The sequence below is a fragment of the Malus sylvestris genome, chromosome 1, assembly GCF_916048215.2.
Source record: "Malus sylvestris chromosome 1, drMalSylv7.2, whole genome shotgun sequence".
Taxonomy (NCBI): Eukaryota; Viridiplantae; Streptophyta; class Magnoliopsida; order Rosales; family Rosaceae; genus Malus; species Malus sylvestris.
This window is the reverse complement of record NC_062260.1, coordinates 17,585,197-17,657,285: the sequence shown is the minus strand read 5'-3', so window position 1 is coordinate 17,657,285 and position 72,089 is coordinate 17,585,197. Positions and strand designations below refer to the sequence as shown.

The following is a 72,089-nucleotide window of genomic DNA, read 5'->3' as shown; positions in this document are numbered from 1 at the left end:
TTGATGCTAGGATATAAGGGAATTTCAATTAATTGTTATGAACTTATATTCACAAGTAGCAAAGGTTGTTGATCACAATCGCGTTAAGTAAATTCTTGGCATAAGTATCATGCACTTTCATAGTTACGAGTGCCTCGTCAATGCTTATGATTTTCATAGAACTTAATGATCCTTGCTTGAATCTCTATTATGCGCTTTCATGTAGGGAACTTATGGGGAATGCTTTGGGTTGTCGTATGCAATTCATCAAATTCAATAACTTAAGGAAAATCTGAGGGTTAATTTAAGCGGACCTAATTAACTTAGGGCGTTGAGAATTCATGGTTTATTGAAAAGCAATTGGAAATCGTTTTGTATGCAAGTGTGACATGTGTGGAGAAGAACCCCTTAGCTAGCCTTCCATCCATTCATTTTTATCAAATTCGTTTTAGAATCTGTTCAATTTACAAAGTTTTGTTTTTGTTTTCAATTTTCGTCAAAAATCAATTCCCCTTTATTTTGAAGTGTCGTATTAGTTAGAAATCAATTTAAGTTGTGTTTTTAAGAGTCTTGAGTCAAGTTATACCTTAATTTCGTCCAAGTTAGTATTTTGTGTCAGAAACTGCCCAGAAAGTGTTTTTAAGGCAATTTTGAGTGTTTGTTTGCTGTTTTGAGTCTTTTGGTTTGTTTTGGTGTTTTAAAGTTTAGTTTTGCATTCTTTGAGTCTAGTTTAGTGTTTTAAACTTGTTTTTATGTATTTGAGTCAGTTTTCAAGTGATTTAGCAATCCTTCCTAATCCCCGGCCTAGAACGATCCTTACTTACATACTTTGCTACAATTGATAAAAAGAGGGTTAATTTGAGTGCTAGTTAATATCATATCATCAGGCTCACTTGAGGAATGTCTCTTACAAGCAGCACATCTCCAACTACTATGACTCAAGGGTCAAACCTCGTTGTTTCAAAGTGGGGGACTGGGTATTGAAGAAAAGATTACTCTACGACATAGTCCTGAGTCAAGGAACACTTAGTCCAAACTGTGATGGACCGTTTGAAGTTGTTGGCATCAGTCGCCCTGGCTCCTACAAGCTTAGAAGCTCTGATGGCAAGACCCTTGGCCATCCATGGAACGCTGATCACTTAAAATACTATTACAAGTAAACTCACATTGTACAAGTGTTAAGCTTCAGCCGTTCAACATCCTATGTAACGAAGACTATTTGGCATGAAATCAATAAAGAGGTGATTTAGACAACTTGGTCATAATTCTCTTACATTCCTAGCAATGAAACACTCGGGTTCAAAGTCTAAGTGTATGTCAACAAGGGTCGAACGTACTCTAGATTTGATGGACTTGTTTTGACACTCAAATTCTTGAGTCAGCCTTATACTCTGGAGGAAACCAAAAAACCTCCAGTCCAGTTCAAGAATAAGCCTATGGAAAGTTACTTCTTCAAAAGCAAAAGTATCTCATATCATCTTTTTTTCATTTGCTTCTCCTTATCCTTGTTGCTATTTACGACACAAGGAGAAGGAGAACAATCAACCGGAAGCCGAAGTCGAACCTTTGATCCAAATTGCTTGCTTGGAAGTCTGATTGCTTACCTTGTTTGTTACCTCATTCAACAAATCTCCTAGCTCGGCGACTTGGGGGACTCCTATTATAGGGTTTGTATCGCACTTGACTAAGCTCAAAACTATAAGTAAACTTCAAGTGAAATTTATACATTACCTTGTGCATCTTCATCGGTTAAAGATACCACCCCTGGATGGAGGAAAAGTACTTCCAGAGAAGATGCCACATCTGCATATGAGATAGATAAGGCAAGTGAAAATGATACCACACTTCGGTACTTAGAAGTTTCGTGATTACTCAATAGATTGGATCTTGCAAGTCCCCAACTGAGGAGCTTCCCTCACTCGGGAACTGAGGGGAGCACTATTTGTACCATACTTGATCAACCCCGAAACTACTAAGCACTGGTCAACATTATACCGCCAAGGACCCATAAGAGTCTCCCTCCAACCAGGAGACCAATCACAACGCGACATATGTCAACATTAGAGGCCAATCATAACACGACACGTGTCGACATCAGAGGCCAATCACAGCACGACACGTCTCAATGTCAGAATGAAACTAGAAACTCTCTTCTATAAATAGAGATCATTCTCTCACAATATTTCCTAATGTCATTTGTACTAAATCATTCACTAGTACTCACAAAAGGAGAGCTTGAACCTATGTACTTGTGTAAACCCTTCACAATTAATGAGAACTCCTCTACTCCGTGGACGTAGCCAATCTGGGTGAACCACGTACATCTTGTGTTTGCTTCCCTGTCTCTATCCATTTACATACTTATCCACACTAGTGACCGGAGCAATCTAGCGAAGGTCACAAACTTAACACTTTCTGTTGTACCAAAGTCCTCACTGATTTTATGCATCAACATAGATAATTGTTGAAATTGAAGAATATTAGGGAGCAATTGATCGCTACTGGTGATTTGATCTCTGATTATGACATTATAATTACTGGTTTAGGTAGTATTCGCAAGGAATATTCTGTTATCAAAACAGTGATGCTAGTTATAAAGTCATCTATTACTTTGAAAGAGTTCAGGGTGCAATTATTGGGTGTTGAGAAGGAAAATGAGGGTGAAATCAGCTTGTTATCATATAACATGTCAACATTATGTGTCAATGGTTCAAATTCTTCTGGTGTTGGATCATCTTCTGGTTCTGGATCCACATCTAATCCTGCAAGGCATAGTCATATTCCATCAAATAGTAGAGGCACTATAATGTCAATAAATTGCAGTCAAGGTCTGAAATGTGCATTTTCTTAGGCTATTCAATGGGATACAAATGGGTCATTTGTTATAATCCAACAAATGGAAAGTCTATAATCTCTAGGCATGTTATTTTTTATGAGACCACGTTTCCTTCTACAAAAGTAACAAGACTGTTAGCAGTAGAGCAACTTGCTATTAGATGTTATAGACCAATCTCAGTGCTTATTCTTGTACATATGTCAATGGGGAATTCAGTTCAAGAAACTATGATGAATCCAAGTCATGCTGAGAATACTGCATCTTTTATGCATCAATCCAATGAAAGATTATTCAATGATACATCATCTTTTGGAGCTCCTCATCATGTAGTTAGTTCTATTAATTCAGCTTAAGAAATGCAGGAATTTGAAACACAATCATTATCAGCAACTATTATTTCCAACATAGTTAGTACAACTCTTTTGCTTCCTGTCTTAGATCCTGCACAACTATAGGCAATCATTCCTTTCTCTCATTCCAATGACATGATCACTCATTCTAGTGTCTCCAATAATGACATTGGAATTCAGACAAGGCTTAAGACATGAGCAATAACAAGATAGGATTACTCTTCCTTTCTTGCATGTTTTCCTGAGTTGTAATCTCTACAACTTGAACATTCTTTGGAATGTGCTAATGGTATAGATCACTATGGATTTTCTTTCCTTGCTGATATAGGGGAAATTGAAGAACCAAAACATTTTAGAGCTGCATCAAAAGTGACTCAGTGGCAGCATGCTATGCAGGAGGAATTTGATGCCTTAAAGGCTTAAGGGACGTGGAAGTTAGTTCATCTTCCACCAAATAAAGAGGTAATTAGAATAAATGGGTCTACAAAGTCAAAAAGAATTAAAATGGCACAATATCCAGGTATAAAGCAAGATTGGTGGCACAAGGATTTAGTCAAAATGAGGGATTGAACTATTCTGAGACCTTTAGTCCAGTAGTCTGGCACACTATAATGAGAATAATTCTTGCTTTGGCAGCACAATTTAGTTAGGACTTAAGACAATTGGATATAAAGAATTTTTTCCTTCATGGTGATCTTGAGGAAGAGGTATACATGAAGCAACCACAGGGATTTGTGGACTCTACATATCCAAATCATGTTTACAGATGAGTTAAGTCATTGTATGGACTTAAACAGACACCAAGGACCTGGAATTCAAAATTTACAAGTTTTCTACCTGCACTTGGTTTCAAAACTGCATTAGCTTGTTTGTGAAGATTGGTGATGGGGATGTTATTCTACTTGTTCTGTATATAGATGACATTATCCTCACTGGTTCATGCAAACAAAAGATTCAATCTGTTCATCACTAGTCTTGCTGAAGTATTTGATTTAAAGGATATGAGCAGGTTAACATATTTTTTGGGATTGTAAATCCAATATAACTCTGATGGTTCATTGTTGGTCACACAATCAAAATATGCCAAAGAGTTATTAAAGAAAGCAGGAATGGAAAATTGTAAACCTACATCAACACCATCGAAGCCCCACTCTCAATTACTTGTTGCAGAAGGTACTCCTTTAGCTGATCCTACTCACTATAGAAGTCTTGTGGAAACACTTTAGTACCTTACATTCACACCCCCAGATATTGCTCACTCAGTCAATTTAGTCTGCCAATATATATAACTCATCCAATAGATTTATACATGCAACTAGTGAAAAGAATCATGAGATATTCATAGGGTACTTTACAATGTGGGTTGAAGTATACTAAGACACCTGATTTTAACATTACAGCTTATTCTGATTAAGATTGGCCAACTGATATTAATACCAGGGGGTCTATCATTGGATTTGTTGGGTTTCTTGGATCTAATCCATTTTCTTGGCAGTCAAAGAAACAAACTATTGTTTCAAGAAGTTCAACAGAGGCTAAGTACAAAGCTCTAGCTCACTGTGCAACTTATGTATATTGGATTAGGTCACTACTCAAAGATGTGAACCAATTTATATTTGTACCTCCTAGACTCCATTGTGATAATCTCTCTACCTTAGCACGCTCCAATCCAGTTTTTCATTCTAGGATCAAACACCTAGACACATATTTTCACTTTGTTCGAGAGAAAGTGCAAAGAGGTGACCTTATAGGGCAGTATATACCAACTGAAGAACAGGTTGCTGAAGTGTTTACTAAGGGTTTACACAGTCCAATCTTTGTCAAACACTGCACCAATCTCAATCTGGGAGTTATCAATTCAACATTGCAGGAAATTCAAGTTGCAATGTAGATATCTTCAAGTGCAGAAGGTCCACAAGATCACAGTGAAGTCAGCAGTGTTTCTTGTTCACAATCACACATGGCAAGCAAATATGAGTGAAGTTACAAAGGTAGTTAAGGATTGAGTTTGTTAAGAAGGGTAATCTAGTAATTTAGTAAGGTTGTTAGAGGGTATTCTTGTAATTGTAGGTTGTCATTGGTTACTATATATAACCATTTGATACTTCGTATTGCATTAATCAATATGTAAGAAGTATCCATTACAAAGAAATCAGAAAGCGATTCTTTCCTTCATCTCTTCTTCTTTTGGCTTGTTCGCTTTGTTCTTGAGAAAACCTTAGATTTGTTAATATTCCAACGTGGTGAAAAAGTAAGCCTTAACAAAATCATGATTTGGTTGTAACAAACAATTTTTATAGTCTATATATAAGCAAACAGCAGCAAGACGGCGTATATATAATTAATAATAACTATTATTAATATACTTTGAACTACAATTTTACAAGAACACAGACAGAAACACAACCATCCACGCACGATGTAGCGTATTGAGGAGTGCTGCTGACTAAAAAAAATTGCTGAATGAACAAAAGTATATATATAAATATGTGTATATACATGCAAGAAAACGCTTTTGTATTGTCTCTACGCCACTGCCAGTCCGCCACTTCCACCGTCCCAGGAAAGAGATAATTAACATTAATCGCGCTTTGCTGTTTGTGAGTTTCTATCACATTTTAATATATAGCATGCTTCTTGCGGAAAAGAAATCTGGGTCACTCAAATTTATGGTGGATGTTCACCCAAGTAAAAGTAACAAAGGGATGAGTTTCTAAAAAAAAAAAAAAAAAGTAACAATGGGATGAGGCTATATATATCTACTTTTTTTTTTCTTTTATATATATATATCAAAGTGGCTATATATATCACTTACCTAAAGTCATTTCACTCCTCCAAATTCATTAGTCTTAAATCTAAACTACAAGTTAATAAAATAGGATTTTTAAACATTAAACCTTGAAGAACATTAAAATTTAATAAAAAATTGATGTTAGATTACATATCGATTTTAGTCCCTTTAATGTGTACTTAATTCATGACACACCCCGACCCGAAATGCCTATTTGGACACTGAATCGAGCCGTGTTGGCCGACACCTAGAAGGTGACGAAGCCATAAAGTGTAGTGTAGTGTAGTGTAGTGGAAAATGTGAATAAATTTAAACCTAAAAGTGCCTAAAATATAAGAGTGCGCTGTGAGCGGGAATGAACCCATTTCACACGTGATGTCAAAGCATAAGTAAAGTACAGTAAAGTGGATTGAGAATCATACCATTGAAGGTAATCTCCAATACCAAGATTTGCCACAAATCCTCGTTAATAAGAAAGCTCAACTATTAAAACCTGGAGGGACGAAAAACAAGGGTGAGTGGGCCTGAAAAATAAAGTTTTAATAAAAACCTTTGAAAACGTTATAACCACTCGTCGTAAAACATTTATAGTTTTCAAAATATACATACTACGTATAGTACGAAAATACTTACGTAGCCTGCAAAACATAAACAAGGCATGACATCCCAAAATCACAAAATCTCAACAATAATATAAGTAAAATCAAATGCTCAACAACCTATGCTAGCACACCAATCAGAGTCGCCTAATACGACCTGTACAACTGAACCTATTGCTCATCAATCTATGCTTGCACATCAGTCAGAGTCGCCTAATGCGACCTGTATGACATGATTGGGTGTATAATATACGCTCTAGTGCTACGATCACATGAAGACTGGCACTATGCATGGTCACTTACGAGTCTGAGTCGTCTAATGTGACCTGTACGACAGGATTGGCACCTACTTGGATCCAAGGCGAGCTTGCGGTGCGGGAGGTAAACATACATGTGAAGGACTATGTCACACCTCGGACCCAGAGTCGGTAATAAAAACTCAAATCAGAATCCAAAACGTGAATAAAAGTAAAAATAAATAAAAGGAAATCGATACAGGTTGGAAAATGAACTCCTCTTATTAAAATAACTCCAAAACCTTACAGGGTGTACAAAAGTAATAAATTAAAATTCTTAGATCTCTCGTCTAACACAACCTCAATTCGTCTACCATTTGTTAATCTTGTACCGAACCTACAAGGTCTAAAATGTATAGGGTGAGCGAAATCACAGCTCGGTAGGGACATAAGTCTTATCAAGGATAATTATCAAAGCTAAGCCAAGTGTCATGCTCATATAAATAAATTATATCATGTTATCAAATATATATTATATCCCATGAATGCAACTTAACTTCAATTACCCAACCCATTAATTTATATAATAAAACACGTGGCCCTACATGTCCCATACCATACCTTTTACCACTGCAGCAGTGGTTCGAATGCTCTATTATATAAACTATCCCCCGTAACTTAATCATCCCAAAATTTCCCATTTTTTTTTGTCATCTTGTTCTTTTCTTGGTCGCCAGAATCCCCTCTAATTCGTACCATTCCTATAATTTTCACTTTTGCCACCCTTGCTGGTCCCTACGAGAGTCGAACTTAACCACACAAAAGAATATTTTCATTTCCATATCCCAATCTCAAAACCAATAAAATCTGTTTGTACGATACTTGACCAACCCCGAAACTATTAAGCACCGGTCAACATTATACCGCCAAGGACCCACAAGAGTCTCCCTCAAACAAGGAGGCCAATCACAACACGACACATGTCAACATCAGAGGCCAATCATAACGCGGCACATGTCGACATCAGAGGCTAATCACAACACGACATGTGTCAATGTCAGAATGAAACTAGAAACTCTCTTCAATAAATAGAGATCATTCTCTCACAATATTTCCGAATGTCATTTGTACTAAATCATTCACTAGTACTCACTAAAGGAGAGCTTGAACCTATGTACTTGTGTAAACCCTTAACAATTAATGAGAACTTCTCTACTCCGTGGACGTAGCCAATCTGTGTGAACCACGTACATCTTGTGTTTGCTTCCCTGTCTCTATCATTTACATACTTATCCACACTAGTGACCCGAGCAATCTAGCGAAGGTCACAAACTTAACATTTTCTGTTGTACCAAAGTCCTAACTAATTTTGTGCATCAACATTTAGCGCCGTCTGTGGGAACGACACTTATTCCCACTCTCTTCAGCTTTGTTAAGCTGGTTTCCACCATTCGTATACTCTCTTTTGACCAGGTATCTCTTTCCAACATGGGGAGCCAAGGAAGCCATAGCTTATAAAATGACACCCCTCTTGCACCTGGTGCGAAGCAACGAAAGAAGGAACAAAAGAAGTTTGCTCTTCAGGCTAAAGTCGATGAGCTGGAGGCTCAGAACAATAAGATAGCGATGAAGAATGAGATCATCCAAGAGCAGTATGAGAAGGTCTTCGAGATGCTTCACGAGGCTAGATATACTAAAACACACGAGTTCATCACCCTTATGGAAGTCAACCATCAATTGGGTGCCCCCCAACACGAAGGGTCATTTGCCCTCGACATGGGTATTCTTATTGAGGAGCGAGCTACTCATCGAAATGGTGACCAACATGAGACTTCTCTCAACCTAGCTGTTTCGACCTGAAGCAGGAGGAGTGGAGGAAGACACCTCCTTATTGAATGAGTGAAAGGATCGAAAGCCGTCTTTCGCAACTGTCAAGACTTCTTAAAGCAACGTCGAGACAATCTCATCCATGTAAGCTCAAAGATCAATGACCCAAGGGTCTTTAAAAGACTCGGTCCTTTCCCATGTCTCAAGCCGGTTACCAATTTTGGGAAGGGGCAACAAGTTCTAGAGAAACACGAAGGTATAGAGGACTCAGAGATGTTTCGACAGACATACCTTGGAAGTCAGTACGGCAAGTCCAGGAAAAAATCACATGCTCTTGATCAAACCTTCTTACTTCCAAGAGGAGATGGAGATTTTTTAAAGAAAGCTCCAATGGTACATGACTCCATTCAGAACCCTCTTGTCATACAGCTCCTTAAGGAAGTAAACAAGTTGAAGGCCGAACGACAAGCTGAGATACCTAATTGGAACTAACCTAGGCCTGGCCTTCTTACAAGGAGGATCCTCAACACCCCCTTCAAAGCAAAGACGAAGCAGAACCTTGACTTGCAACTCTATACTGGAAAGGAGAACCCGATTGAACACCTTAACCTCTTTGAGTCCACCATGGTATACCAGATGCACACCGATGAAGAACGATGTCTTCTCTTCCTCTCCACCCTCTCTGGCGGAGCTCTAAACTGGTATTGCCTGCTTCCACCTGAGACGGTAGACTCATTTGAGGAATTGAGGAAACTCTTTGTTTCTCAACACATTTTCAAAACCGATCGCTTGCACTCTGCGGATGACTTGTACACTATACGCCAGAAGCCAAACGAGTCATTACATATGTATGCTGGCCGTTTCAGCCATGAGTATTCCCGTTGTGCCGAGGCAGACGACAAGACTGCCCTCAAAGCCTTCATGGTAGGCCTACGTGATTGTTTCTTTAAGTACATGATCAATGCCAACACTTGGAAGACTTACTCTGAGGTGATGGCACAAGCTTACAACCATGCCTCCGCTGAGGCAAAGATATATCAAGGGAAACCCCCACAACACCCCTTATCAGCAAGTAGGGAGTGGAAGCCAAATCCAACCAAATTAGAAGACCTCGACCTTCCAAACGGTAGTGGTGCCTCCCTCTGCTTTACTTAATACTTCGCCAAGTCAACAGACATATCAATCTCAGGGCAAACGGAAAGGTTTCCATCCTCACCAATCTCATTTTAGTAAAAAGAGTAAGGGACACTATCGCGATAACCAAGGGTATTGCCACGATAATGCCTGCCCCTAGGCAGTCAACACAGTGGGACAAGCATGTGTCAGGACAAGCACTACCCGAGGTATGAGATATACATACCTTTAAACGCCACATGCGTGGCCATTTACCCCAGCATAAAACACCTGATACCGAAGCCAATGCCGAGGTAGTCGGGTTACACGCCTACAAAGAACATGGACAAGTTTTGCTGCTACCACGAGTGTAATGGCCATGACAGCGAGAAGTGTATCACCTTTCGTGATCATATTGAAGCTTTGGCGTGTGAAGGAAAAATTGATCAGTTCCTCATTCACCCTTCAAGGGATAACCGTAACCAACGCCAAGTGAATGTGATATATTCCATAAGTGGCGGCACACCCATATCTGAATCTTCCAATAGGGCCATGAAAAACAGCGAACGAGCTTTAAGGCCTGGCCACCAAGTGTTTCATGTGGAAGACATCAGGGGAGGCAAGTATCAAAACCCTAACTGGGATCCAATATGTTTCTACCCTGAGGAAGAAAGAGGTATCCTCTACCCTCACAATGACCCACTGATCGTGGAGGCTTACATAGCCAACTTTGAAGTACGACGAATCCTGGTAGACAGAAAGGCTTCGGTCAATATCATGTTTGTTGAAGCTTTCAGGGCATTTAATGTAGCTGAACACTTGCTCAATCGCTTGATTTCTCCTCTGATAAGCTTTTCCGATGATATCGTGCAACCTATAGGGAGCATACACTTACCTTTCACCATTGGAACATGCCCTTACACAGCTAGCATTACCACTAACTTCCTGGTAGTCGATTGCCCAACGGCATACAATGTCATCTTTGGACGCACAGGCATCAATGATCTCAAGGCCATGGTATCCACACATATGTTGTTGATGAATTTTCCAACCCCCTATGGCAATGGTTACATCAGAGGAGATCAACTTAGTGCACGGTCATGTTACAACACTTCGGTCAAGCAACAACACCTGCATATGCCCAAGGAAACCTTTTCTATACATGACCAAGTCATAAAGACCAGCCCGGATGAAGCCAACTTGGATCTTTACGGTGGCAACAGTTAACCCGACGATCCTCAGGATGACTCTTTCACCCAGCAAGCACAACTCACTGAAGAACTGGATAAGATTTCTATATCAAAAGACTATTGATAGGAGCATATTTATGCGACTTAGTTGGCTTGTTCTTGTGCATTTATGTCGTGTTTCCTTAGTTATTTTAATGTTTAAAGTCATTTTCGTGTGTTTTCAGATTTTATGGACAAAGAGGCAAGAAGATGCATTTTGAAGCATTTTGGAGCAAAATGGGGCTTGGAATGGATAGCAAATGCATGGGCCAAAGTGGATGGACGAATTTGAGAACTAAAGAGGCCAAGAATATGAAGAATTATGGTCCAAAAGATGAAGAAAACAGCCCAAAAATCTGTCACCCCAACTTGCATTCCTTGCCATGCAAACCACATAGAATTCCCTTTGGATTCCCATGCCATGCTTGATCACTCTTGTCCCCTACATAATTTCTGATTTCATGCTTCAATTCATTTAATTATTACACTCAATTTCTTGATACCTCTTGTTCCCTTCACTCATTAGATTTTAGACAACATTTACATCCATTACATGCACCAATTGATGCTCCATCATTCACATTTGGAATCCAATGCCATGTGCAACACATGTTGTTGCACCTTTGACCCATTTGTTGACACATTTCACCTCCCTTTCCATCTCTATGCAATGTACACAATCATTCATGCTCCCTAGCTACAACACCACTCCATTTTACCCTTCACACTTTGCATCATTACTTCATTTTCACCCTTGGACCATTGCACACCACACACACAAATTGCCATGCATTTCATCCTTAACCTAACTTGATTTTCTAAGGTTTTTGGGGCCTATAAATACATGTTTACACCCCTTGGCCAAAGGACATTCCCCCATATTCATCATTTTATCACAAAAATTCGTCCATACACACCCTAGGAAGCAAAACACCCCAAAAACACCATTCTAGTGCCTAGAAAACATAACAGCCACTCCACCTTCTTCCACCCTCTTTGCCGAGGTTCTCCACCACCCTCCAACCCTCAAACACTCCTCCACACTTACCCTAAACCTTTCCATACCATTCCCCATCCATTTTACACCATAAAAACCACCCAAAACCACCCAAAACCGTCCAAAACCTCTAATGCCGCTGCTTGCAAGGAAGGAAAGAGAAGGAACATCTTGTGCCGTGCCTATGCCCAAGCCTTGGGAGTGTTGGAGCGTTTCTAGGTGTTTTCTATCTTTGTTTTTAATGTCTAAATTTATGCATCTTTGCTTCGTAAGTATGAGGAACTAAACCCCTCTTAGTTAGGGGGTGATTCGAAACTATGTTCATGCTTGCAATATGATTTGATTACATCCAGTTGTGATTCATAAGTTGTGAATTCAATTTACTTATCCGTTCGTATAAAAAACTGATTTGTGTATGTTGGTTGAGAGTGCACGCTTAATTTTCATGCATGAATTTGACGCTAGAATATAAGGGAGTTTCACCTAATCGTTATGAACTTATATTCACTAGTAGTGAAGGTTGCTAGTCACAATCACGTTAAGTAAATTCTTGGCGTAAGTTTCATGCAAATCATAGTAACAAGTGCCTCGTTAATGCTTATGTTTTTCATAGAACTTAATGATTCTTGCTTGTATCTCTATTATGCAATTCATGTAGGGAACTTGTAGGGAATGTTTTGGGTTGTCGTATGCGATCATCCAACCTAATAACTTGTGGAAAAACTGAGGGTTAATTAGTGCAATTCACGGTTAATTTGGGGCATTGAGTATTCATAGTTTATCAAAAAGCAACTGGAAATCGTTTTGTATGCAAGTGTGACATGTGTGGAGAAGAACCTCCTAGCTAGCCTTCCATCCATAAGTTTCATTCAAATTCATTTTACAATCTATTTTGATTCACTTAAATTTGTCTAAGAATTTGTTTACTTTGTTCTTGTCTTAATTTAATTATTTTCGTCCAAAATCAACCCCATCTTATTTCTTTGAGTCATATTAATTAGAACTTGTCTTAGATTATGTTTTTAAGTGTTTTAGTTCATTAGAAAACCAAAATTCGTCCAAGTTTGTGTTAGAGTCCCAAAACTGCCCAGATTGTGTGTTTAAGGTAGTTTTGAGTGTTTAGGGGCTGTTTTGAGTCTTTTGGTTTGTTTTAGTGTTTTAAAGTATAGTTTTGCATTCTTTGAGTCTAGTTAGTGTTTTAAACTTTGTTTTTATGTTTTCAAGTCAGTTTCCAAGTGATTTAGCAATCCCTCCTAATCCCCGGCCTAGAACGATCCATACTTACATACTTTACTACAATTGATAAAAAGAGGGTTTAATTTTGTGTGTTAACTTATTTTTCACATCAACTATCCAGATCGCATGGTGAAGATTGGCACCACCTTGTCACCACCCATTCGGTTGGCATTGATCTTTTTTTTGCAAGAGAACATTGAGGTCTTCGCCTGGTTATACAAGGACATGCATCTCTCCCGATATCATATGTCATCGCTTGAGTATTGACCCCAAGACTAAGCCGGTCAGACAGAAGCGAAGATTTTATGACGTTGAACGATACGAAGCAATGAAGGCAGAAGTTGAAAAACTCAAAGGCATAGGCTTCATCCGCGAAGTCAATTACCCAACATGGGTAGCAAATGTGGTCCTTGTTGAGAAAAATCCGACCAAAGAAAGTCTCCTACTCCAAAAGGTCTTGTGGAGAATGTGTGTTGACTACACCGACCTAAACAAAGGATGCCCGAAGGATAGCTTTCCTCTTCCTCTCATTGACAGACTTATAGACTCTACGGCAGGGTGTGAACTCCTGAGCTTCATGGATGCTTACTCATGATACAACCAAATCCTCATGAACCCTCCAAATCAAGAATACACAGCCTTCACTACTGACAGGGGACTATATTGCTATAAAGTCATGCCCTTTGGCCTAAAGAATGCAGGGGCGACTTATCAAAAACTAGTCAATTCAATGTTCGCCGAACAGATTGGGAAAAGCATGGAAGTTTACGTTGATGATATTCTAGTCAAGAGCAAATATACTGACCAACACATCACCAACCTATCTGAAACTTTCACCATTCTGAAGAGGTATCGAATGAGGTTGAACCCCAACAAATGTGCCTTCGGCGTAGGCTCTGGCAAATTCTTAAGCTTCATGATAAGCCAACGAGGTATTGAGGCTAATCCCGAGAAGATCAAAGCAATCCTCGTGATGAAAGAACCGATAACTTCAAATGACATCCAGAGCCTTACTGGCAAGGTAGCAGCCTTAACTAGGTTCATCTCTAAGGCCACAGACATATGTGCTCTTTTCTTCAAAGCACTTAAGGGAAGTAAGAAGTACATTACATGGACTAATGAATGTGCCGAGGCATTCAAGAACCTAAAAAACTACATGAGTAAAGCCTATCTACTCTCCAAACCTAAGGATGGTGACACTCTCATTATCTATCTGTCGATATCGGCTTCAACTGTAAGTTCCGTTCTCATTTGAAAGGATAGTAATGTCGAACGGCCTGTTTACTACCCTAGCAATGCCTTACAAGATGCGGAGACACGATACTCCAACATTAAGAACTTGGCTTTAGCATTGGTCATGTCTGCTCGAAAACTTCGCCCTTACTTCCAAGCACACTCCATCATCGTGTTTACCAATCATCATCTTCGACAGATACTCCAAAGTCCTGACACTTCCAGGCGAATGATCAAATGAGCGATAGCATTAGGTGAGTTTGACATCTCCTACTAACCAAAGCCAGCTGAGAAGGGCCAAGTAATGGCAGACTTCATCGCCGACTTCACATATCCTGTTGACATTGTTTCTACGCCTAAAGAAGTGGTTTCATTACCCTCGGAAGCTTAGAAAATAGAACCAACAGCCCCAGCATGGAGTCTATATGTTGATAGCTCGTCCAACCAACAGAGTTGTAGAGCAGGACTAGTCCTTACGACCCCTGACAAAGTGGCGATAAAGTATGCTCTTCGTTTCAAATTCAAGGCGTCGAACAATGAGGCCGAATATGAAGCCCTCCTAGCAGGCTTATGTTTGGCCAAACACTTGGGGGTTAAACGAATTGATATCTTCAGTGACTCCCAATTGGTGGTTAACCAGGTCACCAACAACTTTGACGCTAAGGATAGCTTCATGGCAGCATATCTAGCACAAACACAATTGTTGCTCAAGCACTTCCATTACCAGATCACCCAAATTCCTCGAGCGGCAAACAGTTATGCAGATGTTTTGGCTCGCCTCGCTAAAGGTTATTGGCCAGAATTTGTACCCTAAGTTCTTTGGTCATACCGCACTTCGTATCAGACATCAACAGGAGAAACCCCATTCTTACTTACCTTTGGTATAGAGGCAGTTGTCCTAGTTGAGCTTGAGCAAGCAATGTTCCGAGTCCAAAACTACGTGCAAAGCGAAAATGACAAACAACTTACCTTCAACTTAGATCTAGTTGACGAACACAGAAACCAGGCTCACTTGAGGAATGTCGCCTACAAGCAGCGCATCTCCAACTACAATGACTCAAGGGCAAACCTCGTTCTTTCAAAGTGGGGGATTGGGTATTGAAGAAAAGATTACTCTGTGACAAAGTCCCGAGTGAAGGAACACTTAGTCCAAACTGGGATGGACCATTTGAAGTTGTTGGCATCAGTCGCCCTGGCTCTTACAAGCTTAGAAGCTCTGATGGCAAGACCCTTGGCCATCCATGGAACTCTGATCACTTGAAGTACTATTACAAGTAAACTCATATTCTACAAGTGTTAAGTTTCAGCCGTTCGACATCCTATGTAATGAAGACACTTGCTACAATGTGCCTTGACACCTTGCCCTTATTCTCAACAACCAGGTGGTGAAATGTGAAGAAGGAACTCATCTTTATGCCACCAACCAGGTGATGAAATGTACAACCCGTACTCTAATATCATTTGGCAACTTGCCACTCATACCACCAACCAGGTAAAGAAGGAACTCATCTTTATGCCACTAACCAAGTGATCAAATGTACAACCCGTACTTTCCTTCATGCCACCAACCAGGTGATGAAATGTACAACCCGTACTCTAATATCATTTGGCAATTTGTTATTCATGCCACCAACCAGGTAAAGAAGGAACTCATTTTCGTGCCACCAACCAGGTGATAAAATGTGATGAAAGGTGATGAAGGAACTCACCTTCGTACCACCAACCAAGTGATGAAAGCAACTTACCATTCATTCCACATACCAAAAGACGAGTGGTACAACTTGTATATGTGAACTCCTAGCATTCACAAATAATCAAAAACCCTCAAGCTTAACAACTCAACTAGGGGAGCACTTATGCCCAACAAAAGTTATAGTCACCAACAAAGTCTTATTGCAAGCCAACAACAACTTCAGTGCATGGCATACGAAGATCAAGCTATTCAGCCCTCTTACATCTGCTTCAGACATTTCCATTCTGTAACAATGCAAACACTACAACTCGTAGAAAGCTTCACACACTTTTGTTCAAGACAGTGTGAAGCAAAACCAATTTATGGTGCCAACAAGAGCTTCATCAAAGGAGTTCAACCATAATTCTCAAAAGCTTCACACACTCTTGATCAAGACCGTGTGAAGAAAAACCAATTTATGGTGCCAACAAGAGCTGTATCAATAGAGGGCAACTACAAACTCTCAAAAGCTTCACACTATCTTGATCAAGATAGTATGAAGCAAATCAATTCATGGTACCCAATAAAGCTTCACCACAAAAGCTTCACCAATAAAAGCTTCATCAATGGAGGACAACTACAAATTCTCAAAAGCTTCACATTATCTTGATCAAGATAGTGTGAAGCAAAATCAATTCATGGTACCCAACAAAAGCTTCAACTCCTAAGCTTCACCTACAAAGCTTCAACTCCAAAGCTTCACCTACAAAAGCTTTAACTCCAAAGCTTTACTTACAAAAGCTGCAACTCCAAAGCTTCACCTACAAAAGCTTCAACTCCAAAGCTTCACCTACAAAAGCTTCAACTTCAAAGCTTCACCTACAAAGCTTCAACTCCAACGCTTCACCTACAAAAGCTTCAACATAAAAGCTTCACCTACAAAGCTTCAACTCCAAAGCTTCAGCTACAAAGCTTCAACACAAAAGCTTCACCTACAAAGCTTCAACTCCAAAGCTTCACCCACAAAAGCTTCAACTCCAAAGCTTTACCTACAAAGTTTCAACATAAAAGCTTCACCCACAAAAGCTTCACGCACAAAATAGCTTCACCTACAAAAGCTTCACCCACAAAACCTTCGCCCATAAAAGCTTCCCCTACAAAAGCTTCACCCAAAAAGCTTCACCCATAAAAGCTTCACCTACAAAGAATCAACATAAAAGCTTCACCTACAAAAGCTTCACACACTCTTGATCAAGATAGTGTGATGCAAAATCAATTCATGGTACCCAACAAAGCTTCAACCTCAAAGTTTCAGCCACAAAGCTTCAACACCAAAGCTTAAAAAAAATAAAAAATTGCCTAGGCCTCCTCTTTTTTGGGCCTAACAACTTTCATAACAAATATATATGAAAGAGGAGTTTTGGGCTACCACTTTGAAAGGAAATGCCTACTTCGTCAACTCTCTCAACCGGAAACTTAGGGAACTCCTACCATATGCTACTTTACCTTGATACTCAGAAGTCTCATGATCACTCAATGACTTGGATTTTTCAAGTCTCCAACCGAGAAGTTTTCCTCATTTGGGAAATTAAGGGAGCACTACCTCAACATACATGCTTCACTCACAAAGCTTCAACATACAAGCTTCAACAAAAGAAAAATTCAAAGAGCTTAGTGAAAAAGGTTTTGGTGTATTTAACACAATACATTGAAATGAAGCAAAGCTTATTTATTGATATCTCCAATAAGTTACAAATATGTACATATACATGAATCAAAATAAACAAACAAGAGGGAGCCTTCACAAAGGTTGCTCAGGAGAAGTCTCAGCAGTAGGCAAAGCCCCAGAAAGAGTAGACACCGGAGGGTGATCATTCGGAGCCTCAGTGCTCGGCAGAACCCCAGAAGGAGGAGGCACCGAAGGTTGATCATTTTGAGCTTCATTATGAGATACAGCCCCAGAAGACGAAGGCAATAAATGCCTTTGGAACAAACCCATAAACCTCTGATGATCAAGTAAAATCTGACCATCAGATTCCTGCAGCTGGTCAAGCTTCTTCTTCATGTTTGTAGCATAGTTATGTGAGAGCCTGTGCAACTGTTTATTCTCATGTTTGAGCCTTCTAATCTCCTGTTTGAGACTTATCACTTCAGCCGCCAATGATTCAACTTGGAAGGTTCGAACAAATAGGCGTTGGGCCATATTAGACACAAAACCTGCACACTGAAAACTAAAAGCCAGAGAATCCTTAACAGCCAACTCATCAAACCATTTGGAAAGTAGTCTGTTATCTTTGGGAGTGAGAATTTTCCTGGCCACCACCACAACGGTCATATCATTCTTCATCATAGAGTCCTTAACGGTAAGAGGACCAATAGGGGATAAGAAGGATGGGCACCATATGTTGTCTTGAGGAGACATAGCTGCCTCTTCACCAAAGTTCAAGTCAAAACGACGGCCGAATGGGCCAGACATTTTCAGAAATGATAAAGGAGAAATGAGGTCCAATAAATTTCTGAAGTACAAAAATTAAGGGAAAATTCCTACAAGCAATAACTCTCTAAATGTATTTGTTGCACACAATTGGTGCCCTTATAAAAGAAAGGAGAACAGGGTCGTTGGTTCAAAAATCAAAAAGGCACCACTCTTCGGATTTCAAAGAGGCACCACTCTCCACACAGCATCAGCTCATCGAGTACCACAGATAACTTTGCCAAAGATCTCTGACAAAGTTTAGACACTTAAATTTTGAAGGTCCAGCTACCCTACTATTACCCACAAGGGCAAAGGAATAGTACCACTGCTTGATAACTGGAAAGTCCCTATGTGTGTCAACCTCCGTGCTCCGTGGCAAGGCAGACTGGCAAAAATGTCAAACCTTTACTCACATTCGAGAATACACTCCCAACAAGATTACTTTCTCAAAAATAAAAGAGGCACCGCTTTCCGAATCTCAAAAGTTAGACTCCCAACAGGATTACTTTCTCAAAAATCAAAGAGGCACTGCTTTCTAAATCTCAAGAGCCAGACTCCCAACACGATTGCTTTCTCAAAAATTGAAGAGGCACCGTTCTTCAAATCTTGAGAGCCAGATCCCCGACAGGATTGCTTAGTCAAAAATCGAAGAGGCACTGCTCTCCGAATCTCAAGAGCCAGACTCCCAATAGGATTACTTTCTCAAAAATCGAAGAGGCATCGCTCTCCGAATCTCAAGAGCCAAACTCCCAACATGAATACTTTCTCAAAAATCGAAGAGGCACCGTTCTTCGAATCTCGAGAGCCAGATCCCTGATAGGATTGCTTGTTCGAAAACAGAAGATGCAACGCTTTACGAACTTCGAGAGGCAGATTTCCTTGGATAAAGCTTGTTCGTAATCTTCACACACAACATCAGCTTCCATATACCATAGACCACTTTTTCAAAATGCTCTGACAAAGTTAAAACACTGAATCTTACAGCTCCCACTACATTGTTATGACCGATAAGGGTAAACGAACAGCGTTACTACTCGCTGTTGGGACAATTCTTATATATGTCAACCTTCATCCTCTACAGCCAGGCAGACCTGCAAATTAAAAAAAAAAAAGCTCTAACTTTTCTTCACATTCGAGAGGACACTCTCAACAAAGTCTCTCGAAATACTCAGCTTCTTTTCCCCCCAATAATACCTTTGCAAACAAGCCACACCAGAGCAAGAGTATCTCATATCATCAGGGTTAAAAGTAAGAGTATCCCATATCATGCTTTTTCCTAGTCTTTTCCTTTGCCTTTGCTCTTACCTGCAGGACAAGGAGAAAAAACACAATCAGTCGTAACCTGAAATCAAACTTCTGATCTGGAACTTATTGCCTGGAATCTTTGCATGGTTATTTACCTAACATCGCTTTCGAGTACTCATCCTCAACTGTTTTCAAGGTCACGAAATCTTTCGGTAAATACCTCAGAACAGTTGATATGATATTGACGCCTTACACTGAAGCTGCCACGCATGGATGAGTCGTTGAGAAGTAGTGTTCTGAATGACCATTTAAATGCAAAGGTTGCATTCCACTCCTGCATCGGGGACCTATGCTGTAAAAGATTGAAGCATAAGGATCAATGATAAGCTAGAACAGATCATTACAGCACGATGCCCTTCCTGCAGAACCATACAACCCAGACAGAGGAGTCTAAATCAAATCCAAACCCAGCATCGTTGCCCTATCCGAAGAACTCGAGAAGCTTCAACAACCTTTCGCTGACACCATCACTAAAGAGCAAAGCCTCGCTATACCACACCATCTACTTTGTTGACAGCAAAAGTATCCCATATCATTAGGGTCGAATGTACTCTAGATTTGATGGACTTGTTTTGACCCTCAAATTCTTAAGTCGGCCTTATACTCTGGAGGAAACCAGAAAACCCTCCAGCCCAGTTCAAAAATAAGCCTGTGGAAAGTTACTTCTTCAAAAGTAAAAGTATCTCATATCATTTCTTCTCCATTTGCTTTTCCTTATCCTTGTTGCCATTTACAACACAAGGAGAAGGAGAACAATCAACCGGAAGCCGAGGTCGAACCTCCAATCCAGATTGCTTGCTTGGAAGTCTAGTTGCTTATTTTGTCTGTTACCTCATTCGGCAGACCTTCTCACTCAGAGACTTTGGGGACTCCCACTATAGGGTTTGTATCGCGCTTAACCAAGCCCAAAACTACAAGTAAGCTTCAAGTGAAATTGTTACCTTACCTTGTGCATCTCCACCGGTTAGAGATGCCACTCCTGGATGGAGGAAACGTACTTCAAGAGAAGATGTCACATCTACCTATAAGATAAATAAGGCAAGTAAAAACGATACCACACTTCGGTACTTAGAAGTTTCGTGATTACTCAATGGCTTAGATCTTGCAAGTCCCCAACCGAGAAGCTTCCCTCACTCGGGAACTTAGGGGAACACTGTTTGACCATACTTGACCAACCCCGAAACTACTAAGGACCGGTCAACATTATACCGCCAAAGACCCACATGAGTCTTATTCCAACCAGGAGGCCAATCACAACGTGACACATGTCAACATCAGAGGCCAATCATAATGTGACACGTGTCGACATCAGAGGCCAATCACAGCACGACACATGTCAATGTCAGAATGAAACTAAAAACTCTCTTCTATAAATAGAGATCATTCTCTCACAATATTTCCAAATGTCATTTGTACTAAATCATTCACTAGTACTTACTAAAGGAGTGCTTAAACCTATGTACTTGTGTAAACCCTTCACAATTAATGAGAACTCCTCTACTTCGTGGACGTAGCCAATCTGGGTGAACCACGTACATCTTGTGTTTGCTTCCCTGTCTCTATCATTTACATACTTATCCACACTAGTGACCGGAGCAATCTAACAAAGGTCACAAACTTAACACTTTCTGTTGTACCAAAGTCCTCACTGATTTTGTGCATCAACAAAATCCATCCCCTCCAATATGCAATGACATATGCATATAATCACCATCATCATCACAATATCCACATTATCAATAATAATATAAATCATATTTCAAAATACACAATTATATCAATTATAACACATATTTCACAAAGCTTAAACAAGACAAATACCCCAATGGTGATAAGTTCCCCAAGAAACCCCTACCTCGATTCCAAAGCTAAAACGAAGATCCATGTCACTACTGCAGTAGCTAGACTCCACGTACTTAAGCAAGCTTCTTGATCACTCCTAATGTCATGTATTTCTTCCCCTCTATTTTCTTTTCTAATCACTCTCTCTCTCTCTCTAAACATATGTAATATACATACACCCACCAACATACATATATATACATAGATATATACTATATATACATCACCTCTACGTAATACATGCATTGCATGTTTCTGTGGTTTCAAAAGAATTGAGCCTTTGCTCCTATTTATAGGGGATTGAAGTCGGCTATAAATAATGTTAAATACATGACTAAGCCTTTCAATGAAGTGGTGGCAATAGACTAAGAAAACATCTAGGATATTGACAGCTACATGCAAGACGTCTTCCACTTAAGTTGGAGGTGTCATGAACTTGGGTTACCAAGTATAAAAGTCATCCAATTGTAGGTTCAGGTGTCAAATGCAGGGATTAAGCATGCAACACGTATAAGTTAATACCTGCATACGATCATCATAATGGAGTGCACAATAAGCACTCGTAATGATTGCTAAAGTGACGAGAAGGATGAAATGGAAGGTGGTGCTTTGAGTTTGCATGAAGTGAGAAGAGCAGGTGTTGCATTTGTAGGAATGCTTGAGGTAGATTGACAAATGGTATAGTAAAAATGAATGGGTGGGATCTAGTGAGTCTAATGAGGAAAAATAAAAACAACACATGTAACAAAAACCAACTAATATACTATTATTTAAAAAAAAAATTAATTATAGTAAATATACATTTTTTTTAAATACAGGTTTTCACAGATTGGCCCTGGCCCGGGGCTGGAGCACTAACACTAAGGTGCAGCAATGATGAGCACTACATGAATATAAGCATGCCATAATGATGCAATAATTCTAACAAACATAATAAACTTACCTGAACTTACTTGCTCATCCTGTAGGATCATTTTGGCATTTCACAATTTCACAACAATGCAACATTTCTTAATCATGGCATGAAATGCATAAATCAATTCAAAAGAATTTGTGGAAACTATAAAATACACACACACACACACATTATAAAAAGGAAAAAAGCCACTTAACTGAATTTTGCGCTACAACTCCCTAGCACGAATATCGAGGCGTCACGAACGATTATCGCCTAGAACAATTATCAAATAACGTCTTAGAATTCTTATTGATAGAACATGTAACTTACATAAAACACATCCCCAAGGACGCCCTAGAATGATTTGAAACCCATTAACCAAAAGTCAACCGTCAGTCAAAGGTCGAAGGTAGGGTCCACAACCCTATGTAACTCGATCCGGAAGATCCGCGCTTGGATTTCCTATCCATAACTTCTCAAGAGTTCCAATAAGCTTCTAGAACAACATCCTAAAATTTCGGAACGATCCAACAGTCAGATCTCCGCCAATTGCTAAAATTAAGTGGTGGTCAACGTTTTATTTTACAAACTTAGGAATCCAATTCAGGAAGATCTGTACATCATATTCTAGATCCATCAGTTCCTAATATCCTCAAATATTATGTACTATAACGTATTAAAGTTTGGAGATGATCCAACGGTCGGATCATCGAGTCATTTAATATCCAAGTAATGTATCGTAATGAAACTAAGTTCAAATAATCAAATCACGTCATACAAATATCAATTATGAAATTAGGGCATCTAATTGAACTTAGAAAGACATCGTCAACCCACTGGCCACGCGTCACCACGGGTGGTGGTTGACCAACCCGACTCGTCGGAAAATTCGACTTTTTCAAAAAATTCTCAAATTTTACAAGCATATAGATCTCAATGAGTAGAGCAAGTTTTATACATGTGGCCAAGACCAATTTAACCAAGAAGAGCTCTAAGTTCACTCAAATCTGACGGAAACCCTAGAATAGGTGAGCTTCGATTCTCCTTCCTCGATGCTCCGATGCCCCTACAACTGGTTAGGTCTTGTTCCTGGGTCCAAGGGGAGTTGATTAAGAGTGGTGGTGGGTGGTGCAACTCGCCGAATAGGAGGAATCACCGTCAAGCACCTCCGATGCTTTGGTGAGGTTATACACAGAATTTGACCTTAAACCTTTCGAATTTGGGTGGAGATGGAAATGGGAAGTTATGAAAGAGGTTGAAGGTGTTAGATGGTGGTGGTTCGATGGGAAAAATGGCAGAAATCATCGAAATTTAATCTAGTTGGGTGCGCGAGTGTACGTCAACAGGAAGGGGAGGTCTTTTCTTTCTTTCTTTTTTCTCTCTTCCTAATTGGTTGATGACTCCCCCTTTCTTTTTTATTGCTCCTTCACTCTAATATCTGATTGGTCCCTTCTAACAAAGAGTGTATTTTTGCTCACCATCATATTTATCACTGTTAGATGAGTTTGAATTTTGAGATTTGTGCGTATCCACCACAAGAATCTCAAAATTCAAACTCATTTGACGGTGATAAATAGGGTGGTGAGCAAAAATGCTCCCTTCTAACAAAACTGATTGGGCCGAAACCAAGCCTTGATTGGTTCTCATTCCCACCTAGTGGGAGTTTAATTAATTTATAAACTAAATTTAAATAAACAATTTCAAACGTCCGTAACTATACCGTTATAATTCGGACTCGCAAACGGCTTTCGCCTATGCGTTCGTACCGTCAAATACTTCAAGAATACTCTAAAAGAATATTGCGTATGTTTCACTATACTTTGGTCAACGATCTCACTTCTAGGGCATTTTCGTCAATTCACTCATTTAAAAAATTAATAAAACCGTAAAAGTAGGGATGGTTTGTCACAGTTCAAATTCATATTATATTTTTATTTTAATATTTAATGTCACAGCCTGTCCCGAGATCTTTTACCGAAGTTATGAAAAGACGGAATTGTCCCTAAAGATTTCTAAGGTGTGTGTGTGACTTATACATTTGATTAATATTGTCCTTCCTAAGTTTGTGGAAAATTTAATTTGGAACTTAGGTTATGTTTTCAATTGTGTGGTTAGGGATTAATGTGGACCACACACACACAAACCTGCCTTTTCTCTCTCTCCCGTGGACTTTCTCTCCCTTCCCTCTCTCAGTTTTTCTGCACCTTTGTCACTGTGCACGCACGTACGGACAACCTTTGTCACTGCACCTTTTTCTGCACCTTTGATTCCATATTTCACCTGTTATATTGATGCATCCTTATTATGTTTTGAAGCATATCATGGCATATTTTCTGAAAAGTGTTAAAGACTTGTGATTTGAGTTATTTGCTGTTATTTATGGTTATATATATACTATTTTTCTGGGAAAGTATACAGGTTTTACAGTGAGGGGTTAGAAGTGTTATTAAATGAAATATTTCTGAAAAGCTTTGTTTTACTGACCCACTCAATCTTGTTTTACGCCCCTTCAGGTTCTAGTTAGCAGTGTTAGTGGCTCACGAGGATTCCCACAGCGTTCTGACAGACTACTTAAATGTAGGACTCACCTTCGGGTGTTATAATTTAGGAATGGTCCTACTTGACTGTACCTAGTACTTATACTCTGATTATGTGTGTTTCACACTTAAACTCACTCTAGCATGTTATTTGGATATTATTGCTAGTAGTTGGTTTTTATTCCTTCGTATTTCTTTTACCTTTTTGCTTCCGCGTCTCACTTTTGGTTACATCACGCCCACGTGACGACCAGCACACCCTGATTTTAGGATCGGGGTGTGTCAGTTTGGTATCCGAGCCTAAGTTTGTAGTCCTGTATAAATTGTGAATGCTCTAATGATCTTTTGGTGTCTTCTGTCAGAACTATGCCGCCTCATAGGGAATCACGTCGTGTTTCTGAGCCCCTGGCATTACTCAATTAGGGGAAGCGATGGCCAATGCCTTTCAGACTACAATCCGTCCTTAGAGAACACCCCTGGAGACTATGTATAATTTGAAATTAGACTGCTTCATTAGTAATGAGGGTCATGAAGGGGCAGAAAAGTGGTTAGACCGTATTGAGATGACCTTTAAGGTGATGCAGAGTCAAGAGAATCTTCCTGCTAGTAGATGGGTCGAGACCACTACTTGGTTTTTAGGACGAGAGCCTGCAACTTGGTGGGAAAATCAAACTCAGTTTATGTCACCTGAAGCGGCAGCTGATTGGGAAATATTCAAAGAGAATTTTAAGAAAAGATTTGTTCCCCCAGAGTAAATTGATTGTAAGAAGCAGGAGTTCACTCAATTGAAGCAAAAGAAAATGTCGGCGCATGAGTATTATAGGAAGTTTATAGACTTATCCCGCTATGATCCAGATACAGCTGGTAATCAAGTTGAGATGCTTCGCCGTTTTAAGCAGGAAACTAAGAGGAAATGGTGGACGTTTGCTAGTGCGATTCCTTGCACCACTTACCATTAGTTTTCTGAGATTTTGGTTCGGATGGAGGATTCCAAAAACCTTCCTAGTAATAGTGAGGAAGATGAAGATAAGAATGATAATCAGAGGAAAGATGACAGGGGTAAAGGTACCTCCATTCAAGGACCCCGTAAGACATAGAATTTCAAGAGAAGTGGAGCAAGCTCGAGTTCTTCCAGCGAAGGATTTAGTGTCACAGGCCCGAGGAGAGGTGGAAGATTTATCGGTGGACCCAGGTTTCAAAGACAGAGAGACTTTGGTGGTGCTGGGGGTTCAGGTCCTCCATTGTAATTTCAAACATCATGGAGAGTGTAGGAGAAGTGGCGGTGTTTGCTACACTTGTGGACAGTTGGGACATAGAGTTGCACAGTGTCCCCAGAATCAGCAAAGGCCTCAGCAGTCTGTTATGCCACCTCCAGCGCCAATTCAACAGAACTTTGGATCAGGCAGTTATGGTCATACGGGTCGTGAAGGTGCTTACCACTATCAGGGTGATGCTGCTCCCTATGTTTCCGGATAGTATCAGTATTCCCAGGATCCTTATTTTCAGACTGGGTATTCCCAAGATCCTGGAGGTTATACTTCATATCCTTCCATGCCAGCTAGCGGATCTCAGTGATATCAGGGAGGTCAGCCCTGACAGGGAGAGGTTACTGCTAGCAGTGCAGGACCGTCTAGCCAGCCTAGCCAGACAGGACAATGACGTACTTCTCAGAGGCGAGGTAATCAAGGTAATAGAGGTCGTGGAGGACGACAGCAAGCTCATGGACGTGTTAATCCCATCTCACTGCAAGATGCTCAGAACCATCCAGATTTGATATTAGGTACATTAAACATCCTTGGTCACTTTGCTAGAGTTTTGATTGATTGTGGTGCTACACATTATGTGATTTCTCATACATTTGCTCAAATGACACAACCTCACCCTACACCTCTAGGATGTGATTTAGAGTTTACTATGCCTAGAGGGGACAAATGTTATGTTGATAGTGTTTATCCAGGGTGTCCAGTGATGGTAGATGGTGTAGTTATGTCAACTAATCTTATCCCGTTAGATATTATGGATTTTGATGTGATTTTAAGGGCAAATTGGTTGCATTATAATCGTGCCCATATAGATTGTTACGGGAAATCAGTTACTTTTCATCGTCCTAGACTACCAGAGGTTACTTTTGTGGGTGAAAGAAATGGGGTGAGACATGGTGTTATTTCTGCCATGAGAGCAAAAAAGTTGTTATCAAAAAGTTGTCAAGGATACTTAGCACATGTGGTGTTAAATGATGTTGTTCCTAGCAGTGTGGAGGAAGTTGGAGTAGTCAGGCACTATCCTGATGTATTCCCAGATGATTTGCCTGGATTGCCGCCAGACAGAGATGTGGAGTTTTCTATTGATTTGCTTCCAGGTACGGATCTTATATCTTTGACTCCATATAGAATAGCCCCAGCTGAATTGAGAGAGTTGAAAATTCAGTTACAGGAATTAACTGATAAAGGTTTCATTCAACCTAGTACTTCACATTGGGGAGCTCCGGTGTTGTTTGTAAGAAAGAAAGATGGAACTTTAAGATTATGTATTGATTACAGGCAAATAAATCGAGTAATGATTAAAAACCGTTATCCATTGCCTCGTATAGATGATTTGTTTAATCAGCTTAAAAGTGCATGTGTGTTCTCTAAGATTGATTTGAGATCTGGCTATTATCAGTTGAAGATTAAAGATGAAGATGTACCTAAAAAGGCTTTCGGGACCCGTTATGGACATTATGAGTTTTTGGTGATGGCATTTGGATTGACTAATGCACCTGCAGCTTTCATGAGGTTAATGAATGAAGTATTCCAGCAATATCTTGATAGGTTTGTCATTGTTTTTATTGAAGATATTCTGGTATACTCTAAGTCGAAAGCAGATCATATTCAACATCTTAGCTTGGTATTAAAGAAATTGAGGGAACATCAGTTGTGTGCCAAGTTTAGTAAATGCCAGTTTTGGTTGAATCAAGTGGCATTTTTGGGACATGTAGTATCGGCACAAGGAATTCAAGTAGATCCTCAAAAGATAGCAGCAGTGGAGAATTGGGAACAACCACGAACCGTCACTAAGGTACAGAGTTTTCTTGGTCTATCAGGCTATTATCGACGGTTCGTTAAGGATTTTTCTATGATTGCTTCACCACTAACGAAGTTAACCAAGAAGGATGTTAAGTTCGAGTGGGACGAGAATTGTGAGCAAAGTTTCCAGCAGCTGAAATATTGCCTCACTCATGCTCCAGTATTGGTACTTCTTGACGATAGTGGTAACTTTGAAATTTACAGTGATGCTTCCTTGAATGGTTTGGGATGTGTCTTGATGCAGCATAATAGAGTGATCGCCTATGTTTCTCGACAATTGAAGATCCATGAAAGGAATTATCCTACTCACGATCTTGAGTTGGCAGCCATTGTTTTTGCTTTGAAGATTTGGAGGCATTATCTCTATGGTGAGAAATGTAAGATCTTCATAGATCATAAGAGTCTACAGTACCTTTTTACTCAGCATGATCTTTATCTTCGTCAGTGAAGGTGGATGGAATTACTAAGTGATTATGACTGCACTATTGAGTATCATCTGGGTCGTGCAAATGTGGTATCTGTTGAACTGGGTAAGAAACCTCAAGGTCGACTTAATGCTTTGTATGCTTGTCGTGTTCCTCTTTTTACAGATTTGAGAGCTACTGGAGTAAAGTTGGAGATAGAAGAACGAAGAGAAACTTTTCTTGCTAGTTCCCAAGTCAGGCCAGTTTTGGTCGATCGTGTACTTGAAGCTCAGATGGTTCATAAAGAGATCCAAGAAATGATCCAATTGAGAAATGAAGGGAAAAAGAAAGACCTCAGGATTCGAGAATCGGATGGCATGCTTATGCAAGAGAACAGAATGTATGTGCCGAATAACGAGGAACTAAAGAAAGAAATTTTGGATGAAGCACATTGTTCGGCTTATGCGATGCATCCAGGAGGAACTAAGATGTACCATACCATTCGACCATTTTATTATTGGCCGGGTATGAAAAGGGAAATTGTAGAATATGTAAGTAGGTGTATTGTTTGTCAGCAAGTCAAAGTAGAAAGAAATAAGCCTTTTGGAATGATGCAACCACTTCCCATTCCTCAGTGGAAATAGGAAAATATAACTATGGATTTTGTGTATAAGCTTCCACGTACACAGAATGGATTTGATGGCGTTTGGGTGGTTGTAGATCGGCTTACCAAGTCAGCACACTTCATTCCAATGAGGGAAAAGTATCCCCTGAATAAATTGGCTAAGTTGTTCATCACGAGGATTGTGAAGTATCATGGAGTTCCAGTGAATATTATTTCTGATCGAGATCCAAGATTTACTTCTAAGTTTTGGATAGCTTTTCAAGAAGCTCTTGGTACAAAATTGCTTTACAGCACTGCATATTACCCTTAAACAGATGGACAATCAGATAGGACTATTCAGACGTTAGAGGATATGCTGAGATCTTCAGTGTTGCGGTTTGGTGATTCTTGGCATGATCACCTAGACTTGATGGAATTTTCCTACAGTAATAGTTTTCCTTCGAGCATTGGTATGTCACCATTTGAGGCACTTTATGGTAGAGCTTGTCGTACGCCATTATGTTGGTCAGAGGTTGGCGAAAGAATGCTAAAGGGCCCAGAGATTGTGGATGAGACTACTAAAAATGTTCAGGTGATTAAGTCTAACCTAAAAGCGGCCCAGGATCGACAAAATAGTTTAGCAAATAGACATGCCACTGATCAAGTATATGATGTGGGTAATTTGGTATTCTTGAAATTGTCACCTTGGAGAGGTGTAGTACAGTTTGGAAAGAAAGGCAAGCTAAGTCCTAGGTACATAAGACCTTATGAGATCACTGAAAGGATTGGTGAAGTTGCTTACAGATTGGAGTTACCTCCTGAGTTATCTAAGGTACATACTGTGTTTCATGTCTCGATGCTTCGACATTATGTTTCAGATCCTTCACATGTGATTCCTCCCCAACATTTGGAGATTAATCTGGATTTGACGTATGATGAGGAACCAGTGACTATTTTAGATTGGAAAGACAAGGTTCTAAGGAATAAGACAGTGAGCTTGGTAAAAGTATTATGGAGGAACCACTAAGTAGAAGAAGCTACTTGGGAGACAGAAGATCAAATGAGAGAGATGTATCCGAGGTTGTTTTATGAGTATTAGTGGATTTATTGGTTGTATGAATTTCGAGGACGAAATTCTATAAGGAGGGTAGATTGTCATAGCCCATCCCGAGATCTTTTACCGAAGTTATGAAAACACGGAATTGTCCCTAAAGATTTCTAAGGTGTGTGTGTGACTTATACATTTGATTAATATTGTCTTTCCTAAGTTTGTGGAAAATTTAATTTGGAACTTAGGTTATGTTTTCAATTGTGTGGTCAGGGATTAATGTGGACCACATATACACAAACCTGCCTTTTCTCTCTCTCCCGTGGACTTTCTCTCCCTTCCCTCTCTCGGTTTTTCTGCACCTTTGTCACTGTGCACGTACGGACAAGCTTATTCTACGCCATTTCTTCATAGATCGAAGGTTCTAAGGTAAGAATCGAACTCATCTTGAGTCCCTGAGTTCAAACATACTAATTTTGGAACTTAAGACCTTCGAAATCATCGTGAAACCCTAACCCCAAAAATGTGCACTGTTCATGCACATGTAAAACATTGTGTTTCAGGGAATTTCAAGCTCACAGTGAGCTGAAAGAGGTTTTCACGAGCTTCGGGGTACTTCGTTGGTAGAATTTGGACGTCAGATGACTTAGAACGAAGCTGTTCAAATTTGGTCGGATTATCGAGCTTCCTCAGGTAAGATCTAGTGGATTTTAGACCTTGAAACTTGTTTAACGTGATTCTACATGCTTAGGGCTTCATTTTGGTATAAATTGCATGAGAAATGGTGAAGAATCGAGGGAGAAACCTTAGAAATTTTCCTAGTTTTCCGGCGCCAGTGAGATTTTCTAGCTTCTAGAGGTAGGGGATGTCACGCGTGGGGGCGCGTGCGACGGTGAAAAATTATTTTAAAAATATCTTGACGTCCGTGACGTCGAGTAGGTCACTGTGGTATATTCATATACCCAAATTGACCAATGTATGAGAAGTTATTAGCTAGTTTTGCCTATGTGCTTTAAAATAACATTTTTATAGTTGTTTCGCATATAGGTGAGACCTATCCCGAGGACGAGCGCATTCAAGGGCGTCACGGGGGTTACAACCCTTCGACATACCAGTGAGTAGGCAGTTATTTTCTGTATATACCTATATACTATTGACTTTTCCCAGAAATTGAATTTAAATGAAAGTTTGTTTTAAAATGCCATGCATATATATTATATGAAATATTTGAACTAGTATTTGATGCATATATGTGAAATGGTGATGTGGACGCACAGGTGAGTATCAGGTGAGTTAGTTATTGTTTGATGTGATTTATGTTGAGAGCTCATAACCTGCACCCCGGTGTTAGTGCTTGTATTATTCACCCCGCACCACATGCTCACCTTGCATCCAAGTAGGTACATGTCGTATAGACCACGAGAGATGGTTCCAGCGTGTCGTATAGACCATTAGAGGTGGTTCCGACTTGTAGGTTACTTTAGATTATTATACAGCTGTTGATGAGAGAAGCACTAGAGCGTATTCTTACACCATTCTTGTCGTACAGACTACTTTATGTAGTTCCGATTTGTGTGCAAAGTAGTGTCGTACATGTCACAATTGGTAACTCCGGCTGGATTGAATATTGAGCTATAGAATTAGCCGTACAAGACAACTGCAGGGTCTCCGGTTGATTCCATATTTCACCTGTTATATTGATGCATCCTTATTATGTTTTGAAGCATATCATGGCATATTTTCTGAAAAGTGTTAAAGACTTGTGATTTGAGTTATTTGCTGTTATTTATGGTTATATATATACTATTTTTTCTGGGAAAGTATACAGGTTTTACAGTGAGGGGTTAGAAGTGTTATTAAATGAAATATTTCTGAAAAGCTTTGTTTTACTGACCCACTCAATCTTGTTTTACGCCCCTTCAGGTTCTAGTTAGCAGTGTTAGTTGCTCACGAGGATTCCCACGGCGTTCTGACAGACTACTTAAATGTAGGACTCACCTTCGGGTGTTGTAATTTAGGAATGGTCCTACTTGACTGCACCTAGTACTTATACTCTGATTATGTGTGTTTCACACTTAAACTCACTCTAGCATGTTATTTGGATATTATTGCTAGTAGTTGGTTTTTATTCCTTCGTATTTCTTTTACCTTTTTGCTTCCGCGTCGCATTTTTGGTTACGTCACGCCCACGTGACAGCCAGCACGCTCTGATTTTAGGATCAGGGTGTGTCATTTAATAGATATCTTTAATGTCCCCACATTAAATTTTAATTTACTTTTTTTTTAGCAAACGATACTATCTAAACTAAGGGGGAGGAGACGAACTTGGCCTCACAATAGACTTTATACACATTTTAATTCATTAACTTCTTTTGTTTAACTTTCTTTAATTAGTGTACCTAAATGCCCGTATCATACTATACTTTATTGAACTAGTGTACCGAAATGTCCGTACCTAAATATATTATAATGATTAGCACATAAGAAAATATACAAAAATATAAGTGTACTGAAAAGTCCGTACCTAAACATATTATATTAAACTAGTATACCGAAATATCCGTACCTAAATATATGTAATGGATTAGTGACACATAAGAAAATATGCAAAAATATAAAAGTACCGAAAAATCTCTACAAAAAGATTTTCTTATATAAGATACTCACTATAATAAGTATTAAAATTTATGATATTTTTCATAAATTTTAATTCTTGGACACCATAGAATTATAAATAATAATAATAATAATAATAATAATAATAATAATAATACTAAAAAGAGAAGACATTGAATGCAAATGCTAGCATTAAATAGAGTCTAGGGACTAAAATTAATTTTTAATCTTGTATAAGACATTTTCCTAAACTTCATCTTATTTCAAGATTCAAGTTAGTTTTCTATAAAATTCTCTTTGTCCATAAAAAAGAGTGAAAAAATAATTTGGTCTGAATTTATCACAAAATAAAATTATGGGCTATAATATAATTTCGAACAAATCAAATTTTGTTGTTTTTTTCTTCCCTCACCTACAAATCATTATAACATATCTCTAATTTTAAATTTTTTAAACCAAAAATAAAAATTTAAACCTTTCTCTCCTCTCCATCTTTCTTTCACATCTCTCAAACTTCTTTCTCTTCAACATATTGTTTTTTTTAATTCTTTATATTTAAACACATAATATGTGGGCTTCATTTAGTATATATGGAATAAGATATTTCCTACTTATCTTGGACGTCTTCATTTTTATAGTTAATTATTGTTTAGTTAAATGCTCTAAATCTAGAGAGATTTTGAATTGTGACTGGAACAATAGGCAGTACATCATATGTCATTATACAATTGAAGGGACATTTCAAACAAACTTCTTCTAATTGTATAATGATGTATGGACAAGTTCTTCATCATTCACAGGTTGCCTAGCAAGAGCAAGGTTGTTAGCTATCGCATTCATGCACACAAAGATTCGGAAATTTCACGTTGGATTTCCAAGCATAGCACACACAGATTCGACGCCCCGATTCCCAATAGAACCTAGGCTCTGGATACCATGTTGAGATTTGAGTAGTCTCTCATTCGGATCTTCTTGGATTACGAAGGGAGCAGGAGAAATGTAGAGAGAGAGTGAAAAGCTAGAGTAAGGAAATGGAATAATCACTGCAACATCTTGCTCTGCAGAATGATGCATTTCATTCATATATATCATTCTCTTACATCAGTCATCACAGCCATTCAAATACATGAGTCATTGTGATTATGACACATGGCATTTACAAGGCATGTGAGCCATTGAAAAAGTGAAAACTGATCTAAGATTCTACACTTGGCATATGAGCACAAGATCACAACAAAAAACAGTAAATCATTTACGTAGGATAAAGGTAAATTGAATAAGTAAATCATTTACTAACAAGAAATTAGTAAGCAATTTACTTTTCAACACGGTGGGTGTACCAGCGAGAACATTGCTTTCAGCTATGGAAGCGATTGTGGGAAGAATAAGAAACTAGGATCGTTGTTGTCGTTAGACAAAACATGCTCTAGAAACCATATAAAACTTAAAAACTCAGGTTTTTCACTTTGATTGCATACCCTTCAACTGAGGGATACATGTATTTATAACGCCAACCAGATTACATTAGAGGGTTTGAAAACCCTATTTACAAGGAACCTTGAAATTCAAAAGATACAAACAGAAATCAGCAGATTACAAATATTTGAAAACTACATCCTATAAACAAGGAAGACCAAAACAAATAGAAGTTCTAAACATAATTGAACTCCTCAAAGCACGCTAGCAATAATTGCCTTTTGACTTCATCTAACAGTACCACCCCCTTTCCTAAACACACTAAAAAATCTCTCATAAATCTAATCATTATACATCAAAGGTTATTAGACTGCGTACTAAAAACTTTTCACATGCCCTATGAATACACACATTCCTTCTATAGCAGCATTTCTCTAACCCCAGATGCTAATTTGCTAGTGTTTCTAGTAAACTATGTTGGAACTTGTGAGTGGGACTCAGTCCCACATCGCCCAAACAGATTGTTAAAGTCCTCTTTATAAGTGGTTTAACTCACTTACGGTTTAAAATGAATTGGACCAAAGCTATGGACATTGGGCCTTACAAATGGAGGTTTGGGTGTATATATTAAATGTCAAAGATGGGCCTTGGGCCTTGGGGCTCTTGGGCTTGGAATGACGAAAACACAAGTTTAATTTTTTCGTTTTTAATTATTGGATTCAGTTTTTCCAAAAGGATAAAACTAAGTGAACAGTTACGTCCATTTTGTAACTGATAAGGACGAACGGTTGCGTTTGTTCAAGTTAAGCCATTATATATATGGCAGTCCGCTCAGAAACGAAATACACATCAATTCAATCGCTCCTTTTTATTCCTTACAGAGAACAACACTACCAATTCGTCAAGAATCCAAGTTCGTGTGCAAGAACTTGGATTAGATAGTTGTATCCTGCAAGATAGACGTCCTTTGAACTACTGCACTGGTGTAGGGACGTATTTCTGTCTTAGGAAATTGCTCTGCAAGCCTCTATCTTCCGAAAACAAGTCAGTGTGTTTTTTGTGATTTGTTATTCAAATTCATTAAATTGTTCATATTGTAAGATATATCGTATATTTGTGAAATTTCTTTTCAAGATAAACTGTGTAATTGTTATATATTATACACTTGACATTTGATTGTTCTAACAATCTAAGACAGAAATATCATTGTGAAACCATGGATCAATCAAATGTTGGTTTCATTAAGCAACACGTTGAGAAACCTGAGAAGTTCAAGGGAGTTGATTTCAAACGTTGGCAACAGAAGATGTTGTTCTACTTAACAACTCTGAACTTGAGTCATGTGATTATTTTTGAGTCCCCCAAAGCTCCAGAAGAGGGAGATATTCCTGCCGAAATTCTGCAGGCTATAGAAGCCTGGACTCACAGTGAATTTCTATGCAGGAACTACATTCTGAATGCTTTAGATGACTCTCTGTATGATGTTTATTCATCATATAAGACAATGAAAGATTTGTGGGAGTCTCTGGGTAAGAAGTATAAGTCCGAAGTGGCAAGTTCCAAGAAGTTATTTCTAAATTACAAGATGAGTGAAACAAAGTCTGTTGTCAAGCAAGTTGAAGAACTCCAAGTGATTGTTCATGAGTTAGATGAAGAAAATCTTGGTCTGAAAGAAGGTTTTGTGGTTGGCTCTATTATAGAGAAACTGCTTTCGAATTGGAAGGACTTTAAGATTTATCTTAAACATCTAACTGAACACATGAGCATGGATCAATTGATTCTCAAATTGCGTGTGGAGGAGGATCATCGCAAAAATGAGAAGTATGATGTCTCATCTCTAGAGGCAAAAGCCAATGTTGTTGAAGGAAGTGACTTACACAAGGCAAAGCACCATCAGAAAAACAAAGGCAAGGATACTGCTGCAAAGAAAACACTAACTGCTGTGAAGGGGAAAACCTTCAAGAAAATCAAAGGAGGTTGCTGGGTTTGTGGAAAGACATGACATAGGGCAAAGGATTGCCGCCACAAGAAGGATCAGAATTCTGAGAATTCCAATCAAGCAAACGTTGCAGAAGACAAGTTTGTTGCTGTTGTGTCTGAAGTCAATTTATTGACGAATTCCAATGACTGGTGGGTTGATACAGGAGCAACAAGGCATGTGTGTGCTGATCGAAATTTATTTGTTACTTACCAATCTGTTAATGGTGGAGAAAATCTGTACATGCGGAATGCAACTGCATCTGCCGTTGCAGGGACAGGAAAAGTGACGCTCAAACTCACTTCTGGAAAAGAGTTGTCACTCACCAATGTTCTGCATGTTCCTGATATTCGCAAGAATTTGATTTCTGGATCGCTTCCAAGTAACAAGGGTTTCAAAATAGTCTTCGAATCTGATAAGTTTGTAATCACCAAGGGTGGGATGTATGTGGGAAAGGGCTACCTATCTGAGGGGCTCTTTAAATTGAATGTACTTTCTGTTGATGCTATTAATAACAATAACAAGCCTAGTGCTTCTTATGCTTACTTGATTGAGTCATCTACATTATGGCATGCAAGATTAGGTCATGTTAATTTTCGTTCTCTTCAAAGAATGGTTAACTTAGGCCTATTTCCAAAATGCTCTATGAACAAAGTATCTAAATGTGAGATATGCACAGAATCCAAATATGCAACACACTCTTATAAATCAGTGGAAAAATCCAACGAAATACTTGGTTTAATCCATAGTGATCTTTGTGATTTCAAATCCACACCAACTCGTCGATGAAAGAACTATTATATTTCCTTCATTGATGATTGCAGCAAATTCTGTTATGTCTATTTGATTCATAGAAAAGATGAAGCTTTAAACATGTTTAAGACATTTAAAGCCGAAGTCGAAAATCAACTAAACAAAAGAAAAAAAGTCTTAAGATCGGATAGAGGTGGTGAATATGAATCTAATGACTTTGCAGAATTTTGTTCAACACATGGAATAATACATCAAACCACTGCCCCATATACTCCTCAACAAAATGGAGTGGCTGAACGGAAAAATCGTACATTGAAGGATATGATTAATTCCATGTTGAACAGTTCTAGAGCACCACATAATTTATGGGGTGAGGCACTCCTTGCTGCAAACACGATTTTGAACCGAATTCCACATAAGAAGACTAATCAATCTCGTTATGAAATCTGGAAAGGTAGGTTACCTACATATAAAACCTTGAAAGTGTGGGGTTGTCTTGCAAAAGTTCAAGTGCCTCTTCCGAAGAGACAAAAACTTGCACCAAAAACAGTGGATTGTATATTTATTGGTCATGCCAATAATAGTTCGGCATATAGATTTTTGGTTCATAAATATGAAATTACAGACATTCATGTAAATACAATACTTGAATCTGCCGAAGCTGAGTTCTTTGAGGAAATTTTTCCTTATAAAGATAGGTCATATGTATTGAACAAAAGAGTACATGATGATAATACAAGAAATGATGACGAAAATCATGCTTCAACTTCTAGAGTTCAAAGTCAAGATTTGGAACCACGGAAGAGTAAAAGAGCAAAGATTGCAAAGGATTTTGGTCCTGATTTCCTCACTTTTATAACCGAAGACGAGCCTCAAACTTATAAGGCTGCTTTAGAATCCTCTGAAGCGCCTTATTGGAAAGAAGCTATTCAAAGTGAAATGGAATCCATCATGCAAAATAATACATGGGAATTGGTTAATTTGCCTCCTAGAAATAAACCAATAGGTTATAAATGGATTTTCAAAAGGAAATTGAGACCAGATGGTACCATAGACAAGTATAAAGCTCGTCTAGTTGCCAAAGGATATCGTCAAAAAGAAGGACTTGACTACTTTGACACTTATTCACCAGTAGCTAGAATAACATCTATAAGGTTATTAATAGCTAAAGCATCCATACACAATCTCGAGATACATCAAATGGATGTCAAGATTGCATTTTAAAATGGTGAATTAGACGAAGAAATTTATATGGAGCAACCTGAAGGTTTCATTGTCAAAGGTCAAGAAAACAAAGTTTGCAAATTGATTAAGTCATTATATGGACTTAAACAAGCTCCTAAGCAATGGCATGAAAAATTTGATCATAATATACTCACAAATGGATTTGTGATCAATGAAAGTGATAAATGCATTTATGTTAAGCAAACGAAAAATGCTTGTGTTATTGTATGTCTTTGTGTTGATGACATGCTTATACTGGGAACAAACAAAGATGTGCTTAACTCCACAAAGAAAATGCTAAATTCTAGCTTTGATATGAAAGATATGGGATTAGCTGATGTGATTCTTGGAGTTCGAATTCTGAGGAATTCAGATGGATATGTCCTAACTCAATCACATTACGTTGAAAAGGTTCTAAAAAGGTTTGGACATTATGATTGTAAACCTGCAGTCACTCCATTTGATCCAATTCATAAACTTACTAAAAACGAAGAAGAGAGCGTATCTCAATTGGAGTATACACAAGTTATAGGTTGCTTGATGTACATTATGAATTGTACAAGACCTGATCTCGCTTATTCAATAAGCCGATTAAGTAGGTATTCAAGTAATCCTGGAAAAGATCATTGGAATGCTTTAATAAGAGTATTAAGATACTTAAAGCATACAATGCATTATGGTTTGCACTACACTCAATATCCGCCAGTATTAGAAGGATATAGTGATGCAAATTGGATTTCAGGGAGCACAGATAGTAAATCCACAAGTGGATATGTATTTACACTTGGTGGAGCAGCTGTGTCATGGAAATCATCTAAGCAAACGTGTATGGCACGTTCGACAATGGAATCAGAATTTATAGCCTTAGATACAGTTGTTGATGAAGCTGAATGGCTTAAAAATTTTCTGGAAGATATTCCATTATGGCCAAAGCCTGTGACTGCAGTATGTATACATTGTGATAGCATGGCTGCACAAGGTCGAGCCAAAAACGCTGAATATAATGGAAAGTCAAGACATATAAAGCGACGACATAAAACCATTAGACAGCTACTCAAGCATGGAACTATCTCCATTGACTATATTAAATCAAAGGAGAATATTGTCGATCCTTTGACAAAAGGCCTATCCAAGGATCAAGTGGCATTTACATCGAGGGGAATGGGTTTAAAGCCAACTCAATGAGTTATAACTTGATGGAAACCTAACCTAGCTAATTGGAGATCCCATGGTCTAGGTTTAATAGACAAACTAGTTGAGGAAAACTCAAGGTAAGAAACACACAATCCTTACTTATTCCTATGATGGCAAACAGTGTGTTACCTATAAGACGTAAAGGGTGAATCATTATTCTTAATAATGCTAACATCTTATAGTTGAGATGAATAGAACAGGCTATTCTTAGTTAGCATTACCTATATGAGATTGATGTGGGGTCGCATCTTTGAGATTTGATATGGCTACAATTCTCTAAATGTCTCATGAAATCAGGATATGTTCAGGACCAAAATGAACACAACCGTATGAATTGAAGTGTGTCAAGATGTGATATGTGTGATACTTTTTGTTTCGATTTACTACTTACAATGATCAGTTCAAGATATTAAATTCACTGCTTCATTAGGTAAATCCGATAAGTACTCACTAGAGAAGGTTCAAGTCCAAAAGACACCTATCCCGATGCATATCATATCTCAGTTCTCTGGAACGATGTTACTAATTTAGTTAGTATCTTATTTTCTATTCAAATGTGGGGTATTGCTAGTGTTTGAATAGAAAATGTGGGGTATTGTTGGAACTTGTGAGTGGGACTCAGTCCCACATCGCCCAAACAGATTGTTAAAGTCCTCTTTATAAGTGGTTTAACTCACTTACGGTTTAAAATGAATTGGACCAAAGCTATGGACATTGGGCCTTACAAATTGAGGTTTGGGTGTATATATTAAATGTCAAAGATGGGCCTTGGGCCTTGGTGCTCTTGGGCTTGGATTGACGAAAACACAAGTTTAATTTTTTCGTTTTTAATTTTTGGATTCAGTTTTTCCAAAAGGATAAAACTAAGTGAACAGTTACGTCCATTTTGTAACTGATAAGGACGAACGGTTGCGTTTGTTCAAGTTAAGCCATTATATATATGGCAGTCCGCTCAGAAACAAAATACACATCAATTCAATCGCTCATTTTTATTCCTTACAGAGAACAACACTACCAATTCGTCAAGAATCCAAGTTCGTGTGCAAGAACTTGGATTAGATAGTTGTATCCTGCAAGATAGACGTCCTTTGAACTACTGCACTGGTGTAGGGACGTATTTCTGTCTTAGGAGATTGCTCTGCAAGCCTCTATCCGAAAACAAGTCAGTGTGTTTTTTGTGATTTGTTATTCAAATTCATTAAATTGTTCATATTGTAAGATATATCGTATATTTGTGAAATTTCTTTTCAAGATAAACTATGTAATTGTTATATATTATACACTTGACATTTGATTGTTCTAACAAACTATTCGTCTAATCATAGTCTGCACGCAAAGAAGGTAGTATGCTACCAAAGGATTAGGTGAAGATCCTTAGTTTTTAGTGATTCAAAATTAACATTCACAGAGAGTCCTAATCCGCTGGAAGTTTTAAGACGGAATTTCAAATATTAAACAGGATTCCTCCTCCCCCACAAAATCTTGTTTTAAATAGAAAGGTTGCATAGTTGTTTTCACGTAATATGTGTGTTTATTAATAATACATCAACTTTCTAACTAATTATGTCTTCTTTTACTTTTGTCGGAATCGGTATATATGTCCATTCAACGCATGAAGTGACCCGCCAAAATTATTTCTTCAGAAAAATTAGCCATTACTTGTATAAATTGTCCATGCATGGTGATGTATATATTTAATTCGGTCCATATGTATTTTAGCCGTTGTTTGACTAAGCAACAAATTAAACGAACCATCATGATATTCCCAATGCAATCACGTTTCTATCGCTAGCTGTTATGCTTATTAAGTCATTAGTGATGAGACAAATATATTATACGACAAAATTATAACTTTGGTAGCTTGTCGATTGTAAATCCGGGAGAGGTTAATTCTGTTCATTACTATTTATCACAAGGGTAACAATTAAGCAACTTTCATCTGACGTTATACTTATACACGATAGCAGTATTAGATGGAACCATTACAATTTGTTATATAATGGGAAACAGACTTACTCATCGCACACTATAGATTTATTAGGTCACAATCTTATGAACTTCAAGGCTACGTAGTGCAAATTTATTATCACCTAACCCCATGACACATGTTATCGGTCATCACTCAGTACGCATACATGAATTTCAAACCTGCACAGATGTATCCCATTTTATAAACAAATTATTGACTGATTAAAAGTAACATCATCGTGTATATTATTAAAATTATGCACTACATCACTCGCATCGTGTCAAAGTTGTTGGAGTAATATTAGAAAATATGATAAATATAAAAGAATTCCAATAATAATAATCATAAAGAAATTTCACAACATCAATTATATATGAGATTAATATAAACAATTAGAGATAAAGTCAGAAAAACTGACAAACTTGAAGACTGAGGCTTGCATAAATGCAATATCCTAAAGATAGAATTTCACCCATACTTTTGTGCTTGTAGTTCGATAGGCATCTATTTCCCAAGATTCAACAATCTATAATCCGAAATCAAAGCACTTCAATCTTCAGACTCTGGCGAACTTTATATATTCCGTACTCTCAAGACACGACTTAGAATTTGACACACAAAGCATGAGAGAAACAAAGTAGGGAAACCCTATTTCTCAAGAGTAAAAATTAACTCTAATTTTTTATATCTTAATGATAATGGTTTCATGAGTTTATATAGAACCCAAGTACTTCTTGTTAATGAGATGTAACTTTTCATCTATAAGTATACATTACTTATCAAGAGAATACACCTAAACAACATAACCTTTCTAAGAAATTGGTTAACACTATTTTTCATTCAATTATTAAAATTATATATTACAATATTTCATATTATAATATATAATTTCCAACAATCCCCCACATGAATGAAAAATTAGGAAGAATTTGATAGTACAGGCGGACAAGAGATGCATCGGCAGAGGTGTCTTTTGGACTTAAACCTACCCTAGTGAATACTTATCGGATTTACTTGGTGACGCAATGAATATAGAATCTTGAACTGTTCACCGTAATAGTAAACCGAGACAATAAGCAACACACATCACCAATCCTAATATACTCCAATTCATACGGTTGTGTTCATTTTGGTCCTGAACAAATCCCAGATTCATAAAAGCTTTAGAGAATTAGTCATCTCATTCTCATAGAAGTGACCCACTTCTATTCTCACATAGGTGACCACTGATTAAGAATAGTCTGCTCTATTCCTCTTATTTATAAGATATCACTGTCATTAAGTATAAATATACAACCTAAAACGTCTGCAGACAACACATTTCTTCCATCATGGGAATGAGGTATATAGTGTGTTAACTTCTTTGAATCATTCCAAACCAGTTTGCCCATTGAACTTAGACCATGGGATCTCCAATCAACTAAGTTAGGTTTCCGCCTGGCTGATTCATTAGTTATGTTGGCTTTAGCCTCATTCTACTCGAGGATCAACTTACTCTCTAGTCTAACCTTTAATAATTGGATCCACTACTAGGTTGACTGTCTTTAATGGTGTGCACAATCCATCTTATGAAATTGTATTTCATATGAGAGTAGTTGTTTGACATTGTTTGAAATGTCAAGTCCTCAAAATTATATTAGGACTTAATTACTATGTAATTTGCTAGGAAATAGAGAAGTTCAAAGGGCTGGACTTCAAGAGATGGCAACAGAAGATGTTGTTCTTCCTTATAATAATGAATCTCGCTCATGTTGTCAAGGAATAAGCTCCGAAGTCTAATGAGAATCCAATGACAAAAGAGACTGTCATGGCAATTAAAGCTTGGAATCATTCCGAGTTTTGTTGCATGAATTATATTCTGAATAGTTTGGATGACAATCTCTATGACATTTATTCTCTGTGCAAGACAGCAAAGGAGTTGTGGGAATCCCTAGAGAAAAAGTATAAGATTGATGATGCCGGTTCAAAGAAATTTGTTATCGGTAAGTTTCTCAAATATACAATGGTGGATTCAAAATCCGTTGTCTCTCAGGTCGAAGAAATCCAGAAATTGATCTATGAACTACACTCCGAGGGATGCAAGATCAATGAGCATTTCCAAGTTGGGGCGATAATCGAAAAGTTGCCAACTTCCTAGAATGACTTCAAAATTTATCTCAAGCACAAGCGTCGTGAGATGAATATGGAAGATTTGATTTTGAGGCTATGAGTAGAAGAATACCACAGAAAGGCAGACCGTTCTGGAGGGTTTGTTGCCATTAAAGCCAATGCAATTTATGTTGAGAGAGGAAACTCCAAGGCCAAGCCGAAGAAGAATAAGGCTCCGAAAACCAAGCAGTTTGTACAATCTGCTCTTGCTCCCAAAGGCAAGAATCTGAAGAAGATTAAGGGCGCATGCTATGTGTGTGGCAAATCTGGTCACAATGCACAAGATTGTTATCATCGCAAAGATGGAAATCATGTCAATGGAAACAACAACAATGCTAACATGGCAACCACCAATGAAGAATTGGTTGCTGTTGTGTCCGAGGTTAACATGGTCTCAAATGTGAGTGAATGGTTGTTGGATACTGGTGCTACTAAGCACATCTGATCTGACAGAAATCTATTCACTGAATACCATCCTACTGCCCATGGAGAAAAGCTGTATATGGGCAATTCTACCTCATCTGCGGTGGAAGGCAAAGGCAAAGTGGTATTCAAATTCACATCTGGATAGAGTCTCACCTTACTGAATGTGCTGCATGTTTCTGAAATAAGGAGGAACTTGGTTTCTGGACCTCTTTTGATTGCCAAGGGCTTTAAACTTGTAATGGAATCCAACAAATTTGTACTTACCAAGGGTGGGATGTTTGTTGGAAAGGGTTATATGGTGGATGGCCTCGTGAAACTCAATGTAATTGCCATTGATGATGCTAATAAAATAAATGCTTCTACTTATATTGTTGAGTCTTCTAATATTTGGCATGCTAGATTAGGACATGTTAATTTTCGTTCCATGCAAAGAATGGTTAAATTAGAATTATTACCTAAATTCGCTAGGCAAACGAGAAAGTCAATTCTGGAAAGAACAAATGAATTACTTTGATTAATTCATAGTGATCTTTGTGACTTTAAATCCATACCAACTCGTGGAGGAAAGAATTATTATGTCACTTTTATTGATGATTACAGTAAGTATTGCTATGTTTATTTGATTCATAGCAAGGACGAAGCTTTAAATATGTTTAAGACATATAAAGCCGAAGTTATAAATCAAATTGAGAGAAAAATCAAAGCACTTAGATCCGATAGAAAAGGAGAGTATGAATCTACTGCTTTCTTAGATTTTTGTGCACAACACGGAATTACACACAACACGGAATTACACATCAAACAACGGCTCCATACACACCACAACAAAATGGTGTTGCCGAAAGAAAAAAATCGAACATTCAAAGATATGATTAATTCCATGTTAAATAGTTTAGGGCTTCCACACAATTTGTGGGATGAAGCTTTACTTACTGCAAATACCATATTGAATAAGGTTCCTCTAAAGAAGATTGATGAGTCACCTTATGAACTATGGAAAGGACATAAACCCACTTATAAAACCCTCAAAGTGTGGGGTTGCTTAGCAAAGGTACAAGTTCCGTTACCAAAAAGAACGAAACTAGGACCTAAAACTATTGATTGTGTATTCATTGGATATGCAAATAATAGTGTTGCTTATAGGTTCTTTATTGTAAAATCTTCGATTTCTGACATACATGTCAACACTATATTAGAATCAGCGGAGGCAGAATTCTTTGAGGATATATTTCCTTACAAAGGAAAGGAATCTGGTTCTAATACAAAGAGGGTTCATGATCATAGTTATGATGAAACCTCTTCTTCTGGTGTCCAAGGAAATGATGTGGAACCAAGAAGAGGAAAAATAATCAAAGTTTCTAAAAACTTTGGACCCGATTTCATTGCTTTCTTGTCCGAGAATGAACCTAGAACTTTTAAAGAAGCAATGTCTTCTTCCGAGGCTCCTTTATGGAAGGAAGCAATTAAAAGTGAAATGGAATCCATTATGGAAAATAACACATAGGAATTGGTTGATTTACCTCCCGGTAGTAAACCAATTGGTCATAAATGGATTTTCAAGAAGAAACATAAGGTGGATGGAACCATTGATAAGTTCAAGGCATGTTTAGTAGCCAAAGGTTATCGCCAAAAAGAAGGGTTGGATTATTTCGACACCTATTCTCCAGTTTCTTGCATAACGTCAATTAGGACATTAATACCGATTGCGGCTGTATACAACTTTGATATACATTAAATGGATGTAAAAACAGCATTTTTAAATGGAGAACTAGATGAAGAAATATACATGGAACAACCTGAAGGGTTCGTGCTTAAAGGACAAGAAAGCAAAGTGTGCAAATTAGTTAAGTTATTATATGGACTTAAACAAGCACCAAAACAATGGCACGAGAAATTTGATCATACTTTGTTGACACATGGGTTCAAAATAAATGAATCTGATAAATGTGTCTACATTAAGAGTTATGATAAAACTTGAGTCATTGTCTACTTATATGTGGATGATATGCTCATAATGGTAAGTGATAAAGATGTAATAAACAAAACAAAGAAAATGTTGAATTCAAGTTTTGACATGAAAGACTTAGGTCAAGCCGATCTCATTTTAGGAATTCAAACTAAGAGAAATAGTGAAAGGTATGTCTTTACACAATCCCATTATGCAGAAAAAATATTACGAAGGTTTGGTCAATTTGACTGCAAACCTGCGGCAACTCCTTTTAATGCTAGATGCAAGTTGGAAAAAAATAAAGGCGATGCCATATCTCAACTTGAATATTCTCAAGTAATTGGAAGTCTAATGTACTTGATGAATTCAACTAGGCCCGACTTAGCTTATGCAGTAAGTAGGCTCAGTAGATATATAAGTAATCCGGCATAAGAGCATTGGGATACTTTAGTAAGAGTGTTAAGGTATTTGAAAAATACACTTGACTACAGATTACACTACACAAAGTATCCACCTGTTGTAGAAGGCTTAAGTGATGCCAATTGGATTTCTGACACTACAGAATCCAAGTCGACAAGTGGACTTGATATGTGTGTAGCATATTGTCTCGATTTACTATTGCGGTGAACAGTTCAAGATCTTCCACATCCACTACGTCACCAAGTAAACCCGATATGCTTTCACTAGGGTAAGTTCAAGTCCAAAAGACACTTCACTCGATGCATATCATGTCTATTCTCTCTCAATTTTAGGCAGCCTAGTCATACATTTGCATTCAAATGTGGGGTGTTATAAGTATATTGGTGGTGTTTGAATGAAATTGCAACACAAATGTGGGGTATTGTTGGAAATTTTGAGTAGAATTTCATTGTCCCACATTGCTCACCACCACAAGGTTTCCTCACTTTATAAGGCTTTGTCCCTTATAGAAAGTGATTAGAGTGATGGACCTTGGAGACTAAAACTGGGCTTACCCTTAGGGTTGGGCTTTGGGGTGTAATATCAATTTATTAATAATTAATATATAATTAATTATCAAAAGATGGGCCTTGGGCCTTGGGCCTTTTGGGCTCTGAAAATTAAATTCTTTAATTAATTATTTTTAATTAATTTCGAATTTAATTAAATTATTTTTTTTTATGAAAAGACTCATCTTTTCAAATGAAGTCTGAGAGCGTATCTGAGAAATAGATGGAGCAACACACCCTTTACGTTAAACAGTCGCCTCCTAAAAACATATATGTTACGAACAAGCACATGCTCACTATAAATACATGCATCTGCATATCATTCAAATCACTGAAAATCATTAATCCTCATATACCAAGCATACTGAGAGTACCACAAACAAATTCGCCAGAAGTCTAGTTTTCCAGTGCTGGAATTCTAACTTAGATCGTTGAATCCTAGTGAAGCAGACGTCCGTAGAATTACAAGCATTGAGTAGGGACGAAATTTTTGTTTTAAGGACATTGCGGTACGCAAGCCTTGATCTTCAAGTTGTTTGTTTTATATTTTTGTTTTGTTCATACTCTGTTAATTTTTATATTCGCATTTATTGTTTATTAGCATATATAATTAAATCACGGATTGTTAACTTATATCCAACAAAAGCAACTATCATCACTATTGGTTGTGATTGAAATATTACATTTTGGCCAAGAGGAAGTAAGTCAAGATGGAAACCTGTTACTCTCGGTCCAATGGTGATCTTTCAAGCCAGTTGGATTTATTAGCTTAGGAAGGAGTGATTTAACCGAATCTTGATGGAGTTGGGGTTACTAAATCTTAGTGGAGGTGGGGTTGTTGGATTTGGCATTAAATCAACATGTCTAAACTAAAAAGGATTAGGATATCTTGGACGCAAGATATTTGGATTTGTGTTCCCTAGTTGGTTTGGGATTTGGTTTTAGTATAGGATTTAGTTTCCCTATATTCTAGGGACTTTGTGTAAACCTATGACATCTATTAGAATAAATAGATGGATGTGGAATAGAGTTTTGTGTGTGAAAGTTGTGAGAGGCATAAGTTTGTATACTTGAGAATACTTTGTGTTTATGAGTTCTCTTGTATTTGTTGGTAATCAATAAAGGTTCCGTTGTTAGAGAGGTACTCCTATAATGGAGAAACTCTAAAATCGTTGTGTTTTGTTTATTGCTTGATTGGTTTTTGGTTTAGTTTACAACAAGTGGTATCAAGAGCCTAGGTTCTTGCGTGGGTTGACTATCAAACAATGATGAAGACTGGTGATTCCACCAGTAGTGATGATGTTGAAGAAAAGTCTGGCACTAGTGTAACCAAGACGACGGTTCAGAGTGCTAGGTTTGAAATTAAGAAATTTGATGGAACAAACAACTTTGCTATGTGGCAGTGTGAGGTTGGAGATGTCCTCATACAACAAGGTTTGGTTATCATGTTAAAAGACATGTCATTTTCAATGAAAAAATGAAGAATGGGAAAGATTAAATGCTCATGCATGTTCTACAATTCGGCTATGCTTGGGAAAGCAACAGAAGTATAGTGTTATGAATATAACTTCTGTGAAAGAATTATGGGCTGCATTGGAGATAAAATATATGAAGAGGAGTGCAGGGAATCGACTGCATCTCAAGAGCAAGTTGTATAGGTTCCAGTACAAATAGAGCACGAAGATGATTAGTCATCTAGAAGAGTTTAACAAGCCTCTAACTAAACTGTAAAATCTTGAAGAGATAATCAAAGATGAAGACAAGGTCTTGATCCTGATGAACTCATTGCCTAAATCCTATGAGCCTTTCTTGACTACTTGGATTTATGGTAAGGAGACAATTAAGTATGATGAAATCTCAAGTGCTCTTATGAATCATGAGGCGAGACACATTGACAGGCAAGAAAGGAATAACTCTGAAACTTTGATGGTGAGAGGGAGATCAAAATAAAAGAAAGGTTCGTACAAGAAAAATAGTAAGTCTCGTACTAGAGGAGTCTCAAAGAATAGGAAGTTCTTGGATAAAGATGAGTGTGTTTTTTGTCATGAAAAAGGACATTGGAATAAGAACTGCCCTAAAATCAAAGAAAAGACTAGAAAGAAGAAAGATAACTTAGAAGCAAATATGGTTGAAGTCGAGGATGAGGAATTTGTCTATGCCCTAACTACAATGAGCATTGTGGATTATATGAAAGAGTGGGTGCTCGACACAGGTTGTATCCATCACATGGCTTCTCAAAGGCATTGGTTTTCAAGCTTCAAAATTATAAATGGAACTGTGTATATGGGAGATGATAACCCATGTATAACTCAAGGTATTAGAAGCATCATGATCAAGCACCATGATGGTGTGATCCAAGAATTGCATGGTGTAAGGTACGTCCCAAATTCGAAGAAAAAATTGATCTCACTAGGCACTCTCGAGTCACCAGGCTACAAGCTTTACTCGAATAACAACATGCTCAAAGTTTCTAAAGGAGCACTTGTCATAATGAAAGGGCCTCGGAATGGCTTACTTTATATGCTACAAGGAAAGACTTTGGAAAATAAAGTGGTTATGGTAGCTGATGAAGTGCAAAGTGATACAAGTGACTTGTCTGCATTATGGCACATGAGGTTGGGATATGTAGGAGAAAAAAGATTGCAAGGATTGATTAAGCAAAGGTGTTTAAAATGAGCAAAAACTGGAAAGATAGAGTTTTGTGAGCTCTGCGTTCGTGGCAAACAAACAAAGGTGAAATTTGGCTCAGCTGTTAATCAAATGAAAGGGATTTTGGACTATGTTCGCTCTAATGTTTGGGGGCCTGCAAATAATGCTTCTTTAGGTGGAAAAATATGGTTTGTATCTTTTATTGATGACTACTCTCGCAGATCATGGATATATATGATGAAACGAAAAGACAAGGTTCTTGACATCTTCTTGGAATGGAAGAAGATTAGAGAACAAGACTGGAAAAAAGATTAAAATATTGAGAAGTGACAATGAAGGGAAATATACTTTGATCCTTTCTTCAAAGTGTGTAAAAAGGAAAGGATTACTCGGCATTTCAGTATTTGATATACTCCACAACATAATGGGATTGTAGAGAGACTAAATAGGACCTTGGTCGAGAAAGTACGTTGCATGCTATCTCAAGCTAAGCTGCCAAAGAGATTTTGGGTAGAAGCTATGCATGTCATGTGCTTAATTAACTACCATTAACAACATTGGAGGGTAGAACACCCATTGAAGTGTGGTATAGAGAACCAACTAAGGACTACAATAAGCTACGAGTGTTTGGATACAATGCCTACTTTCATGTGAAGGAAAACAAATTGGATCCATGAGCTAAGAAAGTTGTCTTTATGGGATTCAATAGCGATGTGAAAGGCTTCAGACTTTGGTGTCCCGAGTTGAACAAGATTATAATAAGTAGAGATGTGACATTCGATGAAAGTCACATGAAATTGAATGAAGATGTTCAGATGGTGGAGCTTGAGGAACAAGTAATTGTGAATTCACAACCAAGTAAGGAAGCTGTGGAAAAAGAAAGACAAGGTGATCAACTTGAACATGAAGAGAGTGATCACGAAGAAGAAACACCATCAGAAGAACTAAAGATACAAGATGATTGCATACCCAACAGGAAGGAAAAATGAGACATATCATTTCCTGTGAGATATAAAGATTGCATGGCATGCATGGTATATGCATTGCCAGTAATTAAGGCTGAAATTCCTACTAATTTTGAAGAAGTAGTAAATAGTGAAGACAGTAGTAAATGGCATGATGAGATGTTCTCCCTTCACAAGAATAAGACTTGGGAATTGGTGAAGTTGCCTAGAGAAAGGAAATCAATTAGCTGTAAATGAGTTTATGCAAAGAATGATGGAGTGGATGACAAGAGCTTGATAAGATTTAAAGCTAGGCTGGTGGCTAAAGGATATGCTCAGAAAGAGGGAATAGATTACAATGAGATTTTTTCTCCTGTGGTTAAGCACTCCTCCATTCGAGTATTGCTTGCCCTAGTTGCACAATTCAACCTTGAATTGGTACAACTAAACGTGAAGATTGGATAAAAAAAAATGTAAAAACTTCATTCCTTCATGGAAACTTGGATGAAGAGATTTATATAAGACAACCCGAGGGGTATCAAGTGAAGGGCAAAGAAAGATCGGTTTGTAACCTTAGAAAATCTCTTTATGGTTTGAAGCAATAGCCCAGACAGTGGTATTTAGGATTTGACAAGTTTATGAAGGGTCAAGATTATACAAGAAGTCACTATGATCACTGTGTTTATCACAAGAAGTTGAAAGATGGTTCGTTCCTGTACTAGGCAATATTTCAGAGATAGAAAAGTTGAAAAAGGAAATGAGAAGGGAGTTTGAAATGAAGGATCTCGGTGAAGCCAAGAAAATATTAGGAATAGAGATCTCAAGGGATAAGAAAAAAGGTTTGGTGTGTTTGTCTCAGAAGCAATATCTTGAGAAGTTGTTACAAAAGTTTAGAGTAACAAAAAACACTAAACTTGTAAGAAGTCCATTAGGTGTTCACTTCAAGTTGAGCAGCCAACAATGTCCCGAAATTGATAAAGAAAAGATGAAGATGGATGGTATCCAATATGCTAATTTGGTTGGAGGATTAATGTATGTTATGGTGTGTACTTGTCCTGATATAGCACACGCAACTGGATTTGTTAATAGATTCATGCATAATCTTGGAAGAGAGCGTTGGAATGCTGCTAAGTGGATACTAAGGGATTTACATGGAACGAGGGACAAAGGTATTTGTTTTAAAAGATGTGATGAAGGAATTGATAAGTTCTTAGTTGGATATGTGGACTTAGACTTTGTTGGAGACTCAGACAAAAGAAGATCGACGATTAATTATGTATTTACTATGGCAAATGGTCCTATATGCTGGAGATCAATATTATCAACCGCAGAAGTAGAATACATGGCGATCGCTAAAGCTATCAAAGAAGCAATGTGGACTCTAGGGTTGTTAGGAGACTTAGGTGTAGAACAACACAAGTTGGATGTATATTGTGACAGCCAAAGTACCATTTATTTGACCAGATATCAGGTACATCATGCTAGGACTAAGCACATTGATGTCTGATATCATTTTGTAAGAGCAGTTGTAGCTGAAGGTGAGATTCGTCTAAAAAAGGTTGCTACAGAAGATAATCCAACTGATATGTTGACAAAGGTGGTTAATGTAACTAAGTTCGAGCACTACTTAGATTTGGTGCGGTTAAAGCAAGTTTGATCATGCGATATGGTGGAGCAATGGAAGTTGTGGGATGCCTCGTTATGGATTTCATGCCAAGGTGGAGATTGTTGGATTTGGCATTAAATCAACATGCCTAAACTAAAAAGGATTAGGATATCTTAGACGCAAGATATATTGGAATTGTGTTTCCTAGTTGGTTTAGGTTTTAGTATAGGATTTGGTTTCCTATATTCTAGGGACTTTGTGTAAACCTATGACATCTATTAGTATAAATAGATGGATGTAGAATAGAGTTTTGTGTGTGAAAGTTGTGAGAGGCATAAGTTTGTATACTTGAGAACACTTTGTGTTTGTGAGTTCTCTTGTATTTGTTGGTAATCAATAAAGCTTCCGTTGTTAGAGGGGTTCTCCTATATTGGAGGAACTCTAAAATCGTTATGTTTTGTTTATTGCTTGATTGGTTTTTGGTTTAGTTTACAACAGGGGTTACTAAGGGATCAAATTTAGGTGTGGCTCGGTCGAGTCCTAAATGGATTAAAATTGCTAAGGATCAAGATGACTTTTGATAATATTCGAATAATTTCAAGAATCAAAACTTGGTTGTCATGAAACCTTCTCATGCTCTAAAAAAAATACTACCAAGCCTAACCCTCTGGTCAACACACATTCAGTTTAGATTAACAACACTGTGTTGGCAACCGGTGATATATTCAGTTTGAATTAACATCACTAGAGGCATCCAGTCGATCGAGAAATACCTTCATTTTGAATTAATAACACTACTTCAAGTTTGTTGGTTATCTATTCTAGTCTTAGCCGGCGAGGAATTTTCGATTCTTTTAGATTATTAACAACTCCGACTGAAGAGGTGTGACTGATTTTTCGGAGGGCTATTACACAATTCGTAGGGATACATGAACCTCTACTATTGCCGATTAAAATGCTACAGAAAATTTCTCTTCTCTTGATTCAAAATTCTAGCAAGAGTCTCTTCCATTTTATATGTTCTTAAATAAAAGCTTGTACAAACTAAAACTTTTAGTATTATTTTCTAGTTAAATCTTGAGCGTTCTTGTATAAGTTTTAGTGTGGTTGGTTTGTCTTTGATACTACAAAGCATTGACAAAGACACAACATTAGGATGTGTTTCATTATTGTCCACAAAGTTTATATCCGCTTTGTACACTATATGTAGGGATGAATAATTTAAGTCGTAAAGATATTGATACTACAACATGTCTTGAAGCATTAAACATCAACAATCTATAGAATACCAAACCCACAAATATTCCAACGCCCTTTAGTAGCCTAGTGGTGAACATGCTAATGTCTTGGGGTACTCATTTTAATTTGAATGTTAAATAGCTTGACGCCAAAAATACATTCTTAGTTGGGTATCTTATCAGAAAGCTTACTTGGAGCAACCACCATGATGTGTTATTAAAACGTCCCTCTATATTTTACATCACCATATCTACTTACATTGGGTTTAAACAATCAAATTAGATGCTTCTCTATTTGTTCAACATTCAAGTTCTAAACTTCTCATACTCTTTGACAACGATATTGTGTTAATTGGGGGCCGGGGAATGACTTGGTAGCTATTTCATAACTTATCACTGTGTTTTTTCCATGACAGCTTATCACTGTATTAAATTCTTGAATATAATGGAGGAGTTGAGTGAGTTATGTTACGTTCTTGGCTTGCATATATGTTCATTAGCAATTATACTATGCCATATGTATTATAATTAACCATTTTTTTATTAACAAAAATTAAGAGAGCTACTATTGTAATAATCCACCGATAGCTCCCACAAATATCCTAAAGCATTCCTATATTTTAATTCAACCAAATTCTTGTATTTTTGGATGCCAATAGTGATAATTGCAACATGCCAATTATTTTCACTACAAGAAAATATGGTAATTGCGACATTTTTTTTACGACGCGTGATGCGGCTCTCGCAATAACTACTAAATTTTATTATTTTGTGCGCGCTAAACTTTGGCGCTCTGTTGTTTGCGACAAGAATAAGTTCCGTCGCACACACCTCTGTTGTGAATAAGTAGAAGAAAAAGAAAAAAAAACACAAATGCGCGCTCTCATCTCCTTCTCGCTCTCCGCCTCTCTCGTTCTCGTTCTCCGCCTATCTCCCTATCTTCAAAGCAGAGATCCTTCTTTGCCACTCTTGCCATAACCACTGATGCTGAGACACAATTGAACCAGGTAAGGATTTATGTTTCTTGCTCATCTCTTAAATCTCCCCCTTCCCTAACCCTAATATTTTTTGTCATCTCTTAGTTTTTTCATTTTGCCGCTAGAAATTCGAATTCAACCGCATCCCTTCTGATTCGGTAAGATTATTTGAGGAATTATCTTCTAATTTGTTTTTTCTTGGTGTTGCTTCGTCATTTTTTCCGCAAATTCCAGTCTTATCTATTCTCCATTAGTTCTCCCATTGTTTAGGGTTTCTTTTTGTCATTTCTATGTCCAATTTCATCACTAATTGCTTATATTGTTGGAGGATTTTTTTGTAAATGGAGCCAGTCAAAGAAGTATGCTAGCTTGGTTTTGTTTATTTATTCTTTAATGGCGCTGGTGACTCGATCAGCAAGAGAAGCAGAAATTTGGTGGTGGATTAATTGGAGAAGGATGAGGAAGAAAGCATTGATGAATGCAGAGACAATGGCGGTGCTTTTGTGAAGAAGCACGGGGTGGTCAGAAAAAGGTGAGATTTGTAGAGGAAAAGGGAAGAACTGTTTGGAAAGGAATGGTGGATAATGAGTAGAAATCAGAGCAAGACGGAGGAGAAAATGGAAAGCGGGCCTCTAAGAAAAGTGAGAATGGGGTGTCGTTTAAAGGTAGAAGATGAAGTGGGGCATTTTGATAACATCGATACAGAGAAAGGTTTGCGAAGAAGCAAGAAAGTGGGTTATTTTCTTGGGGCCATAAAGGATCGTACGAAGCAGGAAGAAAGAAAAGTAAATAAGCAGTCCAAGAAAGTAAGTAATTTGTGAATTCTATGTTTATGTCATTTGTTGTCAATGTTGTGATTTACTCGTTTTTGTTAATAAGTTACAACTTAAGTTAGCATCTGAAAGATTACCTAACCGTTTGAACAAACTCTAATTGAAATGTAATGCTTTATTTTACAAGTGCTATTTTTTCATGAACCTATTATATGTAAAAACATCCCTGGAATAGTTCCTGGTAATGGCTCGAAGTCATTTCTAATCTTGAATGTAAGTAAAATGATGTGGGGAGTGCTCAATACATGTCCAATTTACAGGTTGGAAGAAAGCCATATGTATTCCTAGGCATGCCTTTGGCGATCAGTATCGAGCCTGATACAGTGGTCAAAGGGCCATGAAAACTTATTGAAATGGTTTTTGGTAAGTAAATCTCAACATTCTAGATCATATGATTGTGCTGGTGAAGTAATTTCCCCATGAATATGGTTTTCTGCTTCGCATCTATCTGTTTGTAATGCTAAGTCCTAGAAGGAGTCTCCCCTGTTGCACTTGATGTTTACAATTTCAAGGGGCCTGGTGTGGCCCTTTCTGTGTATAAATGTTGATGAGGTTTGTGTTACCACAGTGGGCATTGCATATCTTTTTGTTCATTTAGGCAAATGTGCAGATAAACTTTACTAACAAAACCTTGGGTTTTTGGTAGTCTATTCCAGAGTTTTCCGACTTGTCAATGTCGTTGGCTCTTTCCAAGAAGTGGCCACTATACTTGAGCACCAAAAACACTATTATGAAGAAATAGTGAAGTACAATGGCAGGTAAATTTACCTTTGTTGGAAGAATTATTCAACATGTAAAACAAAGACATGAACATAATGAACCTACTAGTGAGGTTGATTATTTTGAAATATAAACCCCCTTGATAAAGGTAAACTAAATAAACTTTAAGAATTTATATGACATCAACATTTAATCAATCATTTAATTAATGAGAAAACAGTTGGAGTCTACATCTTTGCCACCACAAAACTATCCCAAATCCTTTGGTTTATGCAAACCTATTGCTCAGGTGGATAACTAATACAAGCTCGAAGATAATTCCAGAAGCAGAAGCATGCATCGAACAAATCCATGGTTTTGATAACAATTAAGGTCCTCATTATGAACCTTTAATTTATTTAAAAATTATACCTGACTAATTAAACGATCTTCAATGTGATTAATTTTTTTAACGAAATATATCTCACAAAGCAGAATTTCATTATAGCCAATTTGGTGATAAGGAGGTACCTCCAGGGGTGGAATGGATACAAGCATTCTCCTTAATTATCACACATATTGAAGTAGAATTATTACAAGTAAAATTAATAAAAAAATCATTTCTGCAATGATTTTTGTCCTTCTACAATTTTTCCACTTATTAATATAGGATTAAAAGATGAAAACAAAGAGATACTTAATACTAGAAAACTGAAGGAGCACACCAAGCAAATGAAGGGAGTCACCAAAAAACAACTACGTTGATTTTGTAGGCGGAATCTAGTTTCAAATCATAAGATGACATGGAGAGGAAGAATTTACATTGATCACGATGACACGCCCCAACCCAGATATCCAAATGACACTTGGATGACACGTGCTGGCCGACACCTAAATGTGACGAAAGCCATGAGTGTGAATCTACGAGGATATGAAGGAACAAGCAATTCAAAAATTATGCGAGAAACAACATTCACAAAGAAAATGCAACATTATATAGCAGTAGTAACTATAATCCAATTTAAACATGAAAGAAACTGAGTATCCAACATTCACAATTCTGAATAAAGATGTACGAATATGTCCAGAGCATACCACTAAATGAAAGTGCTAGAGAAAGGTAAGGCATCAAGTAACAAATGATCATAGAAGGAAGCCATACTCAAGTGGAGGGATGCAAGGTCATTGGTAGGGAAATGCCTCGATGCTCGGGTTGTACTCCTCGTCACTATATCCCAAGGGGGCACAAAACAGAAAAGGCGAGTGGACCATAATTTATATTAATACTAATAATACAAAAAATGTTTTTTTACTGAACATACTAACCCCCTATTTTGAAAACATATATAATACTACATATAATAAGTTTTCTGAAAACTCTAATATGTCATGAAAACATTAGCAAAACATGTACGTGCAAAACAATGCTCAATAAATGTGATAATGCCGCCCTAAGAAGAATCTGTAAATCTCAATACTGTACTCTCTAGGGGTATCATAGTCGCCCGAAGGCAGTACATGTCCATCACTCGAAGGTGAAGCTATATGACTCTGGGTTATAGGGGTGGGTTCAAAAAACAGAAAACCGAAAAAAACCGAAAACCAAACAGAACCGAAACCGAAAAAATCGAACCGAACAAAAAAACCAAACCGAATTGAAAAAGCCGAACCGAACCAAATTCTTTTGGTTCGGTTCGGTTTTAGTGATCTAGAAACCGAACCAAATTGAACCAAACCGAATTAATTAAATTAAATTTTTTATTTAATTATTTGTTTTGGATATTATTTTCTAAACCCAATTTGTAAGTTAAAATGTGCTAAACCCAATGTGTTGTCAAACTTTAAGCTCAAAATATTAAAAAAATTGCCTGTAAAAACTCTAAACCCTAACCTATTATTTATCCCCCATATAAGGTTCCGGAACCAAACCTCCTCCTGTAGTACCTACATCCATCTCCATAGAACTGTCTACTTCTGCCCCAGCTTTCTTTTCCAAATCTACTCTCATATAACATGTAACAGAATCTATAAACATTTATTTCAGGTAGATTACTTGGGTAATTTCTGATGGAAAAGAATCCAACACACACTAAATAAATCCACCCACGCATTACTTTTACTAATCAAGTTGTCAACATGCAGTTACAAGCAAACACCCCTGATCTTTGAACAATATCATACAATTTAACTTTTCTAAGTCATTTGTACGATTTTTGCGTTGTGAGGTTGTTAGTTTGGACTTTGGAAGACTTGATTGATGATTTTAGTTCAACTTTAAATGTTTATTTTCATTGTCTTTGATTCTAGTTAGAATGCTTATGTTATGATTGTGTTGGATATGTTAAAATTTAAAATTTCAATGTTTTTCGTTTTTTGAAAGAAAAAAAAAACAAAAAACCGAAACCGAACCGAAACCGAACCGAAAAAAAATGAACCGAACCGAACCGAACCGAAATTTCGGTTTGGTTTCGGTTTTGGCAAAAAACCGAACCAATTTAAACCGAACCCACCCCTACTGGGTTATGCCAGAGAAGAAACATATAACATCACACACCAACACTAGTCGTGGTTAGTGAAGTTGTCCAACATTGGTTTCGTCAATGAAGCTGGGGTTATGGCATAAATATCTTACTCCTCATTCACCCGAAGGCAATACATGTCCACATCCGAAGGTGAAGCTATACGACATTGGGTTACGCCAGTGAAGGAACATGGTAGGCCCCATCACTCGAAGGTGAAGCTGTATGACTCTGGGTTACGCCAGAGAAAAAATATATACATAGATATCCTCAACTGTGTCCTATGGCCATAGACGTCATACCCGTGTTATGTGTATCTATCGTATGATAACCCACTAGATAAGCACCGAAAACATATCTCCAAATCTCATATCAAATCCGGAGCTCAAAAGCTCAAAGCCTCAATCCAACCATGATAAACCATATTCATAAATCTGTAAAATTATCATATTCGAAACCCATAGAATTTATATACGGAAATCCAATAATTCATAACCTTTCGGAAAACGTAAATTCAATAAATCATAAATAATGCATCAAAGCAATTTTAATAAATCATAAATTGTTCATAAAGCATAATTCTAGAAATCCGTGAATCATATCATAAAACGTAATCAATTCATGAAATATGAAATGCATGCAAACCTAATATTTTATAAAAACATGCAATTTAAGAAGGGGTCCACTCATAAGTATTTCATTACCGGAGAGCCGCTCGAACTAGGGAGGACTGGATCACTTCCAACCGATGCACCATTTTGGAGTTGTGTCGTGGCCGAAGTTGGCCAGAATATTGCTTGAAAGCCGTTGGACCTCGCTTGAAAATCTGGAAAAATGGTTCTCGAGTTGAGTTTGCGTCAAAAAACCACGAAAACTACTCAAAAACATCCTAAATCTACGAAGTTTTAAGAACATTTTAGACCTTACCTTGGTCGGAAAATGGCGAGAACTCGCCGGATTAACTTTTTGCACAGTGAACGTACTGTGTAACGAGGGAAGGAGGGAGAAAACAAGCGATTTATCTACGTTCAAGGTTCGTAGGACTCGCAGGGGAGGGAGTGATGGTGGTTGTGGTTGTTGTTTGTGTATGTATGTGGGTGTGTGTGCGCGCTCGTCGAAGATGAGAGAAGAGAGTAGAGACGAGAGAGAAAGAAGGAGAGTTCTAGAGAGACATGTCATGGGAGTGAGGAGAAAAATGGCACCAAAAATTGGGGGGGGGGGGGGGGGAACACCTTGTGTCAGCCATGTGGAGACCCAAATTGGAGAAATATCTCCGTTGGTGAAACTACCAAAATACCCTTGTCATTCAAAAATCATAGCATCTTCATTTTAGCTCCGAATTTGATTCGGTTCGCGCCAATGCGTCCGTATCAACGAGATCAACGGACGAAAGTCAACGAAGATCAACCTTTCCATCATTAGGAGTATTTTCATAATTTTAACTAATTAAAATGAAATTTTTGAAACGGGTCGTTACATACGATGTGAGCAAAAAAGAGGGAATTCTCTTAGAAGTTCAAAAGACAAATTATGCATCACTTTCACGCGCGTTAGTAAAATCAATGAAGTGAAAAAGGAAAAATTGGGAGCTCAGAAATAATTCCCCATCAAATTGTATGCCTCTATATGTCTCTTTTCTAATCTTAAATCATAATAGTCCGACTAATATAATTATATAAGCTTACATTCATAATAAAAAATTTCTTCGTACTCCTATAGGCAAAATCATCAATCAAATTTTTAAATCAAGCATTTCCAACATATTCTTCTCCAAGATGCCCGTTCATTTAATCTTTTTTATGGCATAGTTAACTCCAAGTAATTTTTCAACCACTTTGATTGAATAACCTATTTCTTAGTTTCTTATTTTTCTCAATAACTAAAATTAGAGTTAAGAACTTGAGAGATATATGAAGTAAGATTGAAATGGAGAGAATGGAAAAGAAAAAAAACACATCAAGAATGTTATCACTGTTCTAAAAATCCCCGCCTAGCGCCACCTAGGCGGCTAGGCAGTTGGCCATAGCCTCGATTAATGCCTAGGTGTTTAAAAATTAAGAAATGGCGCCTACACCTGCTAAGGTGCCCGACCTACTGAGGCGCCCACCTAGGTTGCGATTCACTTAGACAAAAAATAGATAACTTTCATTTTGCATTTTATTTTTTTCAATAAATTGTAAGAGACTTGTTAAATACTTAAATGAATACACATTATATGCATGTTCCCCATGTCTTTATTATATTTCAATGCTTTCTAATATATATGTCATTCTATTTTGTAGTTTATAATGAAATTATATATATTTTAACTTTTATAACTTTCATTTTGCATTTTATTTTTTTCAATAAATTGTAAGATACTTGTTAAATACTTACATGAATACACATTATATGCATGTTCCCCATGTTTTTATTATGTTTCAATACTTTCTAATATATATGTCATTCTATTTTGTAGTTTATAATGAAATTATATATATATATATATATATATATTAACTTTTAAGTATAAACAAACACTTATTTACACGAAATATAATAGATTTACTTAAATTCGCCTAGTTTGCCTAGGCGCTAGGCCCCAACTCGCCGCCTGACTAACGCCTAGCGTCTTTTAGAACCTTGTTATATGCATGCTAGGTTTGGGAAAAAGAGAGAGAGGCATGTTATAGTTAATTTTTTTCTCTTTAATTGTTTTATTAATATATAACTAGTTTGACATTTAGTACTTCATTCTAGTGGTATTCTTTTTTACTTGTAAGTAATTGGTTTTAGGTTCTAATCTCGGAAATGATGAGTTCGCAACCAATTTATTCTTTACCCCTCAATGTAAATATATCATTGTATATAAAAAAATCTAATATTAAATATTCACATGTATATGCTTTTATTAACAATAAAATGAACACGAACAACTAAGAATTGATTCAGATGATCGAATCAAAATTTTAAAATTATTATTTGATGCAATTAAAACTGTTCTGAAAGTTAAAATAATTATAAAAAAAATCTATTGGAATAAAAGAAATTAATAAAGGTTAATCGTTGGTCATACAAATTAATCAGTTATTTTGAACAACAAAAGAGAAAAACCGAAAAAACACTGTTGTAGCGAATCATCAAATTCGTTCAAGAAAATCCAAACGTAAGGCCCTTCGATAGGGGACGGTCACACTTCTTACCCTTACTGAAGAGCGGGCCATGGACCGTTTATGAAAACTAAAGCAGCTTTGAGCAAGTGTTGGCCTCATACATTTCATACATTCATACAATATGAGCTTTAGAAATCAAAGGGCTTTCTTTAGAAGTTTGGCTAATGTCATTTCCTCACATTTTTATCTTTCTCATTTAATGGGCCATGAAAGAGCAATCCCTACGCACATACCCCACTACCTGTTTTTTTGTCGTGGTGGTTGCACAAAAGGGGGGAGAGAGTGAGAGAGAAAGAGAGAGAGAGAGAGAGAATGGTCCATGGCTGTGTATAATAGGTGGTTTTCTAAGGAGATTTTATGGTCGAGGGTCTCAGTTGTGGATATGAGCTTGCGCCCTACACACTAGCTAGTTTCCCACACTGTCCTATCTGTGGGACCCCTTGTTGATACCCACATCCATGGACCCCACGTCTTTCCACTTATGTGTAATGTAAGGTGGGTGGTTCTTCTTAGAGCAACTCCAGCGGGAACTAGAGCCCGATAGACTGGCGACAAAAATGACCAATAGAACCAGCAATCTACTCCGGCCCATGGGGGCAATAGGGCTCAAGGAAGGCCCAAGTGAGAGGCCCGGTTCGAATTGGTGGCCCGAGAGCCTGAGGCCACATGATGCAAGGTTGACATCAGGATGACGTCAGCCACATTATAAAATTAATAAAAAAATGTAAAAAAAAAAAAACAATAAAATTTTTTTTAAAAAATGTAAACAATTAATAAAAATCCGAAAAAAAAATTTTAAAATTTAAAAAAAAAGAATTAATTTTTCTATAAATATCTTATCATTATCTTCCACCTTACACCATAATTTAATATTTTCTCAAATACTTTGAGTTGTAATTTCTTATTTAATGAAACATGTTGCAACTAGACCGATTAAAAATCATATCCGAAAATACTAATATTTTATTACCTATTGCCATGGTTATTCAGTTTAGGGGTGGAGATGCAAAAGGCAATTACTGTTCATTAAAGGCAGTTACTGTTCACCGAGGGATTCAATAATGAGTTGCCCTAGGAGGCCCTTGCAACGCTGGTGTTGCTCCCATAACATAGTGAAACTAACCCTACACTTTATAAAAATCATATGTGTACACGTGTCCCATGAGAACCAAAAGCTTAAATTTTTTCATGTATATTCTCTCCCTCCTCGTCCAACGACGTATATATATAGTACTCCCCCATAATCTTTGCGTAACCAACTTAGTTGTTATTACATCCTCCTCTCTCTCTCTCTCTCAGTATATATATAGTCCTCCCCCATATTCTTTGCGTACACCAACTTAGTTGTTATTACCTCCTCTCTCTCTCTCTCTCTCTCTCTCTCTCTCTCTTACTTCTTCAGTACTCCTCCATCTCATCGTTTTAACTGCTTCTATTGTTTTGGATTCTTCAAAAGAAGATTCCAGAAAGCTTTCATGTTTGTTAATCAAAATGGCGCCTGAAAACATGAGCATATCTGTAAATGGGCAATCTCAAGTCCCTCCTGGTTTCAGGTTTCATCCAACAGAAGAGGAACTCTTGCAGTACTACTTGAAGAAGAAGGCTTCAAATCAGAGGATTGATCTCAATGTCATACGTGAAGTCGATCTCAATAAGCTTGAGCCATGGGATATACAAGGTACATACATATATATATATATAATAAGACGTATACATCTATGTAGCCATTTTATATTTGGAACTTATTGATTATTCATATGAACCAAAGTTTTTATAGTAATGGAATTTTTACAGAGAAGTGTAAGATAGGAACTACACCACAGAATGATTGGTATTTTTTCAGCCATAAAGACAAGAAGTACCCGACTGGAACACGAACAAATCGTGCAACTGCTGCCGGATTCTGGAAGGCAACTGGCCGTGATAAAGTGATATGTAGCAACTGCAGGCGGATCGGTATGAGGAAGACCCTTGTGTTCTACAAAGGCCGAGCTCCCCATGGCCAAAAGTCTGATTGGATCATGCATGAATATAGACTCGACGACAATATTACTAGCAATTACAGTATCAGTAATGTAAGCCATTTTGAATACCCTACAATCGTAAGTTAATAATGTCATTTTTTATGAGAAATGATTTTCATATGCCCATATTTTATTATCTCCATTTACTCCTACTTATGAATGACCTTTTATCGAATAAAACAAAAGAAATTCAAGGGACAGTTTAAACAGGAATGTGTAGAAGGAGAAACGTGATATGCAAAAAACACTGTCCTCCTTAATTATGTTCTACATCTAAAAGATTTATCTCGACTGCTACTAGTGATGGAATGTGTGGTACAAAAACTGGACATCCAAACATCTTTCTGACAACAAAAGATGCTTATGTATGTTTTATTCATATGATCAGGTACCCACAGTTGTGGGAGATGCAGCACAAGAAGAGGGATGGGTGGTTTGCCGAATTTTCAAGAAGAAAAACCTCCACAGAAGTTTGAGCAGCCCAATTTTGAGTCCTACTACATCCATCACATCGGAAACAAAAAGTGGCCAATCACTGTTTGATTCGTGTCCCGACGGAGCTTTGGAGCAAATAATTCAATACATGGGAAGGGCATGCAAGGAAGAAGAGAATGAAGCCTACATTAGCAATAATAGCACAAGATTTAACCTCCAACCAATCAACACAGGCATTAGTAATACTATTAATCATATTGGCTTCCATGAGAGGTTCTTGAAACTTCCGACCCTAGACAGCCCAAACTCCACAAGCAGCCAGGATTGTTACCAACCAAACATTCATGAGGAGATGATGGTCACAGAGGTTAATAACAACCAGATGAGTCCTTTCACTGATCATCACCAAAACATGGATTACCATGCACACCACATGGACTCAGGACTCACCAACTGGGCAACTTTCGACCGCCTTGTGGCTTCACAACTCAATGGACAAACCGAGACCTCTAGGCAATTAGCTTGTTTCATCACTGACCCCCACAACACTATTTCTTATGACAATGATGATCATGATCATGAACTTCAATTACGAAGTGCCCTACGAGGATCGTTGTCTTCACCCAACAAATCCTACCAGGCCACACACGACTACAACAACAGCGCGATCGACCTGTGGAATTTCGATCGACAATCATCATCGTTGTCATCCTCCGACAAACTGTGCCACGTGTCGAACGGTCCTATATAACGGAACAACCCGATATCATATAATATCATATAAGAATGTTATCTAGTCCGTCCAAATCAAAGAAATATATAATTACAAGCACAGTAGTATAAACATGTATGTTAGATAAATAAAGTTTGTTTTGGAGTTTTAGATGGGGTGGCGTTGTCAAAGTACCATTATTAGCTTAATCACGATGTATACTATTAATTTTTGTCACTGTTCATGTCAAGAATCATATATATGGCAAGGGGTGGTGACTCAGAGTGGAGTACTACTAGTAGTCTTAGTATACTGATTATTATCTCTTTCCAAATGCAATAATAATTCTCACTTTTTTTAATCTTGTAAGATGATATTCAAGTTGGTGATGGACCATATAATCATCATCAGCAATTAATCTTTGTGTCACGTGGTTTGTCGGTTTGTTTACGGATATCGAACCCCATGGCTCAACCTATCAATCCTCTCATCATTGTAACTCAAGGGTTCATGTACATGATCACAACTCATATATATATATATATATATATATAGAGAGAGAGAGAGAGAGAGAGAGAGAGAGAGAGAGAGAGAGAGAGAGAGAGATGCCCTACTTTTAAGAAGTCAAAATAATGGAACGAAATTATGTAGAGAGAAACGTAAGATTTGCATCTTTGTCTCGTCATCAGAGAACAGGAAAATAAAAGAATTTGTAATGAAAAAAGGTTGACGGAGAGGGAGTTGAGTATTAATTAGTACTGGTAGGGATATGATGACACCATTGTGGGAACATTTTATGTTTTGACTCTTTCTCTTTGTTGAATAACACCATTGTGGTTCCGTCTTGGAGTATGTCGTATTCAAGCGATCAGTGCCATGAAAGTTTTTTTTTTTCTTTCAGTAGGCCATGAAGACGTGCGTCTCTCAAGTTAACATTTGTGCCTGTTTGTTTATATATACACGATGTTAATTAGGTCATTTCTTATCTTATGCTCTAGGATTTAACCTAGCTTTGAAAGATATGGTATGAAAGCTAAATCAGTTGTATATGAAGTCCTGGGTAGATAGTCAAACCTAATAGGAATTTAGCAAGGCAAAATCATTAATATTTGACATGAAGCCATGTAATTAATAACTTAAACAAACTAACTTCAAATACAAATAAACTGATTTGATCAGAACAAACCTACTTGACTAGGATTATATACCTTGGTTTTCTGACCCAAAAAAAACAAGGATTATATGCAATTCGATTATGTACCTAGTCAAGTAGGTTTGATGTGGATGTAAGATGATATGCAAGATGATATGTAAGATGAACTTAAACATAAATTCAAATACGACATGATGCAATTCGATTACCCAACTTAGTTTTAAGTTTATCAAAACTTGGCATGGTAGAACAACAGTGCAACGTAATATAATGCCAAACCAATTAAGTATTATTTCGAGAGAATTTTTCCAAGATGAAAAATTCAAATCCATGCACGTCCAATGTTCAATGATGCAACACACGTACATGTATGATCAAGTGGTGTGACACATACGATCTAAAGGAGTTCAAATCTTTTGCATCCAAAAAAGACTACAGCCTCTCTGTGGCCACTCTAAATACGCGACACCTCTCCACTTACACATCTTAATTGTATTAACTCCTCCTTTTTTCTCCTAAATTTAAAAACAAAAGAACAACCAAGCGTCTGTCATTCTTATCGACTAAACCCACTCCCACCACTTCTTCGCTCGCTACGTGACTACGTCCCCTTCAATGCCAACCCCTCCTCCTTTGCCACCGAGTCCTTCTTGCTTGACGAGATCGCCTTCCGATCCAACTCCAATGGCCTCCTTAAAGTCCAGCACGACATGGTCGCCGTCAAAAACTTCGAGGACAAGTACTGGCACGACCTAATTCGACTCCCGCATCAGCAAGACCACCTGGCCTTACAGCTCCGACATCTAGAGCAAGGAGTTAGTCCTACCGGAGATCGACAACAAGAACACCAAATATTTTTGTTTGTAATTGTAACCTATCACCACAATTTTTTTGTTTGTAAGTTTGTAAGATGTCAAGTGATGGTATTATTTCATGTATTATAACATAAATGAATTGATAATACTTATATGGTACAATCACATTATATTCTTTTAGACTAGTTTCAAGTCTTTCAATATAATACATTGCTTCACGCTCACTCTCCTTGGATAACTCAAAATAATAATTTTGCTGATTCGATGTATATCCCAATATTAATTAGAAGTGAAGGGATGAAGACTTATAGCTCTAGTAGTAGTCTATATTTGACCTTAATTACGCCCATGTCCAAGTTTATATATTATTTCCCCTTAAGCCTCTTCTGTACGCAAAGCAAATATTTACAAGCATTGGGCATTGTAAATCAATAAAATAATTGACCAAAAACACCAAAAAGAATTATTGTATATTGAATCTTATTCCATCCAAATTATAGTATTTTATGTTAACTTCTCAGAAATGTGTATGAGAACAAAGAAAATACTTGCACTAAAGAAATAAAAAATAAAAAAAAAGCGATTCTAGTCTTAAAATTAGTATTTAAATACTCTTACAGTATGTTTACTTGCGTATTCATAAATGTGCATGATATTTGAATTTGTTAAATATGGATAAACATACCCTCTTCATGATGATACCTAGTTGAAACTAAAAATAAGACATATTTTAAACGTCACATCTGTTGTAGGCTTATTTAACTTGGCTATTCTAAGGGAATAGAGAGAGGGAGCCGGCGGCAGTGAGAGAGAGAAGAGAGAGATTTAATTGTGATAGGTAAAATCCTTACTCTTTTAAGATTACAACTCTTAATAGGTAAGTAACTCCTAATAGGAATATAAGAGATATTCCTAGATTCAGTAGGATTTACACAATCACATTCTTATTCTAAATATGACTGCAACACTCCCCCTTGAGTGTGTAAATACTCAACAAACCATTACATCAGATCTTCAGCAAATAAGGTAGAATAGTTGATGAAGTCAGCGGCACAACGGGTGACTGTGAGTCTCAAATTTAACAAAGTATACATTGGTAGTAATACTCATAAAACATCGCTATGGTAAAACCCAAGGTATGGGGAAAACCCATAGATTAAGGAAAAAAGTGAAAGTATGCATAATGTCTAAAACAAACATCAAACAGGACGAAAGTAGTGAACTCAACAAAGTATGATCATCCCAGGATGGGTGCCTTGTTAAAACCTCGTTAGGTAGCAAAAACCCAGTGGGAAAAATGCTCCTAATCATAGGAAAAAGAGTACATTCATATAAAGTGAGTATGCTTTAGGATACTCCCCCTGAGTTAGACATAACTTCTAAATAAGAGAACTACAAGCAATTCAATTTACATAATTTACGCATACCGATTCCTTGGACAAGCTTCTGAAAAGTAGACTTGGCAATGACTTGGTGAAGAGATTGGCCAGGTTGTCCTGGGAATGGATTTGCTTGACTTTAATGTTCTGATGATGTTGTTGTTGGTGAGAATAAAAGAACTTTGGCACTATATGCTTGGTGTTGTCTCCCTTGATGTATCCCTTCTTTAACTACTCGATACATGCTACATTGTCTTCAAAGATTGTCATAGGAAGGTCAACGATGGAAGTCAGACCACTAGTGCTTCGAATATGTTCCATAACTGCCCTCAACCAAAAGCACTCACGCGATGCTTCATGTAGGGCGAGAATCTCAGCATGGTTCGAAGAAGTTGCAACTAGCGTTTGCTTGGTAGACCTCCAAGATATAGCGGTGTCTCCAACGGTAAAGACATAACTCGTTTGAGAACGTGTCATATGTGGATCAGACACATATCTGGCATCTACGTAACCAGTAAAGCGATAATTAATCCGAGAAACGAGGGGAGGCGGCAACACTCGAAGATTTACGTGTATAGAACAAGTCTAAATTAGTCATACCCTTAAGGTAGCGGAAAATGTCTTTAACACCATTTCAGTGCCTGTGTGTGGGCGCATTGTTGTATCTTGGCAAAAGATTAACAGCGAAGAAGATGTCGAGTATAGTGCATTGAGCCAAGTACAATAAAGCCCCAATTGCACTTAGGTATGGAACTTTGGGTTCCAAAATCTTTTCATCATCCTCATTTGGACAATAGGTGTACAAGAAGGGATCTCGTTTAGCATCTAGAGTCTGAACAACCATAGGTGTACTCGAAGGTTTCACTTTATCCTCATTAAAACGTCGCAACACCTTTTGGGTGTAGTTCGCTTAATGTATTAGGATTCCATCCGAACAATACTCGATCTCCAAGCTGAGACAATATCGAGTCATCTCAAATTTCGATTTCAAGTGCGCGGCAATTTCCTCAAACTCTGCAAAAGTTCCAATGAGGTTCATGTCATCAACATACACTGCAACGATCGTAAATCTGGAATGTGACTTCTTTATGAACACGCATAGGCATAATTTGTTGTTCACATAACCCTGACTTGTCTAATATTCACTTAGACGGTTATACCACATCCGTTAGGATTGTTTCAATCCTTAGAGTGACCTCCTCAATCTAATAGAGAGAGTGTTCCGTGGTCTAGAACTATTTGAACTAATCAATGGAAGTCTTTCTAGAACTTTCATGTATATTTTCGTATCTAGATCCCCATAGAGATATGCAATTACCACGTTCATAAGTTGCATATTCAGTTTTTCAAAAACTACCAAACTGATTAGGTAGCGGAATATTATAACGTCCACTACGGGAGAATACGTCTCCTAGTAATCAATCCCAGGGCGTTGAGAAAAGCCTTGCGCTATGAGGCGTGCTTTGTATCATACTATTTCATTCTTTTCATTACGCTTCTTTATGAAAACTCACTTGTAGCCAACGGGCTTCACACGTGGTAGAGTAAGAGCTACGGGCCCAAACACCTTAAGTTTCACGAGCAAATCGAGTTCGATCTAGATTGCTTGTTTTCAATTTGACCAATTTGTTCTACGTCAACATTCATCAACGGAACGTGGTTCAATGCCATCGCTAAAAATGATGTCAGTAGCTACTGAGTATGCAAATGCATCGTCGACGATCATCTCATTCTGATTCCAAACCTTATCCAGTACTGCTTAGTAGATCGAAATTTCCCGATTCTCAAGAGGCCGGTTTGTATCATCTAAGACATCACCGTAATCTAGAATAACCTCATACGTTGGAATGAATGAGTGAGCAACGGTTGGATTCAAACTAGGGTCACTAGTTGGGGCTGATTTCCCCTTCCGGGGTTGTGAATCCTTTGAACCAAAGGGTCTGCCGCACTTTAGGGTTGGAACAGATGATTGGCTAACCGCCAATGTACCGGGCCGTGTGGAAAGTGCAGCATCACCACCTTCAGGGACGGTTTGGCCTTCCCAGGCAGGATGGTGACGTACTTGGGGTACATCTATCCTTGCAGGTGCGTTTGCAGAGGGTATATGTGATCTTGTCACCTTTGCTAAATTAGTAAAAACATTTGGCATGCTCTGAGCATTGCTTTGAAGATCTATAAAGGTGCACTTTAGTTTCAGACTGAGCAGTGCGGGGATCTAAATGAGATATAATGGGAGCATACCACGACAATTCGCAGCGTTCTCCAGGAACGTTATTATACTTATCTCCCCCTAACGACGGGAAGATTGTCTCATCAAAGTGACAATTGATGGCGAATCATAACCAACATAGATTCCCATTTTTCTCTGATGACCCATTTTGGTACATAGTGGCGGCGTTATTGGCACAGAAATTGCACACCCAAACACCTGTAAATGCAAGATGTCATACTCATATCTAGTAACCAACTGTAACGATGAATGTGGTTGGGTATTGATAGGCCTCGAATGGACCAATATAGCTACATGCAATATTGCGTAACCCAATAAGATACTGGCAATTTGGTTCGCATAACCAAAGCCCGAGCTATCAATTAAAGACACTTTATAAAATCTTCTGCCAAGCCATTTTAGGTGTGAATATGGGGTACATGATGTTCCACTTCAATCCCTACTAACATGCAATAATCATCAAAGGTCTGTGACATAAACTCTCCAGCATTATCCAGTCGAATCGACTTGATTGGATAATCAGTGTGGTGAGCCCTTAGCTTAATAATTTGCGCTAGGAGTTTTGCAAATGTAGCATTGCATGTGGACAACAGGCAAACATGTGATCATCGTGTTGATGCATCAACGAACACCATTAATTATATAAATAGTCCGCATGTTGGTTGGATAGGTCCATAAATATCCCCTTGAATCCTCTGAAGAAATTTAGATGGGTCGTGAATAATCTTTGTAATTTAGGGTTGAGTATTCAACTTCCCTAAAGAACACGCTTTGCATGGCGGAAATCCAACGTATGGAGATAACTAATGCCTATGAGATGATTTGAGGATACAGCGCATCATGTCACGTCCGAGATATCCTAAATGGTCATGCCAAAGCAGCAAAGTGCTCTGGAACTCAGACATAGGGTCGGCCACATGGTGTGCTTCTATGCCACGAGTGGTTGGGATGTACAACCCACTCGGGAAACATTCCAACTTCTCATGAATACGCTTCTAGCCATATTTGTACGAAGTGATACAAAGAAATTCATAACCATTATCTTCAGTGGTTTTAATATGATATTGATTATCTCAAATAACTCTAAAACTCAGTAACATTCTTCCGGAACGTGGAGAATAAAGGGCCTTTTTAATAGTTAAGATTGTACCATTGGATAACATGATACGGGCCTTTCCGTATCCTTTGATCAGGTTGGATGGGCCTGAGAGACTTGTCAGAGATGCTTTCTTAGGTACAAAGTTAGTAAAATAGTGTCGCTCACGTAATATGGTGTGCGTGGTAGCACTATCAGCCAGACAACTAACTTCTCCACTAGACATATACCTAGAAATAAATTGATTGAATTGGTCACATGCATAAATATAATTCCATTCATTCAATTAATCAATTCGAGAAATAATATGCATAACATAACAATCCATAATTCAAAACAAACCAAAACCAAACAAATTATTCCAAAAACTTAGAAAAATTGTTCAAAATTAAACCATAATCCTAGAAAAATAAAGGGGAGGGTCCGGCCACTCCTAGTGGGTTTGGCTACTAGGGGTAAAACACTCTAAAACATGTCTAAAATTTATTTGTCCATATGAGCTGATGCCTCCTGAAAATCTAATATCTCTATGGATGTAATAGCATTTTTCGGATATTCCACATGTGCAAAGTTAGACTCACAACGGGAATGGTATGTGGCGATGGCCTCTGGGGTAGCTTGGCATATGCGTTACCAATGATCACTTGATCCATAGTGGTAGCACATGTCCATTTCAATAGAAGCCGATTAAACGAGAGCTTTTCCCTTGTT

General features: G+C 37.7%; 1 protein-coding gene and 2 long non-coding RNA genes across 4 annotated transcripts; all 3 read left to right on the top strand.

Moving 5' to 3' along the window:
* The first annotated feature begins 47,755 nt into the window (after window positions 1-47,755).
* Window positions 47,756-52,530, top strand: LOC126633069 (uncharacterized). Its single transcript, XR_007626945.1, has 2 exons — window positions 47,756-47,855; window positions 52,334-52,530. It is a non-coding gene; the product is annotated as an uncharacterized LOC126633069 (long non-coding RNA).
* A 1,677-nt stretch (window positions 52,531-54,207) lies between these two features.
* LOC126587801 (uncharacterized) lies at window positions 54,208-55,924 on the top strand. Of its 2 annotated transcripts, none has more exons than XR_007611238.1 (3): window positions 54,208-55,137; window positions 55,425-55,716; window positions 55,811-55,924. It is a non-coding gene; the product is annotated as an uncharacterized LOC126587801 (long non-coding RNA). The 2 variants fall into 2 exon arrangements; XR_007611231.1 differs by lacking the exon at window positions 55,811-55,924 and having other exon boundaries at window positions 54,208-54,361; window positions 54,437-55,137; window positions 55,425-55,804.
* Window positions 55,925-62,809: 6,885 nt separating this feature from the next.
* LOC126587483 (NAC domain-containing protein 43-like) lies at window positions 62,810-64,878 on the top strand. The gene is made up of 3 exons (XM_050252588.1): window positions 62,810-63,212; window positions 63,329-63,609; window positions 63,947-64,878. The coding sequence occupies exons 1-3, from the start codon at window positions 63,026-63,028 to the stop codon at window positions 64,742-64,744; spliced, it is 1,266 nt and encodes a 421-aa protein (XP_050108545.1). The 5' UTR covers window positions 62,810-63,025; the 3' UTR covers window positions 64,745-64,878.
* The last annotated feature ends 7,211 nt before the right edge of the window (window positions 64,879-72,089 follow it).

Excerpts from the sequence above, each read along its gene's own strand:
- LOC126587483 (XM_050252588.1), top strand. The coding sequence starts at position 63,026 with ATGGCGCCTGAAAACATGAGCATATCTGTAAATGGGCAATCTCAAGTC. Across the intron at positions 63,213-63,328 it reads TGAGCCATGGGATATACAAG|AGAAGTGTAAGATAGGAACT; the intron begins GTACATACATAT and ends GAATTTTTACAG. Across the intron at positions 63,610-63,946 it reads GCAATTACAGTATCAGTAAT|GTACCCACAGTTGTGGGAGA; the intron begins GTAAGCCATTTT and ends TCATATGATCAG.